The sequence below is a fragment of the Helianthus annuus genome, chromosome 12, assembly GCF_002127325.2.
Source record: "Helianthus annuus cultivar XRQ/B chromosome 12, HanXRQr2.0-SUNRISE, whole genome shotgun sequence".
Classification (NCBI taxonomy): domain Eukaryota; kingdom Viridiplantae; phylum Streptophyta; class Magnoliopsida; order Asterales; family Asteraceae; genus Helianthus; species Helianthus annuus.
Window position 1 is genome coordinate 10,544,761 of NC_035444.2, and position 72,089 is coordinate 10,616,849.

A 72,089-nucleotide genomic window follows, 5' to 3' on the forward strand; every position below is an offset into this window, starting at 1 on the left:
GTTACATTACTTTTTGACAGTTTGTAAAATGTTTCTGAAATGCAACTTTTGTTACAATCTGTAACACCCCGTGTTTTCCAAAAGTCAAAGTCAAAGTCAAGTGTTGACTGTTATTGGAATTAAAGATCAATAAAGATTAATTCTATTTTAGTTTCATTTTGATTTTCATATTATGTGGAGTAAGTGTTGTATAAATTAAACTAATCGACCGATAATCGAACCGCAAATCGACGACCGACTGTGAATAGTAGGAAGTAACAATGCAATAAAGCTAATCAATCAATAATCAAGCTAATCGAATCAATCATCAAGCCAAGTGGGGATATTTTTACTGCTTTTATACGTGTGTGTGTGCCTTACGTGTTATTTGTGCATGTTTACTTTATGTTAAAGTGTGTGGTGAATCAATCAAATCAATCAAGACTCGAAGGATAATCGAACTCAATCGGAACCGACTTTGAAAATAGGTTGTAAGGATGCTTGTATGTTAGATATAGTGATTGGGACTAAAGGTAATTTGAATAGAAACTCTATCCTACTCTACTCCCCAACTATCGAAATCGAAATATCAAAAAAACGTCGCGAAACACTCAAAATCAGGCAAGCCGATAGAACAGGGCAACCTGATCGAACAGGCTAGCCGATCGAACAGGCTGTTCGATCGGGCAGCCGCTCGATCAGGGATGCTGCTCGATCAGCTAACCCTTTCCACTTTTGGAAGCCAATAAATAGGGCTGTCCTTGTCAAGCTTTCCACTTTTGGAAAAGCTCTGACCGACCAGCCTTCTATTCTCACCAAAACTCAGATTTCTCTCAAACCTGTAAGTATTTCACTCCAATCTTTGTACGTTTTTGATCATTAATCAATTCTCCACCTTTCTATCTTTCAAAATCTGAATTCCAACCGTGAAATCACCAAGATCTGAGCATTCTTGGGTGATGTCATCATGGTGTTCTTCAAGAACACTAAGATTGGCATCAATCCGACATGAATAGCTTGAATCTAACCGATTTCCATACAAATAACTTAAAATCTTTCAAAGATCTTAACATTTCACGGTGGAAAAGGATTGGAAAATGGGTTTTCACCTATCTTTCAACTCTTTTACACTCAAACCGGTGAAACGAAGCTTGAACCGACTTATAAATTATACTAAACAAACACCTGGTTCAAGATTCGGACTTTGCCAAGAGATTACCGACTTCGAGTTAAACATTAAACTTAGGTCCTTGAACGTTCACTGACCGAGCTTGGGTGATTCCAGCCGAGTCAGTGAGTAAAGTAAAGGCTAAGGTTTTTATGGTTCAACTTGTGGTCCAACTATCTCTAAAACATCAATAGAATAACGGGAAATAACCAAGTGTTAGGTGATAGGCTAACCAGGTCAGAAGCTGGCCGAACGGTTAGGCTGTTCGAACGAACAGCCCAACCGAACGACTAAGCCAGCCGATCGACTAGGCTAACCGATCGACTAGCATCTGGGCCCACAAACTCACAAGGTGTAGTATTGACTGAGTTCTGTTCGATCGATCGAGCCACACGATTGTAAACATTACTCATCGAATCATGAGCTACTACACTTCAACACTAAACCTTTTCGAAACATTGGAATGTCACCCGATCGAGTGACATCTTGCCAAGTTTGCAATGCTGACCGATCGGTTGGACCAACCGATCGAACGGACTGCTCGATCGGCCAACTTGAAAGGTAATGCTGCAAAAACTTCAAAAGTACAAACCATCATACACAAACACATCCTTCACATCAAAGGAAGAAACAATCCACTTGAAAGAACCAGCCGATCGAGCCAGCCGGCCGATCGAACGGGACGTTCGAACGGACTTTAACCCAATCGAACAGCCCACTCGATCGAACAGCCGTCCGATCGAATGGTCTATCCGATCCAATTTCCATTGTTCACTTTTTCCGCATTACTCATTGTATTGTTATCGAACTATTCAGGCTAACCTATTCTCAGTGCTCCCTTCAATCCACAATCAACCACTGTGAGTATACTCGATCCCTTTTTGCTTTCAGCACTTTTGGGTGTTGCATACGTAATCTATCAAATTCACAAACAACACAAACTATTTGAACGCTAACCTACTTGCATGTATTACTTGTCTAACTGATTGCTGTTTATTATGTTTACACGTGGAGTGCTATCTGCCTGCTTTAGCAACGTAGTACTATAGTTTGGACTCAGCACCCGTTCACACGGGGGTTGCTAAGGACAATTACTTGCATGGATTACGGTGGTAATCATGTATTGCGAACTGTCTCGGACAGTCAACTCGAAGTCGTTGGTATCGATGGTCCCATGTTGATAATTTACATGCATCGTTTGCCCTTGTGTACGTGCTTGGTTATGCGTAAACTATTCGAACTCTATATGCTATATCAAACTTGTGTACTCACCTTTACATTATATGTATTGACTTTTATTTTAACGTATTTGACAGGTGTTTAAGCTACTAGCGTGCTAGGGAAGCGAGGCAATAATAAGCTTCTAGGAGCCTGTGACCTTAGGACAGTGTCCATGAACCAGCTCCGGGGTCATAGTTCTCAGTAGATCTTGTACTGGCACCTGTAGCCAGTAAGATCTACAGTTAGCCGTCTAGAAGTCTTAAAACAATATTTAATTCTGTCTGTAATAATTAAGAATCTGAGTTGTCGGAACAGTTCCCATATTGTTTAGTTGATTTCTATGATAACTTGTTATTTATTTGGGGCACGGTATGGGACGTGTTATATAACTGAATTTGTATGATAGTTGTTGTGGAAACTTCTGAACAATCTGTTTCGCTCAGTGCCACGCCCCGATGATTCCGCCATCGGTTGGGGTGTGACAGATTGGTATCAGAGCCATAACTATAGGGAATTGGGTTAGACACGATCTAGTCCGGATCGCTGTTTTAGAGACCTAGACTATAGCTAAGAACCAAGAGACCAAGTTTATGTGCGTATTTTATGTTGTTTCATTCTATTCTATCATTACATCCGAACTCCGAGCCAAATTTCGTAATTTGGACGGGATTAGGAGTGAAATCCGTGAATTCCTGCCTAAATTACTAATTTTGTCAATTATTTATGTGTGATTTTCTGTCAACAAACGGAGGAGAATTATACCAAATTAGGGCTGAAACCCGCAATTTGACGAAAATCTTCCCCTGAATTTTCTGAAAACAAGAGAAGAAATTGCTAAGCTAGGGGTGAAACCTTAACCTTGGCAGTAATTCCGATCTTATCTTATCTCGCCAAGGCAATTGACGGACTCCAACGACCTGAACTCACAAGTATGACCTAGGATACGCATGCATAATGCCCAAGAATCGAGGCAGAAACATGTCCCCTAAAGTCGAAAGTGACGACAAGTCAACTGTGAATAGTTAAATTGCCATGGTTAGTCAAAGTCTAGTAGCCGCAGACAATCCATTTTCCGATTTTGAGTGTTGCTTCGTTGATTTTATATGTTTTACCTGTATACGTGTTTTAAGATTCGTTGGTTACTCCATTTGTTATCAATCTGCGTAACCTTTGTCGTTATCCTACTGTGATTCGATTCCCTGTGGATGTGATCTAGACGAAACCAATATGCTATGCTACGCTACACCATACTATGCTACTCGATGTGTTGTACGCGACCGCTATATTCAAAACTTAGAGGCGGTTAGGAAACTAAGTATGCTACTGTGTACTGTTAGGGGGATTACGTGACATTAATTGCCTCTGTGATAAAAACGCGTATGTGCTTAGGAAATTAAGTGCTCTGTTTGCTTAATTGCTTATGTGCTCTAATTGCTTATGTGTTTATGTGCTTCTGTGATTATGTGGACTTTGTGTAATCTGTGCCTATGAGTGTATATGCGTTACGTAATGTGAGCTGCGACGTGATTCTAAGCTTTAGTAAACTAAGACGTGTGAGATTCGGATTCGTTGTGTTGAGCCTGCGACAATGTCTATTGCAGACCATGTCGTCATCATCAAGGACTCGCCAAAACCTTACCCGTCAGGAAAAGAGAGATCGACGTCTCGCCAAGATCATCTCAAGGTCTGTAGCGAAAGCTGTCAGTGAGGTGTACGAGAACACAAGCAAGTCGTCGGAAGAATCCCGAACTCTCACTGAATCCAGCAAAGCTCCGTTCAGTTTCAAGCAATTTAAGGCGTGTGGACCAAAGGAGTTCACCGGTGAAGAAGGCCCTACAGGCTTATTTCACTGGTTTGACTCTGTGGAAGTTACCCTTCGTCAAAGCGGATGCCCGGATCATCTTCGAACTCTCAATGCTACCGGTGTCTTCCAGTCGCGGGCATTGGACTGGTGGACAGCCGAAAGGAATAAGCGCGGGAACGACGCTGCCTACGAGCTGACGTGGGAGGAACTGAAAGCTATCATGCTGGACGAGTTCTGTCCTCCCCACGAACGCCAAAAGCTGGAGGATGAGTTCTGGACCATCAAGCAAAAGGAGGGCGACAACGCTGGTCTCACCGCCCGTTTCAAACAACTGAGCATTATCTGTCCAGACCAGGTCAAGACTCCCGACATGACCATCAAGAAATACATCCGTGCTCTTCCGGATTGTGTTGCAGATTTTGTGTTCGCTGCCAAACCCGCAACAATCGAGGAAACCTACCTACTCGCTGCCGAGATTAACGACAAGCGGGTTAAGGCTGGTGTTTGGGATAAGCCATCCAAGTCATTGCATCAAGTCACTTCCGCATCAACCGACAACCCTACCACTCAAGCCTCCAAGTCTTCGAGAAGAAGAAAGAAGAACAAGAGTTGCGCTGCCGCAACCAATGCTGCTCCTCTTCAGTCAGTACCGCCACAACAGCAACAACCACAGCGCACTGCGCCAGTGATCAATGCGCCGCCGGCGAAGCGTGCGTACACCGGCCCCCACCCACTCTGTGCTACATGTTCTTATCATCACCCGATGGGTGTGGCCTGCCGTTTCTGTGCCCACTGCAACGTTTACGGGCATTTCACTGCGAGTTGCCGCTATGGTCCTCGTCAAACGCAAGCTCAAGCCGCTGTTAACCAAGCCCTACTCCCTGCTCCTCAAGCTCCTCAAGCTGCTCAGGCCCCGGCAAATAATGTTCGGACCTGCTTTGCATGTGGCGACCCTAACCACTTCGCAAACCGGTGCCCGAACAGGGTGGTGAAACAAGAAGCCCAACAGCCCCAACAACAACAACAGCAGCCTCAACAGCAAGCCGCTCACGCCAGAACGTTCAACATCAACGCACGTCAGGCTCAGGCCGACAACAACGTGGTCAATGGTACGTTCCTTGTGAATGGTATATATGCATCATGTTTGTTTGATACTGGAGCCGATAACTGCTTTGTGTCATTTGAATTTGAGAAGCTTCTTAGACGTAAGCGCTCTTATCTTTCGTCGTCCTTCGAAGTAGAAGTCGCTACCGGAAGAACCATTGCTGTCAATTCTGTACTCCGTGATTGTACCCTCGAGCTCAACAATCATATATTCCCGATTAATCTTATTCCAATGCAGCTCGGAAGTTTCGACGTCATAGTAGGCATGGACTTTCTTCGTGAAAACCATGCTGAAGTTGTGTGCTTCGATAAAATGATTCGTTTTGTGCTAGCTAGTGGTGATATTCTATGTGTTTATGGTGAAACTGCTGCAAAAGATCTCAAACTCATGTCATGTCTTCAAGCTCGCAAATATCTCCGCAAGGAATATCGAGCCTTCTTGGCCAACATTGTTGTAGCAGAGACGGACAAGAAAAAGAAAGTTGAAGTCAAAGATGTCCCCGTTGTCCGAGAATTTCCTCAGGTGTTCCCTGATGATCTTCCTGGATTGCCTCCAAGTCGTGATATCGACTTTCGAATCGACCTTATTCCAGGAGCCAACCCAGTAGCCAAAGCTCCGTATCGACTCGCTCCCTCTGAGATGCGAGAACTCTCAAACCAACTCCAAGAGTTACTTGAAAAAGGCTTCATTCGCCCGAGCACTTCTCCATGGGGCGCACCAGTCCTTTTCGTCAAAAAGAAGGACGGGTCGTTCCGGATGTGCATCGATTATCGGGAATTGAACAAGCTGACCATCAAGAACCGATACCCCTTGCCCAGAATCGATGATCTGTTTGACCAGTTACAAGGTGCTCAGTGCTTCTCCAAGATCGATCTACGTTCAGGCTACCATCAGTTGCGGATTCAAGAGGAAGACATACCCAAAACCGCTTTTCGAACCCGATATGGCCATTACGAATTTGTTGTCATGCCTTTTGGTCTGACCAACGCACCCGCGGTCTTCATGGATCTGATGAATCGCGTGTGTAAACCGTTCTTAGACCGTTTCGTCATTGTGTTCATCGACGATGTCTTGATCTATTCCAGATCGAGGGCCGAACATGCGCAGCATTTGCGATTGGTTCTCGAGTTGCTTCAGGGAAACCAACTCTACGCCAAGTTCTCCAAGTGTGAATTCTGGTTGGAGGAGGTTCAATTTCTGGGTCACATCGTGAATAGTCGGGGTATACACGTTGATCCCGCAAAGATTGAGGCAGTTAAAGGATGGGTTACGCCAAAGAATCCGTCAGAAGTTCGCTCTTTTCTCGGATTAGCTGGTTACTACCGGCGATTCATCGAAGGGTTCTCAAAGATTGCTGTACCGCTTACCTCCCTTACTCATAAAGACAAGCCTTTTGTGTGGGGAACCGCGCAGGAGTCTGCTTTCCAAACCCTCAAACACATGCTGTGCCATGCACCAGTTCTTACACTACCGGACGGAAGCGATGACTTCGTTGTCTATTGTGATGCTTCAAACCTTGGTCTTGGCTGTGTTCTCATGCAACGAGACAAGGTTATAGCTTACGCATCCCGACAGCTCAAAATCCACGAGAAGAACTATACCACCCATGACCTCGAGCTAGGCGCAGTTGTCTTTGCCTTAAAGATTTGGCGACACTACCTGTATGGTACAAAGTGTACGATCTTCACCGATCACAAGAGCCTACAACATATCTTTAACCAGAGAGAACTCAATATGCGTCAACGCCGATGGGTAGAGCTTCTCAACGATTACGACTGTGAGATCCGTTATCACCCAGGCAAGGCGAATGTAGTTGCAGACGCCCTCAGCAGAAAGAACTACGTGATAGGTGTTCGAAACATTCAGGCTTAGTATAACCTCGAAGCTCTCATCCGCGAAGCACAACACGCTTGCTTAAACAAGCGAACGTTGAAGAAAGAACGAATCTATCACGATGGAACTCAGCTCGTGAGCAAAGCCAATGGGATATTCTATTATCTGGACCGAATCTGGGTTCCGAGGAGGACAGATTTGCGAAAGATCATCATGAACGAAGCCCACAAATCCCGATATTCCATTCATCCCGGTGCGGACAAAATGTACCAGGACCTTCGCTACAAGTACTGGTGGCCTGGGATGAAAAGGGATATTGCTCTATATGTTGGTAGCTGTTTAACTTGTGCAAGAGTCAAGGCTGAACACCAAAGACCTTCAGGCTTACTCGAACAACCGCCGATACCCGTATGGAAGTGGGAAAGCATAGCTATGGATTTCATAACTAAGCTTCCGACCACGCCATCAGGTCACGACAGTATTTGGGTTATAGTCGACCGTCTAACCAAATCAGCCCACTTTCTGCCAATACGAGAAGACTATAAGGTGGCCAAGCTAGCCCAAATCTACACCGACGAGATCATTAAGAATCATGGTACGCCTCGAGACATCATTTCTGATCGCGATGCTCGGTTTACATCGAGATTGTGGGAAACTTTTCAAGCAGCTCTTGGTACGACGCTGAATTTGAGTACCGTATTCCACCCGCAAACCGACGGGCAGACTGAAAGAACGATTCGTACTATTGAAGACATGCTCCGTGCGTGTGTTATCGATTTTGGTGGTAGTTGGAGCAAACACCTGCCATTGGTCGAATTCTCGTACAATAATAGCTATCACTCCAGCATCGAAATGGCACCTTTCGAAGCCTTGTATGGTAGGAGATGTCGCTCGCCTATTGTATGGCACGAGGTCGGTCATTCACAATTGACTGGGCCCGAAATTCTGCAAGAAACGACTGACAAGATCCACCAGATAAGGGAAAACTTGGTAAAGGCCCGGGATAGACAAAAGATGTACGCCGATAAACGACGCAAGCCCCGCGAATTTGCAGTTGGCGACTACGTACTCCTAAAGGTATCACCTTGGAAGGGTGTGGTCCGATTCGGCAAAAGAGGGAAACTTGCGCCTCGATTTGTTGGACCTTTTAAGATTCTGGAAAGGATCGGTAAAGTCGCTTACAAACTCGAATTACCGGAGGAACTCAGCAATGTCCACCCGACTTTCCATATTTCAAACCTTCGAAAATGCGTAGCCGACCACGACGCAATAATACCACTCGACGATCTTCAGGTCAATGAGACACTGCACTTCGTGGAAAAGCCTGTCGAAATCATGGACCGACAGACCAAGCAACTCAGACGCTCTCGCATTCCTATTGTAAAAGTCCGATGGGAAGGCAAACGAGGCGCGGAGTTCACTTGGGAACTCGAACGTGACATGAAGGCCAAGTACCCGCAGTTGTTCAGATAGATCTGAAGCATCAAATTGGTAAGATCACACGGCGATGTACGGTTCTCAGCCTAATTTCGGGACGAAATTCCCTAAAGGAGGGGAGACTGTAACACCCCGTGTTTTCCAAAAGTCAAAGTCAAAGTCAAGTGTTGACTGTTATTGGAATTAAAGATCAATAAAGATTAATTCTATTTTAGTTTCATTTTGATTTTCATATTATGTGGAGTAAGTGTTGTATAAATTAAACTAATCGACCGATAATCGAACCGCAAATCGACGACCGACTGTGAATAGTAGGAAGTAACAATGCAATAAAGCTAATCAATCAATAATCAAGCTAATCGAATCAATCATCAAGCCAAGTGGGGATATTTTTACTGCTTTTATACGTGTGTGTGTGCCTTACGTGTTACTTGTGCATGTTTACTTTATGTTAAAGTGTGTGGTGAATCAATCAAATCAATCAAGACTCGAAGGATAATCGAACTCAATCGGAACCGACTTTGAAAATAGGTTGTAAGGATGCTTGTATGTTAGATATAGTGATTGGGACTAAAGGTAATTTGAATAGAAACTCTATCCTACTCTACTCCCCAACTATCGAAATCGAAATATCAAAAAAAACGTCGCGAAACACTCAAAATCAGGCAAGCCGATCGAACAGGGCAACCTGATCGAACAGGCTAGCCGATCGAACAGGCTGTTCGATCGGGCAGCCGCTCGATCAGGGATGCTGCTCGATCAGCTAACCCTTTCCACTTTTGGAAGCCTATAAATAGGGCTGTCCTTGTCAAGCTTTCCACTTTTGGAAAAGCTCTGACCGACCAGCCTTCTATTCTCACCAAAACTCAGATTTCTCTCAAACCTGTAAGTATTTCACTCCAATCTTTGTACGTTTTTGATCATTAATCAATTCTCCACCTTTCTATCTTTCAAAATCTGAATTCCAACCGTGAAATCACCAAGATCTGAGCATTCTTGGGTGATGTCATCATGGTGTTCTTCAAGAACACTAAGATTGGCATCAATCCGACATGAATAGCTTGAATCTAACCGATTTCCATACAAATAACTTAAAATCTTTCAAAGATCTTAACATTTCACGGTGGAAAAGGATTGGAAAATGGGTTTTCACCTATCTTTCAACTCTTTTACACTCAAACCGGTGAAACGAAGCTTGAACCGACTTATAAATTATACTAAACAAACACCTGGTTCAAGATTCGGACTTTGCCAAGAGATTACCGACTTCGAGTTAAACATTAAACTTAGGTCCTTGAACGTTCACTGACCGAGCTTGGGTGATTCCAGCCGAGTCAGTGAGTAAAGTAAAGGCTAAGGTTTTTATGGTTCAACTTGTGGTCCAACTATCTCTAAAACATCAATAGAATAACGGGAAATAACCAAGTGTTAGGTGATAGGCTAACCAGGTCAGAAGCTGGCCGAACGGTTAGGCTGTTCGAACGAACAGCCCAACCGAACGACTAAGCCAGCCGATCGACTAGGCTAACCGATCGACTAGCATCTGGGCCCACAAACTCACAAGGTGTAGTATTGACTGAGTTCTGTTCGATCGATCGAGCCACACGATTGTAAACATTACTCATCGAATCATGAGCTACTACACTTCAACACTAAACCTTTTCGAAACATTGGAATGTCACCCGATCGAGTGACATCTTGCCAAGTTTGCAATGCTGACCGATCGGTTGGACCAACCGATCGAACGGACTGCTCGATCGGCCAACTTGAAAGGTAATGCTGCAAAAACTTCAAAAGTACAAACCATCATACACAAACACATCCTTCACATCAAAGGAAGAAACAATCCACTTGAAAGAACCAGCCGATCGAGCCAGCCGGCCGATCGAACGGGACGTTCGAACGGACTTTAACCCAATCGAACAGCCCACTCGATCGAACAGCCGTCCGATCGAATGGTCTATCCGATCCAATTTCCATTGTTCACTTTTTCCGCATTACTCATTGTATTGTTATCGAACTATTCAGGCTAACCTATTCTCAGTGCTCCCTTCAATCCACAATCAACCACTGTGAGTATACTCGATCCCTTTTTGCTTTCAGCACTTTTGGGTGTTGCATACGTAATCTATCAAATTCACAAACAACACAAACTATTTGAACGCTAACCTACTTGCATGTATTACTTGTCTAACTGATTGCTGTTTATTATGTTTACACGTGGAGTGCTATCTGCCTGCTTTAGCAACGTAGTACTATAGTTTGGACTCAGCACCCGTTCACACGGGGGTTGCTAAGGACAATTACTTGCATGGATTACGGTGGTAATCATGTATTGCGAACTGTCTCGGACAGTCAACTCGAAGTCGTTGGTATCGATGGTCCCATGTTGATAATTTACATGCATCGTTTGCCCTTGTGTACGTGCTTGGTTATGCGTAAACTATTCGAACTCTATATGCTATATCAAACTTGTGTACTCACCTTTACATTATATGTATTGACTTTTATTTTAACGTATTTGACAGGTGTTTAAGCTACTAGCGTGCTAGGGAAGCGAGGCAATAATAAGCTTCTAGGAGCCTGTGACCTTAGGACAGTGTCCATGAACCAGCTCCGGGGTCATAGTTCTCAGTAGATCTTGTACTGGCACCTGTAGCCAGTAAGATCTACAGTTAGCCGTCTAGAAGTCTTAAAACAATATTTAATTCTGTCTGTAATAATTAAGAATCTGAGTTGTCGGAACAGTTCCCATATTGTTTAGTTGATTTCTATGATAACTTGTTATTTATTTGGGGCACGGTATGGGACGTGTTATATAACTGAATTTGTATGATAGTTGTTGTGGAAACTTCTGAACAATCTGTTTCGCTCAGTGCCACGCCCCGATGATTCCGCCATCGGTTGGGGTGTGACACAATCAATCTCAACCATAGATTATTAGATGGATGGTGGAGATGGGGTTTTCCATATATATATATATATATATATATATATGCGACTGTGTGTAACACAGTTATATCTAACTCAGTTTGGTTTGATGAGTTTAAATTCCCTATGGTTTTATTTTTTTCGAGTAAAATGCTTGGATGGTCTATGTGGTTTGCAGTTCTTCACCTTTAGTCTCCAACTATCTAAAATTGCATGCATGTTCCTTGTTGTTTAACAAGTTGTTACTTAGATAGTCTATGCACTAGATGGCCGTTAAGTTTTCCAGTTAAGTGTGTTTAAAATGACAAACATACCCTTACCATTACAAAACAATATTTTAAACATTAAAAGAAATATAATTAAAGTTTAATAATTTAAGTGGGTCATATTTTTTTATTTAACACACAACCCACCCCACCCCGCCCTTTTCCTCTTCTCCACCCCACCAGCACCACCACCAACTTATGTGTACCTCCGACCTCCCCCAACCCCCTCCCATCTTCATCCACCCCTACCTCCCGCACCACCGTCCACCCAGTTTCCCCACCTCTACCGGATGATGTCACCCAAAGACATGTTTTAGGTGATGGCTAGGTCATTTTTAGATCTAGAACTCATCACCAATTTGTTGTATAGCGGCCCAAAAACTTGAAACTTTCGTATCAAATCTGGAACCCATCGCTGGTGGAAGTACTGGTGGTTTTTTTCTCTAGAAAAAAAAAAGAATAAGAGAAAAGTGAGGGTGGGTAACGAATACGACAAGGGGTTTTTTGAAAGAGGGTCGCGGGAATTTTCGGTGGTTATGGTGGAAACATGGTTGCAGGTTGTGTTTTACGTAATGAAGAAGAGGTGACGGTGGGAATGGGGGTGGAGCCCACAAGGCTTTCTTTAATTAATTTGTTTTTATTATTTAGGTACGATTTTATCAATGGCGGGGCACACTTGAGTTTAAATGATTAATTAAATTTCTCTTTTAGTGGAAAAGTTAATTTAACTGGAAAAACTAACGTTCATCTAGTTAAGGGACTATCCAAGTAACAACAGAGCAAACCACAAGGAACATACATGTTATTTTATAAAGTTGGGGGGACTAAAGGTAAAAAAATAACAAACCACAAGGACCATCCGAGCATTTTACTCTGTAGGTACCTATGCACTTACACGGATCCAATTCTCTAAGTCATGCACACGTATGATGTGCGGAATCCATCAGACGAATGTTTGAACATACGTAGAACAACAATACGCAAATAAACCTGTTTTCTATTGATTGAAAGTATGTACAAACTGTCACATAAAACACACACTTATAATCTCTCACAAAAAACTCTCTCAAAAAAGGGAATATGTCACAGAATAGTAACCAAGTTTCAAAAATGTTTTAATTAGGTCACTCGTATTGTTTTTGTCCCGATTAGATAACTTAACATTCAAATCGAGCCATGTCTTTTTTTCCATGTGTCAAGAGAAAAATTGAGCATAAGATGCTAGGGTCGGATTATTTTAATATAAGAAATTATATTTATTAAAAATAAAAACACTTTAATTACATTAAAAATAAAAAAAAAACAAGTTAAAATCCACATTATCGCTCGACGTTAGCATCAAATAAAAGAGGAAAAAAAAAAATCCACATCATCACGGTTACCTATGATTTGGATAAAAAAACCCTTAATTTTAATAAAAAATGAATGTTGAGTGACCTGATTGAAACATTTTTGAAACTTGAGTGACCTAATTGGAACACTTTTAAAACTTGGTTACTATTCTACAAAGTTATCTCTCAAAAAACCTATCACGATTCCGTATTGTTCGTTTGTGTGGTTCGATTATGTTGTATTGTTTGAGATTGTATTTGATAAGTATTCGATTGTTTGGTTTGATTCGATTTTGTGTGATTCAACGATTTCATGTGGTCGGATTCAACGATTCATTACCTATATATTACCTATATATTAATTTTAGAAGTGAATGAACAGTAACTTCATTAATGGATGAAGAAATAGTATTGGGTACCGGTACCCGCTTTTATCAAATCGGATGTATTTTCGGTACCGGTTCGGTACCAGTATTCACCGATTTTTACCCTCAAATACCGGTGCCGTACCAGGTATATTCGGTACCGGTACACACTTTTGGTGATTTCGGTAACGGTATTTTCGGTATTGGTTGGTACCGAGCTCATCAAATTCTGTAACAACATAGCAATGCAAGTAATTGCACCGTTTAGATTACTTTTCATACACACAGTAAGTAAACTGTATTTTGTTTGAATGAGGTTTTATATACACAACAACTTATTTTGCTTTCTTTTTTGTCTTTTTTCTGTAATGAATGAATTGTAGCATGTAAAATTAACTTGCATATTTAGATTATTGATGGGCAAACGTATCAAATCCTGTAATCAAACCGATATCGTATCAGTACCAAATTACCAAATCATTTTCGTTACCAATTTGGTACCCACCTTTTGGCGTTTTCAGAATCGTTACTTTTAGTTCGACACCGTTCTAGCACCATACCTGTATTTATTGATTTTTACCTTCAAACACCATACCATATTGTACCCAACATTTTCGGAGCCGGTACCTAATTTCGATGATTTTCCGGATCGGTACTTTCGGTGCCCTTACCACGTTATTTTTATTGATGTTTTGATATTCGGTATCTGTTGCTGACACGTATTTTGCAGACACTGAGTCTGCGCCGCAGCGCGCGGACGAAAAATAACTAGCTCATGTTGATTTTGTTATGTGTTTATAGGTTATTGCCATCAGGTTGATTTTGTGTTAATTTGATTTCACAAAAAGGCATTAGAAAGCATAAAAAAATCATATAATATTCTAAATTATCATATATATTTCACAATATTTTAATAACTGTTATTCGTTTTCTTTTCTTATCAGCTTTGCAAAGTATTAGAAATTGATTCAAAACAAGTGGACAAAATAGAATGGAAGAAATAGAAGTCAGAGAGTAGATTGAAAGAAAAAATATAAAAGGTTAACCGAGTAAAGAAATAAAAGACAAAAAAAATATAGATAGATAGTTAAATTTAATAAATAAAAACTATTTTGGTAATTATTTTTCAAATCACCCATTTTGGTAAATAATTTTTCCCACTTCACCCTTTTGAAAAAAACTCGATATTTAGACCATGTATAGTGGGGCTTCAAACAAATGCCTCATCATTGGGGCATGAAGCGACACGTGGCCGACTAGTCAGCAAAGCAAAAGGGCATTTGTTAAAAAAGAGTGTACTGGTATAATGCCTCATAATACCCCAACAATGATTACCCAATTATTATTTTTTTAGAAAAATAAACAAATGCATGAGTTGAAAATTCGTTATTGATAAAAAAAATAAAACAATCCGGCGTTTTAATCTTCACGCCCAACCAAAAAAAATGCAAAAAACGCCCAAGAGGGCGGTGCACGGGCGTTTTTGGGCATGAACGGGGCAAAAAACACCCAATTTAGCTTCTACTACGGGTGGTCTTATAGGGTCACAAGACTAAGTGTGCCAACCTGTTCAACTACACCAACTACATATGCGTAATTGTTGGTAATTGCGCCACTTGGGTCACCTGCCCCAAAGTTACGGTGAAGTTGTTCCTAAGTATGCCAACACTCGGACCAACTACAAAACTCTATTACAAAAATCCTACCAACTATTACATAGTTTATCTACCAAGTTTTCGTTAGAAAGTACTGCATCTACAAAACCCTTTTCTTTTCTTTTCTTTTGGTTTAGCAATATGTTTTTTTGAACGGCCGACAGAAATTTTATTCATTGTAGCAAGAGGCTACACACCAAATATACAACATTTGACACCAAAGGACACCATTTGACACCACAACAATACAATTACATTATCTCAAAACGCTTAAATTAAAACGACTCCAATCCTCCCAAGTTAGTGCCGCCACTTTTGATCTACTTTTAACCCATAGATACGCCATCGATTTGATTTCGTCCAAATTCCCCGTCGTATTTGGATTAAGTTGTCGAAAGACGACTTCATTTCTAGACTTCCAAATGCTCCAAAAAGTCACCAAGACTATAGCATGTATTACTGTCCTTATCTTTCTCGAACCCGAGCTTGATTCATGCAACGTAAGTAAATCATTGATTCCAAACACAATCATCAGTGGAATCAAACACCATCCCGCCAAGTTCTGCCATATTGTTTGCGCGAAATGACATGAAACAAAAAAAATGTTCACTTGCCTCTTCATAATCTCCACAGAAAACGCACGTATGATTACGCACATATGATTCTGAACCGGTATATTTCGCCTAACCAAAGCACACTTTGTAGGCAATCTATCCATCTCCGCTCTCCAAGCAACGATTCCGACCTTTTTCGGGACCCAATTGTTCCATTCAAAGACCCGTTCGAGACTGATACGATTTACAGAACTAAGTATCTTCTTTATACTCGAGACAGAAAAAGGTCGGAATCGTAGCTTGGAGAGCGGAGATGGATAGATTGGTTTAGCAATATGTAGGAATGTGAATGAGTCGGTCGAGCCCGGCTCCTTCAACTTAAAATTAGAGTTCAAGTACGATTTGTTTCAAACTACGTGTATAAAGCTTGAGTTTGGCTCTCATCTAGTTTTTAAAGGCTGAGTGTAGCTCATTTACTATTTATTAATTAAAATGTTTCCAAAAACATGAGAATAGGCTTTTGATCAAATTAATATCATAGGTCAGATCAATACGGTGACAATTCCGTATATATGTGTCTATTCAGAGAGAGACAGGGAACCAATAATTTCTTTTAATCTTAGATCAAAGCTGAAGCAAACTTTTATTCTGGTATTTTAGAAAACTAAAATAAACACATTTAATAAGATTCTATCTTATTTGACAAAATATAAGATTGTATATAACTAACTAAAAGTTGAAACAAGATACTCCAATTTAATTGATAAACCATAGAAACCAAACTAGTCAAAAGAAATGACTAGATACACATAATAATAATACTACAACAGTATGGATGCACCGAAGTATAAGCTAATGAGCTTGATCAATTGACAGATGAAGAGGCACACTCGAAATCTAATGCAAACTCACACTCCAAACACTTAAAGATCATCTTGTACTGCAATCGGTCACGACACTTACTGCACATGCCATCGCTCTCAAGCCCTTGAACAAAGGCCAAGCGGTGTGAGTGATCTTCGATCGTAAGAGTTCCTCCAAATTTAACATTGAGAAACTTATAGACGCATTTGCGATAACAGGCATATGTATTTTGCTCACATTGAAGTATTAAGGGCACACAAGCAGCATGCATTGACTGGTCACATATATTGCAATGATAGAACCACTCCCAAGGGGTAAATTCATCCTCACATATTTCACAAAAGTATTTGCTAGTATGATTCTCTGCTGGTTCGTATCTTAGGTTCAAAGGATGTTTATCGCACTTGTGCTTAATCACTCTGGGCAATAACAAAGCACACTCCACATGAATGTAGAAATTACAAGAAGGGCAATGAAATACCAGATTTCTCCAGCGCACCGAATATATGCATGCTTTGCAAAATTCTTCAGATTGCGTATCTGAAGGTTTCATTATCGATAGGAGATGATTTGGATGAGCGTCATGTGTGATTTCTTTAGGTATGAATGCACAATTGATATCAACATAAAAATCACATGTTGTGCATCCATATGAAAAACCATTGGATGGTAACTTGCAAACGGCACAATGGAAGACACCAAAGAACTTACTAGGTATTTTCGGCAGAAGAAAAAGAGTATGCTCAGGATGACCCACGTATCCTTGTACTTCAGGTGGTAGTTTGGCACACCATTCATGAAGAACAAAACAATATTGTTCATCATCATATTGGCAACACATGTAAAAGGGTACCGTCATGATTGGTTTCACACACCCATCACATAACAGTTGAATTCTTTTCATGGGGTCATGCAGAGAAACACCAGCTGGTGTTTGCTTGTCGAAAAGGACGAGTGGGTGTTGATGGCTAGCATGGTTGAGCATCTCACCCTCATGTTGTTTGGAGTCACCAATCAACTCGTGTTGATTAGACATATAACGCTTTAGAAGGTTGTCACCTTCATCTTGAAATGGACAATGGAGCAGATTCGGGTGTTCATCTTCTTTAAAATTTTTGTAAGTTTTGCCAAGGCCTGATTAAAGATATACCTGGAATTAGATTAAGACACAAATTAAAAGAATTATAAAAACAAAGAAGAGAATGCTTACTTGCAGTTTGGAAGATGGACATAAACGGCTCTCTTTTTGAAGTCGCACAATCAACATGCACGTGATACAGACATTTATCGCATATGTAAATCCATAAATGAGAATAGAATCTGCCACCACAAACTCTACATTTGGGATAGTATTTAGCTTGATATTCGGAATACGGAAAGGAATAGGCAAGAGTAAGTGGATGAGAATGAGTGAAAGTCCCATCAGTATGATTTTGTATAAGTAATTTGGTAGGCAGCAAAGCACATTCCAGGTTGATTAAAAACCTAGGACAAGTGGTACACTGAAAGAAGACCCCTTCATGTTTGTTACCACAAGCTACACAACCTGATACTATGGGCCAGGGCATTCGATCCAGTTGGTAAGGGTGACTATGGTGGTTTATCTTCTGCTCCAGCAAAGTAGCACAAATTATATCCATTTGAAAGTTGCAGAGAACACAATAATAATGAGTGATATTCTTCTGCATAAGATTGCAGACATGACACTTAAACTCATAATTGTATGAATAAAAAGAAAGATCATGGCCAGGATGTAACGGGTGATTTTGTAGCTTTCGGGGTAGCTCAGCACAGAATTTGTGCAATGAGTAGTTACAAGTCTTGCAGGAGTAGTAGCACATATGAAATGACCAGATCTGTTCCTTACAAAGGTTGCATTGATGGTCTTCCTCCACAAATTCAACTTCATCTTCAACTTCATCCTCGTCCTCATCGTCCGCATTTTCATTTTTGTGATGCAACTGCTGCGGCAGATGCACAAGGTTTAGCGGATGCTCGTGACTAAAGTGACGGAGTGGTTCCATAGCAACTACAACAATAACATATTTATGTTACACAAAATCACTATTCGATTAGAAAAATAGAAGAGAATAAGCCAAGAAGGTAGGTAAGGTAACCTAAAAAGTAACATATTACGTTTTGTAACTGGGCCCAATTAAAAAGTAATAAATCCATATTTGATATATTGTTTGGGCTTTCATTAACTCTCTAAAACCTCAGCGATAGTAATTTCAACTTTTTTTTTAATTATTCATTACTTTCTTTAGTATAAGATTTATACAATTTTATTTTTTTTGTTATTATTTTTATTAGATAAGATTACTGTAGTACCATTTCTAATGAATAGATTATTAAGTTTTATGTAAAAATCTATTTCTTACAATAAACTTTCATTAAAAAAACTTAACAAAACATGTGTTGGTTGTTAAAATGTCTTGCTTATAGAGTTGTCATAGTAATTATAATACAGGTTAGGATGAAATAAAAAGTTTATGTTACCTAAGTACGATGAACTAATTCTAGCCCTTGATTATCAATACACAAGTGTAAATCAATGGTAAAATCATAGTTTTATTTTTAATACAAAATAACAACTAAAGCAAACTCTCCCTTGATCGACAAATGAGCACCAAAAGTAAGCATATATATATATATATATATATATATATATATATAAAATAAAAGAGAGATACATACCAATTGAAGAATCCATCAAATTAATTTCCTTCTCAAATCGATAAGCAAGTTCAATATACCAATTTACAAACACCGATTATAAAGGAAAGAAAACTGACACTTTTCCCACGCACACAGATTCCTATGAATTTCCGACTAATGGTTAAAATGAAAACGAATTTCGTCGGAAATCTATCGGAATTTTCTGACACTTCTCCTATGCAAATCCATCTGTCACTTTTTTGTCGTTTTTTTTGTCACAAAACTAAGACCCTTTCTTATACGTAAGAGTTTCGTAGGAAAAGTGTCGGCATTTTCATTCGTAGGAAATTTTGGTAGGAATAGGAGCAGTTTTTCTAGTAGTGTATGTAGGCTTCAACCCAAATAAAAGCACAAAAAATAAAGATGAAGTGAAGGAATGCTGTAATCTTAGAACAAATAGAATGGACCCAAATAAATTAAATTTTATTAAACCCTTGACTTACATGCATGAAACCTACGACCATTTATATAGAATAAACAAAACATCCTATCCTACCCATACTAGAATTAATTTACTTGCATGACACTTAACCTACATTAATCCTAAACCTACCATAATTCAAAGCCTACAAACTAGGAATGCAAAAACTAAAAGATAAACATACTAACGGACTCGATAAGCATTCAAACAACTAATTAAAAACTAAATCCATCTTGCTAATTTTAACCCTCCATCTTTCTTCACTTTTTATTTTAGGATTATAACCTTCAATCTCCCCCTTAATCCTAAAGTCCGACTCGTTCTTCTTCAAAACAATGATAAATTGTTGACGTCTTCCGCTAGATTTGCTTCCTCTTTCTTTTCATCCCACCCACTTGGTGCATTCATATCCAAAGTGCCTAAATTCACCACAATTGAAACACCGAAACCTGCTTTTATCACCACCTCGACCCGTACCTCTTCCTCGTCCTCTTTCACCTCTACCGTAGCCTCTTCCGCGGCCTCTTCCTCGTTCGCTACTTTCACCATACTTTTGTTCGGCCATCAAAAGTTGGCTTTGCTCTTCTTCCTTTTCACCACGGCTCTTTCTTCTTTCTTCATACGACTTTAGCCTTCCTACCACTTCATCAAAGAGCATTGAATCCAAATCGAAACATTGCTCAATCGAAGTTGCAATTTGTAGATAGGAGTTTGGCATTGCATCAAGTAACCTTCTCACCATTTCTTCTTCTTCAATTTCGTGCCCGAGACCCCTCAACTTTGAAACCAATCCACTCACCTTAGAAGCACCATCATCAACGAGTTCTCCTTCCTTCAACCGCAAACCTTCAAGCTCTCTTCTCAATGTTGCAATTCGAGCCGCCCTAACTCTATCTACACCCAAGTATCGTGTTTTCAAGCCATCCCATACTTTCTTCGGGTCCGTGTAACCCGACATTTGCAACACCATCTCCTCGGGTATAGCTTGAAACAAGAACGCAAGCGCTTGTTTCGACTTTTTCTGATCTGGTTCTTCTCCTAAATTCCTTGTTTCGACGGTCTCCCATATGCCGTAAGCATCCATAATCGCCTTGACTTTTACCGCCCATGTCGGATAGTTCGTAGGGATAAGAGTCGGGACTTGAAACGACAACGAACCTTCATCCTTTTTTGCTTGTATCATCGCCATCCTTCACTTTCTTTCTTTCTTTCTTCTTTGAATCGACTGACCTTTCTTTCTTTCTTTGTCGATTTCTTCTTTCTCGGTCTCTTTCTTCCTGAGTTGCACCTACGTTTTTTTTCTTTCTTTCTTACGGCACCGAACTTTCTTCTTTCTTCTTTCTCACGCAGGTTGCACTATCTTTCTTCTTTCTTTGCTGATCTGAATCAGCTTCTTTCTTTCTTCTTTCTTGCGAGAATCTTACATAAACTCGCTTATGTTTCTGTTACTATCCTCCAAGGATCGAGCCCTATGAGCTCTGATACCAATTGTTGGCTTCAACCCAAATAAAAGCACAAAAAATAAAGATGAAGTGAAGGAATGCTGTAATCTTAGAACAAATAGAATGGACCCAAATAAATTACATTTTATTAAACCCTTGACTTACATGCATGAAACCTACGACCATTTATATAGAATAAACAAAACATCCTATCCTACCCATACTAGAATTAATTTACTTGCATGACACTTAACCTACATTAATCCTAAACCTACCATAATTCAAAGCCTACAAACTAGGAATGCAAAAACTAAAAGATAAACATACTAACTGACTCGATAAGCATTCAAACAACTAATTAAAAACTAAATCCATCTTGCTAATTTTAACTCTCCATTTTTCTTCACTTTTTATTTTAGGATTATAACCTTCAGTGTACGCATAGATAAAATAAAAGAGAGATACATACCAATTGAAGAATCCATCAAATTAATTTCCTTCTGAGATCAATAAACAAGTTCAATATACCAATTTACAAACACACTAATTAATGGACCATTTATAAGGGTGCACGGGGTGCCTTCGGCAACCCCATGCGGTGCACGATTTAACCGAGCGGTAAGACACCGCCATCACTGCGGTGACCAAGAGAGAGGGGGTGTTCCCGGTGGCGGCTCACCGAAGAGAGAGAGAGGAGAGAGAGAGGCCTTGTCCAATCAATGCTTTTTTTTTTTTTTGGTTTTTTAACAAAAAACCAATTCACCTAAGAGGGGAGTGCCGCCATCAATTTAGGGTGTTAGGGGAGTTTAATAGGGGAGTTGACGTGGCACACGAGGATTGGTTGAGCGTAAGAGAGAGGACTCACCTCTTAGGTGAGCACCCCTTACACCCTAAAGGAAAGAAAAGTGGAATATCTTTGTTACACGTAAGAGATTTCATAAGAAATCTATCATTAACCCCACTCTTTGATTCCTTCCTTCCTCAGCATGCATCCCATATACACTTTTTTATATTCCATTCTTGGATTACATGGAAAGGATATAAACTTAATTAGTTGTAAACTTGGAATTAACCCATTAATTTTATTTTACAGTGTTTTGTATAGCTGGGATGGTGTATGTAATTCGGGTTAATAGGACACTATATTATGCAGTTCTTATAGTTTTCTGTTTAAAAATTGTTTGTTTAACGAACGGCGTGGGTGTTCTTTTATTGTTTACGTTTGCAACACGAACATAAGTGAAAATAAGGGAATGGACGTTTATAGAGAAATAATTACACCGACTATTATGTGGTATACTGTTGTTGGTATGTTTATAGAGAAATTACCCATTTAATCTCAACTCTTTGTAAATTTGTAACATGATTGGTTTGTAATCGTAATTAACGTTAAAAATGTCAGTTTAATTGCCAATGAGGTAGTGGTGAAGTGGTTGAGGGAAAAATCTTGGTATTCCTTGTGACCCAGGTTCGACTCTCACTCTTTCCCATTATTTTCTGCGGCATCCAGGTGAATGACGAATACGGTTGACGCCGGTTCGTCTTGGATGGAAGGCGAGGTTTTACCGATTATTCCACTGTCGTGCCTTCGGGCAGGTGGAGGTCGGTTTTCCGCGCATCTGGGAGAGTTAAGGGGCTGGCGGCGGTCGAGTAGTCGACCTTGGCCACAGCGCCTGGTGTCACGGTGGTTGACGTGGTTGACACGCCATACGTTCAAAAAAATTGAAGTAAAATAACTAGTTTAATTTTTTAATTATGAAAGAAAACTAATATCAAAAAAACCGAAACTTTGTAACGGAAACTTACAGCAATGGCAATGGATTCATCATTTTTTTACTTTTTATTAGATTACACCAGCAATAATTCATCAGGATGAATGATATTAATAAACACCTAAACTAATAAATACTACATATTAGAAACCTTGATTATTAGAATCAATAATTATATGTAGTACCTCAAATATGCTTCATAAAGTATGACAACATAAATAAAATATAATAGTTGAAAGAAAAGAGTGTGTAACCATACTGAAAAGGATGAAACGTAATTAATACAAAGAATATGGATTGTCGTTGAGATGCCTAAAACACAAAGCCAACATCAAAGGAATTAGGTTGGCAGATGATACAAGAATCTGTTACAACTTGACAAAAGGAAATCACAAAAAACGAAATCAAAATTGAGAATCAACTTACAACTTAACCTACAGTTTGTTATGTTAATCAAAGATCATCTTATGTTTAAATTGTTCAAACCAAACGCCTACATTGACTAAAAACAATATGAGTAGAACAATAAAGTAAATATATTCAAAGTTTGTTAGTGTTACTCCAACTTGCTTTACATAGGTAAAAAAATAAAAATAAAAACAATAATGTTTAAAACTAGGTGACACACCGTACTATGCGGCGGGATGTCTCATAAGAAAGGTGGTGAGCGCATTTTATACCATACTATATCACATATATGACATAATACAAAGAAGCTACATAGTCTGTTTTGTTACTAGTGAAAAATGTTTCATTTCAAATACAATTCCGTTATTAATAAAATTTCTATATGAACATTGAAAAAAATATATAAAAAGATAACCTTATCGAATAATAACTTTAATATTGTTCAAATAAAAACATAGTTAAAATAATATTAGTTTATGATTTTTACTATAATTTAATTATTGTTGTGTTGGATTATCGATGTTGTTTGGTCGGAATCGATGGAGTTTGCCACGGTATTGGAACGGCACCGGACCCAAGAAAACACTCTATTTTAATACTTTATTGTCAACTTACATCTCGTAAATGGATATAAATACAAATGTTATAAAACTTATTGGGTTTACTATATTTTGTGTAACATCAGAACTTTAGTAGAAAATTTAAATATAGTAAAAATAATAAACTAAAAACCATGTAAAAATTTAACTAAAGGCTTGGAAAAGGGTTAGGCGGAGAAAAAAAGAAAAAGAAAACCATGTACAAAAAGAAATCATACAACATTTGGAATTGAACCTGTGACAATTCAAGAAAAAACTACAAACCAATAGAGGACAAGTTAACCACTTCAACAGCAAAGTCTCTATTATATATAACTAGATTTTGCTCCGCCCGCGTTGGGGGCACTAAACCGAATATTTCTCTCTCATAACATGTACGTATATGTTTTGGTTACTTGTACATACTAAGAAAAAAATTAAATTGAGTCAACCAATTAAATTAAAACACTATAATACTTTTGCTTAAGAAAAACAAAAACGATAGGAAAACAATAATTTTAAACCGGGGAAAAATCGTAATTTTTCAGGATAGATGAGCGTGTGCCAAGCAGCCGCCTAACACAAATAAAAATTACAGCGAGTCAAACAATTAAAACAAATCACTACTATAGTTTTTTCGAAAAAAAAACTAAAACAATGGCATGACTGTAATTTTACACTGAGGGCAAAATCGTAATTTGACTGGGAAAGCAAAGGAAAACGACGGCAAAAAATGTAAATTTAGATTGAGGGCAAAATTTTAATATGGCTAGGTGGAGAAAAACAAAACTAATGACAAAAATGCAAATTTAAACGGGTCAAAATCGTAATTTTGAATCGAGAGCAAAATGGTAATTTTTAGTTGAGGGCAAAATCATAATTTTCTTTTCAACTGTGTATAAAAACGTAATTTTGAATTGATGGCAAAATCATAATTTTAAAGCGAGGATAAAATCTTAAATTGGTTGGGTCATTGGAGGAGTGCCAGATCCCCATCTTGTGTCTGTAGTTATACACTAGGGGCAAAATCATAATTTTATTGGGAAAGCAAACAAAAACGATGACAAAAATGTAAATTTAAATTGAGGGCAAAATCATAAATTAGATGGGAGGAACAAAACAAAACTAATGGCGCAATTGTAAATTTAGACGTGGCAAAATCGTAATTTTTTAACCGAGAGCAAAATTGTAAATTTTAACTGGGGCAAAAGCATAATTTTATTTTGAAATGGAGGTAAAAACATAATTTTAAACTATTGACAAAATCGTAATTTTAAAGCGGGGATAAAATCGTAATTCGATTTGCCCCAAACCCTAAAAGCTATGAGGTAAAACTATAAAAATAAAAAAAGAAAAAGAGAAAAGAGGAAAAAAGTAAAAAAAAAAAACAAAAAACCAAAAAAACCACTGTTCTTGAAACTTCCTAAATGTTATATAGACTAGTTGATACCCCGCTCGTGTTGCGGGGCGATAGCCGAATAATTCTCAATCAATTAAAAAAACACTACTATAATTTTGCTAAGAAAAAAACTACAACGATGATAAGACCGTAATTTTTGGCTCAGGGCAAAACTGTAATTTTTCAGGACTAATGAGCGAGTGTTTGGCAGCTCCTTGACATGAAAAAAAAATTAAATGGAGTCAACCAATTAAAACAAAAACTTTTATAGTTTTGCAAAAAAAAAAAAAAAAAAAAAAAAAAAAAAAAAAAAAACTAAGACGATGAGAAAAGCGTAATTTTGAACTGAGGGCGACATCATAATTTTAATTTAGGGATGAAATCGTAAATTAAAAGGACCAATGGGGGAGTGCCAGACAGCTGCCGGCATGATTGGAATTTTACACTATATGCAAATTTGTAATTTAACCAGGAAAACAAACAAAAAAGACGGAAAAAAGTAAATTTAGGTTGACGGCAAATTTGGCTGTGAGGATAAAAACTAATGGCAAAACTGTAAATTTAAATGGGGCAAAATCGTAATTTGTAACCGAGGACAAAATTGAAATTTTTAGCTGAGAGCAAAAGCGTACATTTATTTTTAAGTGAGGGGTAAAAACATAATTTTTAACTGATGAAAAAATCGTAATTTTAAGGAAAAAACCTAATGGCAAAAGTGTAAATTTAAACGGAGCAAAATCTTAATTTTTAACCGAGGGCAAAATCAAAATTTTAGCTGGGAGCAAAAGCGCAAATTTATTTTTAAGTGAGGGTAAAAACATAATTTTATATTGATAGCAAAATCGTAATTTTAGGCCGGGATAAAATCATAAATTTATTGGGCAAATAGGGGAGTGTCAGGCAGCTGCCTGACACTATTAAGGCTGCCGCACATTTCAACCAATTGGGGGCATGTACTATTACCCCTCGTGGGGTTTGTATGTGTTGAATAATACAGAGAAAAGAATAACGGAAACAACAAAAACACCGCCATATTGGAATCTCTATAGTAGAGAAAAATATAAAGAAAGTAAGTGCACCTCAATATTTTATATTTATAGGTTCATATTCAACCCTCTATATCTTTTTTGTGAGTGTGTAGAAAAGAGGAAAAAATAATAATAAAAAGGTGTTTGTGAGTAAGAATCAGACAGAGATTGAGAGTTGGATGTGAAATATTTTTTAAAAATTAATAAAATCTAGAGAAAAATGTGTTTTATATAAATGAACATGGAGGCTCCCATGTGAACACTCTAATATAGATACATGTCGGTGGCTAGAAAATCAAAGAAAAAAAGATAGTAGATGCCACATGGCATTCACCAATTGGCTTCACCACCCAAATAGTAGATGCTACAGGGACTGTTTGTGTAATAAATAAAACATAAAAACTAACTTCAGTTAAAAAAAATTAACGGAAGTTCATTGAGTACCATCATGTTTATAGGTGGGATTATTATTTACCAATTTTGAAGGTTGGATTATTATTTTCCAACTGGTTAAAGGTTGGTTTATTAAATACCAATTTTCCTTAAACGTTAGATAATAATGTGTATAGAGTAGGGACGGACCCACCCTTTGGTGTGGGTGGATGGACGAGCATACTCTTTGAAAAAAATTAGTGTTAATTTTCGTGTAAAATCTCGGCTGTACTCCTTGAAAATTTTCAACCGTCCCTTTAGAAAAAAAAATCTTATTAATTTATAAAATCAAAAAAATAAAATAAAAACTGTAAACACTGATTTTAACCCACTTTTGCTTAACAAATTATTATTAACCCTATCAGTTTCACTAAACAATTTAGCCCACACAAAGGCAATAAAGAATCCATTGTAAGCTTGTAAACCAAGGCCATATATGAATTAACCTAACCAAATTATTTTTGAAGTAAAATAAATGTGATCCGCCAGCCCCACTACCCCAACGATCAGCGCCCAGCGATGGTAACAACAGCCATCTTCTCGCTGAAAAAAAAAACAAATTCCGGCCACCAAACTAACCATAATCCGAAACTTAAAGATGTACCTTCATTTATTTATGTTATTTTGTTGTTTTATGCAAGGTTGGAGAACTCGCTAGTCGGCCGGTGAGGTGGGACTAGCGACTACTCGGGATTAATCAGGATTAATCGGATCGGGTTTTTTATATGTAATTTTCAGTTTTAGGTAATTTTTATCGGTAAATATTGTAAGTATACAAGATTAATTGTTGAAATTCACATAGTTTGGTTGGAAACTGGCCGGAATTTAGAGGTTTTGACCGGAATATAAAGGTTTTTTGCCGAAATCTGTCTGGAATCGCCGATTTTTGCTGAGCGACTAGGCCCGACTAGCGATTAATGGACTGGGTTAACGAAAAATTACTCAGTTACTACTGGCCAACTAGCTATTAATCGCCTCCTAGTCGCAATTTTTACAACACTGGTTTTATATGATTTTTTAGGAGAAATAGAGTTATATAGATGTTAAAAGAGTTATATAACGTGGTTAAATGGACTTCCTCTGGTGTCACTTGGGATTGTAATCCGAACCTGCATATAACGTTTCCCGGCACCCCAACATAGCTTTGAATGTGCCATATAGAGATTGTAACCATTGGCTTTATTTTGACCTACGCGATACAATGTGGCTTCTAAGCATAATGTTACACGTAGGGATGAGCAAAATAGACCCGGTACCGGCACCGAATTTACCGAACCTGGTACCTTTTCGGTACCGATTCGGTACCGACTTTTAACATTTTCGGTACCGGTTCGGTACCGGTATTTACCGGTTTTTACCCTCAAATACCGGTACCATACCGGTACCGAACCGGTACCGGTACCAAACCGTACCGAACCGGGTATATTCGGTACCGGTACCCACTTTTGAGGATTTTCGGTACCGGTATCGGTTGGTACCGAGCTCATCCCTAGTTACACGCGTGTTTGTAAACTTGTGACAAGAGAATCTTTTTATCGAAAGCTTGTTCGACTAAAAATAGGCAATAAGATCGCTAAAGATCTTAACATTTAACGTAAGATGATCGTGACTGATCGATTGTCATCTTGGTATGTTGAGGTAGGTTTCAATCACACAAAGGATGTTTCATAAATTGATCAACAACAAATTATGGTACATACAGCTAGCTCCATCATGGCATGATGTATGCTAACATGGCTAGACTAGAGTGGTCATTATCTAATATGATGGACCATTAAATGGCAGTGTTATCTTTACCATCAACGACCATCCGAGCATTTTACTCTGTAGGTCCCTATGCACTTACACGGACCCAATTCTCTAAGTCACGCACACGTATGATGTGCGGAATCCAACACACGAATGTTTGAACATACGTAGAACAACAATTCGTAAATGAACCTGTTTTCTATTGATTGAAAGTGTGTACAAACTGTCACATAAAACCCACACTTATAATCTCTCACAAAAAAATTCTCTCAAAAAACTATAACGATTCCGTATTGTTCGTTTTGTGTGGTTTGACTATGTATTGTATTGTTCGAGATTGTATTTGATCAGTATTCAATTGTTTGGTTTGATTCTGTGTGATTCAAGATTTCATGTGGTCGGAATCAACTATTCATTCGTGTTGATTTTATCATGTGTTTATAGGTTATTGCCGTCAGGTTGATTTTGTGTTAATTTGATTTCACAAAAAGGCATTAGAAAGCATCAAAAATCATATAATATTAAACCATTTATGTTCCAACATGTTAGAAGAGTTTTTGTTCCACAACTGTTATCAAACTAATATTCTAAGTTATCATATATTTTCACAATATTTTAATAACTGTTATTCGTTTTCATTTCTTATCAGGATGCATCAGCTTAGCAAAGTATTAGAAATTGATTCAAAACAAGTCGACAAAATAGAATAGAAGTAATAGAAGTCAGAGAGTAGATTAGATTGAAAGAAAAAAATATAATAGGTTAACTGAATACCGTGATCGATCCCGCCAACCGCGCCACCACCGAAAACCGTGATCGATCCCGCCATGAAAACTATGACCGCAACCGGGGACGCGGCCGTGGACGCGGCTCCTTTGGCCGAGGACGGTTCAACAACAGCGGCCCCCACTACCACTCCTGGAACTCATCGTGGGCCAGCCCAACTACTCCTTGGAATCAATGGGCTCCTGTGCCACCTTGTCCATACCCCTCGGCCCAATCTCAGCAACACAGTGGACCAAGTCCAGCCCAAGGCATTCTCGGCCCAAGGCCCAACTCCACTGGCAGCGGCCCAGGCAACCCGGCTCACTCGTACAGCACCGGGTATTCGCCTACGGATATCGCACAAGCCCTATACAACTTGGCACTACATAACAATGACTCGTCTTCGACCATGGACACGGGCGCCACAGGTACAATGTCTCCTCAATATGACAAATTTTCGTCTATTTTTAATTCTAGCATTATTCGAAACATTATTGTTGGTGATGGTAAAACCATTCTAGTACTCAGACAGGGTGACATTACTTTACCCCCACCCTTTCCACCTTTCAAACTTAAAAATGTCTTCTATGCACCTAACCTTGAGAAAAATCTAATATATGTTCGTTGTTTTACGACTGACAACCAATTATCCATAGAATTTGACCCTTATGGTTTTACTGTGAAGGACCTCCAGACCAATAAACCTATCCTACGGTGCAATAGCTCGGGGGATCTCTACACTCCCAGCCCGTCCAACATTACCAACCTTACCACCGCTTCTACCTTTGCAGCTCTTTCCCAAGACATATGGCACCAACGGCTTGGCCACCCTGGACCAGCTATTTTGCGATCTTTGAAAACTTCAAAATTTATTAAATATAGTGTTTTAGACAATGAAGTTTGTTCTTCTTGTATTTTTGGCAAACATACTCGCCTTCCTTTTGCTACTTTTATTACTACTACCTTTATGCCTTTTGATATTGTGCACAGTGATGTTTGGACCTCTCCAGTTATTAGTAATGGGGGACATCGATACTATGTGTTTTTTTTAGATGATTACACCAATTTCCTATGGACATACCCCATTGCCCATAAATCTGATGCCTTTTCCATGTTCATTAAATTTACCACCTTCATTCAAACACAATTTGGTGCTAAAATAAAACAACTACAATGTGACAATGGCCGTGAATAAGCTAATAATCAATTTCACACCTTTTGTAACCAAAATGGAATGCACTTTCGCTTTTCCTGCCCACACACTTCCTCTCAAAACGGAAAAGCGGAGCGGAAAATTCGCACCATAAACAACCTTATTCGCACACTCCTGGCCCACTCGTACATGCCAAATACATACTGGCCACATGCCCTTGAAACTGCCACCTACCTACTCAATATCATACCCACCAAATTACACCAATTTCAAACACCCACCCAACGCCTTTATAAATGCCTACCCACCTATGACCACCTACGTGTATTTGGTTGCATGTGTTACCCACTAATACCCCACACCACAATTCACAAACTGGAATTCCGCTTCGCCCCTTGTGCTTTCATTGGTTATCCACCCAACCATAGGGGTTACAAGTGCCTTGACCTCAAAACCCATAAAATCACAATTAACCGACATGTCCTATTCGATGAAACAATATTCCCCTTTGCTAACAAACCCACACCTAAGCTCCACAATTACACCTTTTTGGACGACCCCATCCACCCGAGCCTACTGTTACCTGCCCCCTCATCACTCGCCCCCTCCACCAATGACTAGCCCAACTTTACGCCAGCCCAAACCCACCACCCAGCCCAACACGGAACCTCCTCCTCACCACCTACCCCTTCAACCCAACACCAAACTCCTACATCAGCCCACCAATCCGCCCAAACACCCATTCCCTCGGCCCAACACCAAACCCATCCCTTCGACCACTCACACTTCACCGGCCCAACCCACTCCACCTGTTACCTCCCCTGACACACCACCCTTATCACCCATCCAGCCCAGTCCCATTCCCGCACCACCGCCCCCACCCCCCACCCGCACCATACAGATTCGTTCCATGTCTGGCATTACTAAACCCAAACATATCTTTATGTCACACCCCAACCGATGGCGGAAACATCGGGATGAGACGAACAAATTGCTCAAAACAACATAACACTAAATGTGACAATATAAATTAAATCATTTTATTAGATTCTAAAGGATAATACAAAGTTTCAAACATCCAAATATAAATTCAGACAATAGTTTATTTCTAAAATGAGTTTCTAGGCCGTCCTAGCTTGCTTTCTTATATCTTGATAAATCATCCTGCAATATGTATTAAAATAAAGTCAACAAAAGCATGTTGGCGAGTATACAAGTTTTCATACATAGCATAGTACGTGTTTAAAATGTTGCTCATATCCAAATGTGAATACAATACCATGTTAACAGTATACTCGAAACGATGTTACTCTACGTGTCCAAACCAAAGTTTAACGCAATTAAAGTGTCCAACCCAAAGTCTACAGGGTGGTTTTAACATAGTTTAACCTAACAATACTCGTTAATATAACGAGAGGGGCGTTTCTCAACCTATAGCGCTACCATTGTTAGGGGAGGCTTGCAAAGTTAATGAACACATAGTCATGAGTGTTTACAATAGCATAACATGTCCAACATGATTAAAATGTATCACATAGAGTAAGGATAGAGTGTGCATAAAATGTTTAACGTGATTGTGTTGTTTGATATAGAATACATATTGCACCCAAAAGTGTAAAACGAAAATGGGTCATGTATACTCACCTTTGATTGCGTTGCGTCTCTTGGAAAGTGAGAAGAGATTGAGATTATCCAAAAGATTTGCAAGAGAGCGCAAGAGATTTAGAAATCCAAAGGAACGAGCGAAACGAGAGTGTTTATCCTAGATATTAGAATAACACGATCAAATTGATATTTACAAGTTAGGGTTTACGAATTGATTAATTATAATTTATTTATTTTTTCATAAATGTTATGTGGAATTAAAATAATTTGTTAATTAATTAATTTTACAGTTTAAAAAAAAGGATAATAATAATAATAATAATAATAATAATAATAATAATAATAATAATAGAAACTAGTATAACATGCTTACTTCCTGTATTTTGGATTTATAGGTTTCACAAAACAAGAAAAAAATGAATTTCAAATAAAAAGAAACTGTTGATTTAATTTATATAATTATTTTTATTGAGAACCTGTTGTTAATACATTAGTTGGGTTGTTTCCAAAATGATCAAAAGCGACAGTATATTAAATAATTTGCTAACTTATGGTTTTAATTAGATATTAGATAGAAAAGAACATAGACAAATAAAAGAAAAAGTTCACTGTTAAGGAAAAAATGCCTATGTAATTTGTTTGTTGTATGACTAAAATGTAGGACCTCTTTTAAAACTTAATTATAATTAAAGAGGGGTTATGAAAATTAAATAGAGAAAAGGGTTGTTAATATAAAGGTTTTTATTTATGAATAATTACAAACTAATCAAATAAAACTCTAAAGAAAGGACCAACGTACTGAAGGGTTGTAAAGAACCTTTCTTTTGTTTAAGTTTTGTTTGAAAGTTTATAATATCTAAAATATTAATATCTTAATAGTGGACCAAACGAGGCAATAAGGAAAATAGGAAGGGGGGTATACCGAATACGTGTGGTGACTCGGGCGGTCGCGGCTATTTCTCCGGTGACGACGTGTGTCCCGTCTGTCTTCTCCGAGTCTCCGGTGAGCTGTGGTTCGGTTCCACTAGCGACTTCGGGACTCTCCGGTTGGAACCCCGACGCCGTCTTCGTCTCCGGCGGGCTTCGATCTCCGGTGACGTGAGACGTTCTCTGACTACGACGAATAAGCAAGTGTGCTTCGTGAGGGAAGGATAAGAACGAAGGAGGTGGGTGTCGTTTAAATAGCCATCATACGTTTCGTGAGTTATGGCAATAATATGATGATTGGTTGTATATGTATGATAAAGAGTCTACGTTCATGATTTATATATATATGGCAAGTTCAATCATGAATGATAAGTCAGCAATCATCGATAAAAGGCAACAAGGCAAAACGCGGAATTAAGGAATAAATCCCGAAGTTAAAAAAAACCTTCAATCAAGAAAATATGGAAACATGACAGTTTGCTGTTCCTGTTTGTGGGCGGCAATGGTTTTAAAACAAAAGGATGAAAAGGGAATTTAAAATTTTTTTTCTTAATTGTCATAAAGAACCCCAAACTTTGTAGTGCAATTTAACTAGCCCTCCTAACCTTATTACAAGAAACTTGAAATATTTAACAATCTAACTAAGTTTAATTAGATTATTTTTATTTTCATTGTATATATATACATACGTACATATATATATATATATATATATATATATATATATATATATATATATATATATATATATATGTACACACTTTTAAAAAATTTAGATAAATTATTTAATTACACAACTAAATAAACATTAATGAATTGATTAAATTTTAAAAAAAAATAATTAATCTCTTCAACCGTTATTTATTCGCGAAAAATTCCGAGGTTTCAAAGAGTTATAATACGAATTTCAAAACGGGTCAGATTTTGGGAATCCATTTTGACGGATGTTACACTTTAACCTTTCCACCTCCACAATTTCTCCCATACCAAAAACACCACTTGAAGCCCTGTCCAAACCGGAATGGTATAATGCTATGACTAACGAGTTTAATGCTTTAATTAAAAACAAGACTTGGGAACTTGTCCCGAGGCAGGCTAACATGCAGGTGATTCGTAGTATGTGGCTTTTTCGCCACAAATACAGGTCGGATGATGCTTTGGAACGATACAAGGCCCGTTTGGTATGTGATGGTCGCACTCAAGAGGTAGCTTTGGATTGCGGTGAAACCTTTCGTCCAGTTGTTAAACCCGCAACTATTCGCACGGTCTTAACATTGGCGCTCTCACAGTCATGGTCCATCCATCAACTGGACATCACAAATGCTTTTTTACACGGTCACTTGTCCGAAACCGTTTACATGTACCAACCTATGGGTTTCCGGCACCGGGATTATCCAGATCATGTATGCCTTCTTAAGAAGTCGCTATACGGGCTTAAGCAAGCTCCTCGGGCGTGGTATCAACGATTCACAGACTTTGTTCTCTCTATTGGGTTCATCCAAAGCGGGTGTGATAACTCGCTATTTTCATATCATCACGGGGGTGACGTTGCCTACCTACTAATTTATGTGGATGACATTATTCTCACCAGTTCATCTGACACCCTTCGCTCGCATCTTATTACTAGCCTCGCGGCTGAATTTGCTATGAAAGATCTTGGGCCTCTCACCTACTTCTTAGGCATTCAAGTTTCCCGGCATGCTGACAAAATGTTTTTGTCTCAACAATCCTATGCTTTGGATATAGTTTCTCGCGCTGGCATGGCCACGTGTAACCCAGTTGCCACTCCGGTGGATACGAACCCGAAGCTCAGTGCCGCGGCCAGCCCACCGTTTAACGATCCTACTCTTTACCGGAGTCTAGCTGGTGCTCTCCAGTATCTTACGTTCACCAGACCCGACATTAGTTATGCCGTTCAACAGATATGTATGCACATGCATGACCCTAAAACTGACCATTGGCATGCACTAAAACGTATTATCCGCTACATTAAGGGGACTGCAGATCATGGCTTAACACTTTCGGCCTCTGCGGATTTTTCTTTACGGGCATACACCGATGCAGATTGGGCAGGCTGCCCAGACACTCTTCGCTCCACCTCCGGTTACTGTGTATACATGGGGCCCAATCTGTTATCTTGGTCTTCTAAACGTCAATCTACCATCTCCCGTTCAAGTGCAGAGGCAGAATATCGGGCAGTTGCAAATGTGGTTGCGGAGGTCTGTTGGATCCGAAATCTTCTTCTCGAGCTTCGCCGCCCTGTCAAGTCAGCTACTCTTATCTATTGTGATAACATCAGTGCCATTTATTTGTCTTGTAACCCGGTACAGCACCAGCGCACCAAGCACATTGAGTTGGATATACATTTTGTTCGTGAGCATGTTCAGCGCGGCACGGTTCGAATTTTACACACTCCCACGAGGTTTCAAATTGCAGATATCTTCACCAAAGGCTTGCCACGTATCTTATTTGAAGACTTTCGCTCCAGTCTCAACATCCGGCCACCTCTCGTTTCGACTGCGGGGGTGTAATGGAATATATTATCAATTATGTATTTTAGGATATTATTGTAATTATCTCTTCCCATAATATTGGGATTGTATTGTGTATTTATATGATTTGATCAATGAGAAAGGGGCACGCATTGAACCATAATCTTCTACACTCTACATTCGGGATAGTATTTAGCTTCCCATTCCGAATATGGTAAGGAATAGGCAAGAGTAAGTGGATGAGAATGAGTGAAACTCCCATCAGTATGATTTTGTATAAGTAATTTGGTAGGCAGCAAAGCACATTCCAGGTTGATTAAAAACCTAGGACAAGTGGTACAGTGAAAGAAGACCCCTTCATGTTTGTTACCACAAGCTACACAACCTGATACTATGGGCCAGGGCATTCGATCCAGTTGGTGAGGGTAACTATGGTGGTTTATCTTCTGCTTCCGCTCAAACAAAGTAGCACAAATTATATCCATTCGAAAGTCGTAGCAGGTACGACAATAATACTGAGGGATATTCTTCTGCAAAAGATTGCAGGCATTACACTTAAACTCATCATCATCACTTGAATAAAAAAAGATCAGGGCCAGGATGTAACGGGTGATTTTGTAGCTTTCGGTGTAGCTCTGCACAGAATTTGTGCAATGAGTAGTTACAAGTCTTGCTGGAGTAGTAGCATATATGAAATGACCAGATGTGTTCCTTACAAAGGTTGCATTGACAGTCTTCCTCCACAAATTCAACTTCATCTTCAATTTCATCCTCATCCTCATCCTCATCGTCCGCATTTTCATTTTTGTGATGCAACTGCTGCGGCAAATGCACAAGGTAGAGTGGATGCTTGTGACGAAAGGCACGGAGCGGGTCCATAGCAGCTACATCAATAACATATTTATGTTACACAAAATCACTATTCGATTAGAAAAACAGAAGAGAAGAAGCCAAGAAGGTAGGTAAGGTGACCAACTGATGATCATATTTCTCTCCGGTGAGTGCAGCGAGTGGGCTTTTAAAAATTATAGATGTGGCCCAATTCAAAAGTAATAAATCCGTATATAATTTTGTTTGTTTTGTTATTATTTTTTTAGATTTGATTACTGTAGTACCATTTCTAATGAATAGATTATTTAGTTTTATGTAAAAATCTATTTCTTACAATAAACTTTCATTAAAAAAAACTTAACAAAACATGTGTTGGTTGTTAAAATGTCTTGCTTATAGAGTTGTCATAGTAATTATAATACGGGTTAGGATGAAATAAAAAGTTTATTTTACCTAAATACGATGAACTAATTCTAGCCCTTGATTATCATTACACAAGTGTAAATCAATGGAAAAATACACGAGTGTATTTTACGATTTGATGATGTAAATCAATGGCCAGGATTTGTTCACTCAGTTCACAAATACACTACTGTTCACTCTAGAACCCCCACCCTATACACAGACACACACATCTACTTGTGATTAAAAATTACATTGCAACCTCCCAAAGAGACATCTATTTGGACGTGAGACTAATTATAAAGCTTAAGAGACATTTATTTGGATGTGAGACTAATTATAATGCTTAAGAGACATCTATTTGAACGTGAGACTAATTATAATATTTTGTATGGGTTTAGGGGCATCAATGTTAGTAGGTGATGTCCATTTAATTATCCAAAATCGACATAATACGTGCACGTAGAACAACATCGAGTTGTTTTTTAGTATGTGCTTATAATAAAAGTGGGCAATTTCAATCATCTAAAATTATAGATAGAGATTCCTTCATACTCAAGAGAAGCACACAAATCCGACGGGTAATAAGTAATCCCAACAGATCTATTAGATACGCTTTTACATGCGTGCACATATATATATATTGAACAAAATCATAGTTTTATTTTTAATACAAAAATAACAACTAAAGCAAACTCCCCCTTATCGACAAATGAGCACCAAAAGTAAGCATATATATATATATATATATATATATATATATATATATATATATATAATAAAAGAGAGATACATACCAATTGAAGAATCCATCAAATTAATTTCCTTCTCAAATCGATAAGCAAGTTCAATATACCAATTTACAAACACCGATTATAAAGGAAAGAAAACTGACACTTTTCTCACGCACACCGATTCCTATGAATTTCCGACTAATGGTTAAAATGAAAACGAATTTCGTCGGAAATCTGTCGGAATTTTCCGACACTTCTCCTACACAAATCCACCTGTCACTTTTTTGTCGCTTTTTTGTCACAAAACTAAGACCCTTTCTTATACGTAAGAGTTTCGTAGGAAAAGTGTCGGCATTTTCATTCGTAGGAAATTTTGATAGGAATAGGAGCAATTTTTCTAATAGTGTAAGCATAGATAAAATAAAAGAGAGATACATACCAATTGAAGAATCCATCAAATTAATTTCCTTCTCAGATCAATAAACAAGTTCAATATTACAAACACACTAATTAATGCACCATTTATAAAGGAAAGAAAAGTGGAATATCTTCGGTTATACGTAAGGCATGAATCTATCATTAACCCCACTCTTTGATTCCTTCCTTCCTCAGCATGCAACATGCATGCATATATTAGGGGCGGACCTAAGCCCACTCTAAGGTGGGCGGGCGCACGCCCGGGGAAAAAAATAGTGCTAAGTTTCCGTCGAAAATCCCGTCCGCACCCCTTAGAATTTTTCGTCAGCACCCCTTGGAATTTTTCGACCGCACCCTTAACATTTTTCGTCCGCACCCCTTAGGTAAAAAGTGTTATCAATTTATATTTTAAATTTTTTTAGTAAACTCTTATTTAAAAAAAAATAATACTATCTAAATTATATAACTTTTAATACCTAACTAACTAAACCCAAATACTCATTCCTTTACCCACTTATAATTCCTAACTAGCTAGCCCACTAAGTCTTAGCCCATTAACCAAACCCAACAATATTTCAAACTATAATAAAATAATTAAAGCCCAAAACCTTTAGAAATTCTCTCCCGCTCTCTCTCTCCCTCTCTCTTGCGTCCCTGCACTGCCAACGAACAACATCACCCAGCGACAACAGTCCAACAGCCGGTGACCACCGTTATCAGCCACCATACCACCGTCGTTTGGCACCAAATCTAACCGGAATCTGAACACGGGTAAGTTTCTTTGTTATTTTGATGATTTTGGTTGATATTATAGGAGAAAAAAGGGTAATAAAGTTGTAAAATAAGTTTGAAATTTTGTGTGTTTTGACGTTGTTTATGGTTGTTTAGATGATTTTTAGGGTGACTATGTTGTTTATATATTTTTAGGGTGATTAGAGCATTGACATCCACTCCATCAAATTTTCACTCTACATTACATTAAAAAACACTACATCTTCTCTCTCTTTTTCAATTAAATAATATTTTTTATCTCTTTATCATTACATTTTCTCTCTCCTCCACTCACAGTCACTTTCAAAATATATTAAAAAATTATAGGGGGTGAACAGTGTCCTCTCAAATATACAGATGAACAGTAACATTTTCTTTCTCCTCCACTCACAACCACTTTTTATACTCTTTACATTATAAAAACTCCACTTACAAATTTTAAAGGGTTGGATGTGAATGCTCTTACAACTCACGTTATGATTTCTAGGGCTTGAATAGTTGAAAATTAAAATTAAAATCCAAACATTATGTTATGGAGCGATTAACTTATGTTATATAGAGAAAGAATTGTTTAAGAAATTAGTTTTAGATGATGTTTTGGATAGATTTCAAAAAATGAAAACCCGTAGGGCGTCGACGTTTTAATTATGTTTGTTACAAGGTTTGACATGTTTTTAATGATTATATAAATTTAGTTTGATGTTTGTTTGTTTTACATGACCCGACCCGACCCGATACGAACCGATTTTTTTACTCATATACCTAGGGGCCTAAAATTTTTAAAAATATTCCGCACCCTCATGGAAAAATTCCTGGGCCCGCCACTACATATATACACTTTTTTATATTCCATTCTTGGATTACATGGAAAGGATATAAACTTAATTAGTTGTAAACTTGGAATTAACCCATTAATTTTATTTTACAGTGTTTTATATAGCTGGGATGGAGTATGTAATTCGGGTTAATAGGACACTATATTATGCGATTCTTATAGTTTTCTGTTTAAAAATTGTTTGTTTAACGAACGGCGTGGGTGTTCTTTTATTGTTTATGTTTGCAACACGAACATAAGTGAAAATAAGGGAATGGACGTTTATAGAGAAATAATTACATCGACTATTATGTGGTATACTGTTGTTGGTATGTTTATACAGAAATTACCCATTTAATCTCAACTCTTTGTAAATTTGTAACATGATTGGTTTGTAATCGTAATTAACGTTAAAAATGTCAGTTTAATTGCCAATGAGGTAGTGGTGGAGTGGTTGGGGGAAAAAACTTGGTGTTCCTTGTGACCAGGTTCGACTCCCACTCTTTCCCATTATTTTATGCGGCATCCAGGTGAATGACGAATACGGTTGGTGCCGGTTCGTCTTGGATGGAAGGCGAGGTTTTACCGATTATTCCACTGTCGTGCCTTCGGGCAGGTGGAGGTCGGTTTTCCGCGCATCTGGGAGAGTTAAGGGGCTGGCGGCGGTCGAGTAGTCGACCTTGGCCACAGCGCCTGGTGTCACGGTGGTTGACGTGGTTGACACGCCATACGTTCAAAAAAATTGAAGTAAAATAACTAGTTTAATTTTTTAATTATGAAAGAAAACTAATATCAAAAAAACCGAAACTTTGTAACGGAAACTTACAGCAATGGCAATGGATTCATCATTTTTTTACTTTTTATTAGATTACACCAGCAATAATTCATCAGGATGAATGATATTAATAAACACCTAAACTAATAAATACTACATATTAGAAACCTTGATTATTAGAATCAATAATTATATGTAGTACCTCAAATATGCTTCATAAAGTATGACAACATAAATAAAATATAATAGTTGAAAGAAAAGAGTGTGTAACCATACTGAAAAGGATGAAACGTAATTAATACAAAGAATATGGATTGTCGTTGAGATGCCTAAAACACAAAGCCAACATCAAAGGAATTAGGTTGGCAGATGATACAAGAATCTGTTACAACTTGACAAAAGGAAATCACAAAAAACGAAATCAAAATTGAGAATCAACTTACAACTTAACCTACAGTTTGTTATGTTAATCAAAGATCATCTTATGTTTAAATTGTTCAAACCAAACGCCTACATTGACTAAAAACAATATGAGTAGAACAATAAAGTAAATATATTCAAAGTTTGTTAGTGTTACTCCAACTTGCTTTACATAGGTAAAAAAATAAAAATAAAAACAATAATGTTTAAAACTAGGTGACACACCGTACTATGCGGCGGGATGTCTCATAAGAAAGGTGGTGAGCGCATTTTATACCATACTATATCACATATATGACATAATACAAAGAAGCTACATAGTCTGTTTTGTTACTAGTGAAAAATGTTTCATTTCAAATACAATTCCGTTATTAATAAAATTTCTATATGAACATTGAAAAAAATATATAAAAAGATAACCTTATCGAATAATAACTTTAATATTGTTCAAATAAAAACATAGTTAAAATAATATTAGTTTATGATTTTTACTATAATTTAATTATTGTTGTGTTGGATTATCGATGTTGTTTGGTCGGAATCGATGGAGTTTGCCACGGTATTGGAACGGCACCGGACCCAAGAAAACACTCTATTTTAATACTTTATTGTCAACTTACATCTCGTAAATGGATATAAATACAAATGTTATAAAACTTATTGGGTTTACTATATTTTGTGTAACATCAGAACTTTAGTAGAAAATTTAAATATAGTAAAAATAATAAACTAAAAACCATGTAAAAATTTAACTAAAGGCTTGGAAAAGGGTTAGGCGGAGAAAAAAAGAAAAAGAAAACCATGTACAAAAAGAAATCATACAACATTTGGAATTGAACCTGTGACAATTCAAGAAAAAACTACAAACCAATAGAGGACAAGTTAACCACTTCAACAGCAAAGTCTCTATTATATATAACTAGATTTTGCTCCGCCCGCGTTGGGGGCACTAAACCGAATATTTCTCTCTCATAACATGTACGTATATGTTTTGGTTACTTGTACATACTAAGAAAAAAATTAAATTGAGTCAACCAATTAAATTAAAACACTATAATACTTTTGCTTAAGAAAAACAAAAACGATAGGAAAACAATAATTTTAAACCGGGGAAAAATCGTAATTTTTCAGGATAGATGAGCGTGTGCCAAGCAGCCGCCTAACACAAATAAAAATTACAGCGAGTCAAACAATTAAAACAAATCACTACTATAGTTTTTTCGAAAAAAAAACTAAAACAATGGCATGACTGTAATTTTACACTGAGGGCAAAATCGTAATTTGACTGGGAAAGCAAAGGAAAACGACGGCAAAAAATGTAAATTTAGATTGAGGGCAAAATTTTAATATGGCTAGGTGGAGAAAAACAAAACTAATGACAAAAATGCAAATTTAAACGGGTCAAAATCGTAATTTTGAATCGAGAGCAAAATGGTAATTTTTAGTTGAGGGCAAAATCATAATTTTCTTTTCAACTGTGTATAAAAACGTAATTTTGAATTGATGGCAAAATCATAATTTTAAAGCGAGGATAAAATCTTAAATTGGTTGGGTCATTGGAGGAGTGCCAGATCCCCATCTTGTGTCTGTAGTTATACACTAGGGGCAAAATCATAATTTTATTGGGAAAGCAAACAAAAACGATGACAAAAATGTAAATTTAAATTGAGGGCAAAATCATAAATTAGATGGGAGGAACAAAACAAAACTAATGGCGCAATTGTAAATTTAGACGTGGCAAAATCGTAATTTTTTAACCGAGAGCAAAATTGTAAATTTTAACTGGGGCAAAAGCATAATTTTATTTTGAAATGGAGGTAAAAACATAATTTTAAACTATTGACAAAATCGTAATTTTAAAGCGGGGATAAAATCGTAATTCGATTTGCCCCAAACCCTAAAAGCTATGAGGTAAAACTATAAAAATAAAAAAAGAAAAAGAGAAAAGAGGAAAAAAGTAAAAAAAAAAACAAAAAACCAAAAAAACCACTGTTCTTGAAACTTCCTAAATGTTATATAGACTAGTTGATACCCCGCTCGTGTTGCGGGGCGATAGCCGAATAATTCTCAATCAATTAAAAAAACACTACTATAATTTTGCTAAGAAAAAAACTACAACGATGATAAGACCGTAATTTTTGGCTCAGGGCAAAACTGTAATTTTTCAGGACTAATGAGCGAGTGTTTGGCAGCTCCTTGACATGAAAAAAAAATTAAATGGAGTCAACCAATTAAAACAAAAACTTTTATAGTTTTGCAAAAAAAAAAAAAAAAAAAAAAAAAAAAACTAAGACGATGAGAAAAGCGTAATTTTGAACTGAGGGCGACATCATAATTTTAATTTAGGGATGAAATCGTAAATTAAAAGGACCAATGGGGGAGTGCCAGACAGCTGCCGGCATGATTGGAATTTTACACTATATGCAAATTTGTAATTTAACCAGGAAAACAAACAAAAAAGACGGAAAAAAGTAAATTTAGGTTGACGGCAAATTTGGCTGTGAGGATAAAAACTAATGGCAAAACTGTAAATTTAAATGGGGCAAAATCGTAATTTGTAACCGAGGACAAAATTGAAATTTTTAGCTGAGAGCAAAAGCGTACATTTATTTTTAAGTGAGGGGTAAAAACATAATTTTTAACTGATGAAAAAATCATAATTTTAAGGAAAAAACCTAATGGCAAAAGTGTAAATTTAAACGGAGCAAAATCTTAATTTTTAACCGAGGGCAAAATCAAAATTTTAGCTGGGAGCAAAAGCGCAAATTTATTTTTAAGTGAGGGTAAAAACATAATTTTATATTGATAGCAAAATCGTAATTTTAGGCCGGGATAAAATCATAAATTTATTGGGCAAATAGGGGAGTGTCAGGCAGCTGCCTGACACTATTAAGGCTGCCGCACATTTCAACCAATTGGGGGCATGTACTATTACCCCTCGTGGGGTTTGTATGTGTTGAATAATACAGAGAAAAGAATAACGGAAACAACAAAAACACCGCCATATTGGAATCTCTATAGTAGAGAAAAATATAAAGAAAGTAAGTGCACCTCAATATTTTATATTTATAGGTTCATATTCAACCCTCTATATCTTTTTTGTGAGTGTGTAGAAAAGAGGAAAAAATAATAATAAAAAGGTGTTTGTGAGTAAGAATCAGACAGAGATTGAGAGTTGGATGTGAAATATTTTTTAAAAATTAATAAAATCTAGAGAAAAATGTGTTTTATATAAATGAACATGGAGGCTCCCATGTGAACACTCTAATATAGATACATGTCGGTGGCTAGAAAATCAAAGAAAAAAAGATAGTAGATGCCACATGGCATTCACCAATTGGCTTCACCACCCAAATAGTAGATGCTACAGGGACTGTTTGTGTAATAAATAAAACATAAAAACTAACTTCAGTTAAAAAAAATTAACGGAAGTTCATTGAGTACCATCATGTTTATAGGTGGGATTATTATTTACCAATTTTGAAGGTTGGATTATTATTTTCCAACTGGTTAAAGGTTGGTTTATTAAATACCAATTTTCCTTAAACGTTAGATAATAATGTGTATAGAGTAGGGACGGACCCACCCTTTGGTGTGGGTGGATGGACGAGCATACTCTTTGAAAAAAATTAGTGTTAATTTTCGTGTAAAATCTCGGCTGTACTCCTTGAAAATTTTCAACCGTCCCTTTAGAAAAAAAATCTTATTAATTTATAAAATCAAAAAAATAAAATAAAAACTGTAAACACTGATTTTAACCCACTTTTGCTTAACAAATTATTATTAACCCTATCAGTTTCACTAAACAATTTAGCCCACACAAAGGCAATAAAGAATCCATTGTAAGCTTGTAAACCAAGGCCATATATGAATTAACCTAACCAAATTATTTTTGAAGTAAAATAAATGTGATCCGCCAGCCCCACTACCCCAACGATCAGCGCCCAGCGATGGTAACAACAGCCATCTTCTCGCTGAAAAAAAAAACAAATTCCGGCCACCAAACTAACCATAATCCGAAACTTAAAGATGTACCTTCATTTATTTATGTTATTTTGTTGTTTTATGCAAGGTTGGAGAACTCGCTAGTCGGCCGGTGAGGTGGGACTAGCGACTACTCGAGATTAATCAGGATTAATCGGATCGGGTTTTTTATATGTAATTTTCAGTTTTAGGTAATTTTTATCGGTAAATATTGTAAGTATACAAGATTAATTGTTGAAATTCACATAGTTTGGTTGGAAACTGGCCGGAATTTAGAGGTTTTGACCGGAATATAAAGGTTTTTTGCCGAAATCTGTCTGGAATCGCCGATTTTTGCTGAGCGACTAGGCCCGACTAGCGATTAATGGACTGGGTTAACGAAAAATTACTCAGTTACTACTGGCCAACTAGCTATTAATCGCCTCCTAGTCGCAATTTTTACAACACTGGTTTTATATGATTTTTTAGGAGAAATAGAGTTATATAGATGTTAAAAGAGTTATATAACGTGGTTAAATGGACTTCCTCTGGTGTCACTTGGGATTGTAATCCGAACCTGCATATAACGTTTCCCGGCACCCCAACATAGCTTTGAATGTGCCATATAGAGATTGTAACCATTGGCTTTATTTTGACCTACGCGATACAATGTGGCTTCTAAGCATAATGTTACACGTAGGGATGAGCAAAATAGACCCGGTACCGGCACCGAATTTACCGAACCTGGTACCTTTTCGGTACCGATTCGGTACCGACTTTTAACATTTTCGGTACCGGTTCGGTACCGGTATTTACCGGTTTTTACCCTCAAATACCGGTACCATACCGGTACCGAACCGGTACCGGTACCAAACCGTACCGAACCGGGTATATTCGGTACCGGTACCCACTTTTGAGGATTTTCGGTACCGGTATCGGTTGGTACCGAGCTCATCCCTAGTTACACGCGTGTTTGTAAACTTGTGACAAGAGAATCTTTTTATCGAAAGCTTGTTCGACTAAAAATAGGCAATAAGATCGCTAAAGATCTTAACATTTAACGTAAGATGATCGTGACTGATCGATTGTCATCTTGGTATGTTGAGGTAGGTTTCAATCACACAAAGGATGTTTCATAAATTGATCAACAACAAATTATGGTACATACAGCTAGCTCCATCATGGCATGATGTATGCTAACATGGCTAGACTAGAGTGGTCATTATCTAATATGATGGACCATTAAATGGCAGTGTTATCTTTACCATCAACGACCATCCGAGCATTTTACTCTGTAGGTCCCTATGCACTTACACGGACCCAATTCTCTAAGTCACGCACACGTATGATGTGCGGAATCCAACACACGAATGTTTGAACATACGTAGAACAACAATTCGTAAATGAACCTGTTTTCTATTGATTGAAAGTGTGTACAAACTGTCACATAAAACCCACACTTATAATCTCTCACAAAAAAATTCTCTCAAAAAACTATAACGATTCCGTATTGTTCGTTTTGTGTGGTTTGACTATGTATTGTATTGTTCGAGATTGTATTTGATCAGTATTCAATTGTTTGGTTTGATTCTGTGTGATTCAAGATTTCATGTGGTCGGAATCAACTATTCATTCGTGTTGATTTTATCATGTGTTTATAGGTTATTGCCGTCAGGTTGATTTTGTGTTAATTTGATTTCACAAAAAGGCATTAGAAAGCATCAAAAATCATATAATATTAAACCATTTATGTTCCAACATGTTAGAAGAGTTTTTGTTCCACAACTGTTATCAAACTAATATTCTAAGTTATCATATATTTTCACAATATTTTAATAACTGTTATTCGTTTTCATTTCTTATCAGGATGCATCAGCTTAGCAAAGTATTAGAAATTGATTCAAAACAAGTCGACAAAATAGAATAGAAGTAATAGAAGTCAGAGAGTAGATTAGATTGAAAGAAAAAAATATAATAGGTTAACTGAATACCGTGATCGATCCCGCCAACCGCGCCACCACCGAAAACCGTGATCGATCCCGCCATGAAAACTATGACCGCAACCGGGGACGCGGCCGTGGACGCGGCTCCTTTGGCCGAGGACGGTTCAACAACAGCGGCCCCCACTACCACTCCTGGAACTCATCGTGGGCCAGCCCAACTACTCCTTGGAATCAATGGGCTCCTGTGCCACCTTGTCCATACCCCTCGGCCCAATCTCAGCAACACAGTGGACCAAGTCCAGCCCAAGGCATTCTCGGCCCAAGGCCCAACTCCACTGGCAGCGGCCCAGGCAACCCGGCTCACTCGTACAGCACCGGGTATTCGCCTACGGATATCGCACAAGCCCTATACAACTTGGCACTACATAACAATGACTCGTCTTCGACCATGGACACGGGCGCCACAGGTACAATGTCTCCTCAATATGACAAATTTTCGTCTATTTTTAATTCTAGCATTATTCGAAACATTATTGTTGGTGATGGTAAAACCATTCTAGTACTCAGACAGGGTGACATTACTTTACCCCCACCCTTTCCACCTTTCAAACTTAAAAATGTCTTCTATGCACCTAACCTTGAGAAAAATCTAATATATGTTCGTTGTTTTACGACTGACAACCAATTATCCATAGAATTTGACCCTTATGGTTTTACTGTGAAGGACCTCCAGACCAATAAACCTATCCTACGGTGCAATAGCTCGGGGGATCTCTACACTCCCAGCCCGTCCAACATTACCAACCTTACCACCGCTTCTACCTTTGCAGCTCTTTCCCAAGACATATGGCACCAACGGCTTGGCCACCCTGGACCAGCTATTTTGCGATCTTTGAAAACTTCAAAATTTATTAAATATAGTGTTTTAGACAATGAAGTTTGTTCTTCTTGTATTTTTGGCAAACATACTCGCCTTCCTTTTGCTACTTTTATTACTACTACCTTTATGCCTTTTGATATTGTGCACAGTGATGTTTGGACCTCTCCAGTTATTAGTAATGGGGGACATCGATACTATGTGTTTTTTTTAGATGATTACACCAATTTCCTATGGACATACCCCATTGCCCATAAATCTGATGCCTTTTCCATGTTCATTAAATTTACCACCTTCATTCAAACACAATTTGGTGCTAAAATAAAACAACTACAATGTGACAATGGCCGTGAATAAGCTAATAATCAATTTCACACCTTTTGTAACCAAAATGGAATGCACTTTCGCTTTTCCTGCCCACACACTTCCTCTCAAAACGGAAAAGCGGAGCGGAAAATTCGCACCATAAACAACCTTATTCGCACACTCCTGGCCCACTCGTACATGCCAAATACATACTGGCCACATGCCCTTGAAACTGCCACCTACCTACTCAATATCATACCCACCAAATTACACCAATTTCAAACACCCACCCAACGCCTTTATAAATGCCTACCCACCTATGACCACCTACGTGTATTTGGTTGCATGTGTTACCCACTAATACCCCACACCACAATTCACAAACTGGAATTCCGCTTCGCCCCTTGTGCTTTCATTGGTTATCCACCCAACCATAGGGGTTACAAGTGCCTTGACCTCAAAACCCATAAAATCACAATTAACCGACATGTCCTATTCGATGAAACAATATTCCCCTTTGCTAACAAACCCACACCTAAGCTCCACAATTACACCTTTTTGGACGACCCCATCCACCCGAGCCTACTGTTACCTGCCCCCTCATCACTCGCCCCCTCCACCAATGACTAGCCCAACTTTACGCCAGCCCAAACCCACCACCCAGCCCAACACGGAACCTCCTCCTCACCACCTACCCCTTCAACCCAACACCAAACTCCTACATCAGCCCACCAATCCGCCCAAACACCCATTCCCTCGGCCCAACACCAAACCCATCCCTTCGACCACTCACACTTCACCGGCCCAACCCACTCCACCTGTTACCTCCCCTGACACACCACCCTTATCACCCATCCAGCCCAGTCCCATTCCCGCACCACCGCCCCCACCCCCCACCCGCACCATACAGATTCGTTCCATGTCCGGCATTACTAAACCCAAACATATCTTTATGTCACACCCCAACCGATGGCGGAAACATCGGGATGAGACGAACAAATTGCTCAAAACAACATAACACTAAATGTGACAATATAAATTAAATCATTTTATTAGATTCTAAAGGATAATACAAAGTTTCAAACATCCAAATATAAATTCAGACAATAGTTTATTTCTAAAATGAGTTTCTAGGCCGTCCTAGCTTGCTTTCTTATATCTTGATAAATCATCCTGCAATATGTATTAAAATAAAGTCAACAAAAGCATGTTGGCGAGTATACAAGTTTTCATACATAGCATAGTACGTGTTTAAAATGTTGCTCATATCCAAATGTGAATACAATACCATGTTAACAGTATACTCGAAACGATGTTACTCTACGTGTCCAAACCAAAGTTTAACGCAATTAAAGTGTCCAACCCAAAGTCTACAGGGTGGTTTTAACATAGTTTAACCTAACAATACTCGTTAATATAACGAGAGGGGCGTTTCTCAACCTATAGCGCTACCATTGTTAGGGGAGGCTTGCAAAGTTAATGAACACATAGTCATGAGTGTTTACAATAGCATAACATGTCCAACATGATTAAAATGTATCACATAGAGTAAGGATAGAGTGTGCATAAAATGTTTAACGTGATTGTGTTGTTTGATATAGAATACATATTGCACCCAAAAGTGTAAAACGAAAATGGGTCATGTATACTCACCTTTGATTGCGTTGCGTCTCTTGGAAAGTGAGAAGAGATTGAGATTATCCAAAAGATTTGCAAGAGAGCGCAAGAGATTTAGAAATCCAAAGGAACGAGCGAAACGAGAGTGTTTATCCTAGATATTAGAATAACACGATCAAATTGATATTTACAAGTTAGGGTTTACGAATTGATTAATTATAATTTATTTATTTTTTCATAAATGTTATGTGGAATTAAAATAATTTGTTAATTAATTAATTTTACAGTTTAAAAAAAAGGATAATAATAATAATAATAATAATAATAATAATAATAATAATAATAATAATAGAAACTAGTATAACATGCTTACTTCCTGTATTTTGGATTTATAGGTTTCACAAAACAAGAAAAAAATGAATTTCAAATAAAAAGAAACTGTTGATTTAATTTATATAATTATTTTTATTGAGAACCTGTTGTTAATACATTAGTTGGGTTGTTTCCAAAATGATCAAAAGCGACAGTATATTAAATAATTTGCTAACTTATGGTTTTAATTAGATATTAGATAGAAAAGAACATAGACAAATAAAAGAAAAAGTTCACTGTTAAGGAAAAAATGCCTATGTAATTTGTTTGTTGTATGACTAAAATGTAGGACCTCTTTTAAAACTTAATTATAATTAAAGAGGGGTTATGAAAATTAAATAGAGAAAAGGGTTGTTAATATAAAGGTTTTTATTTATGAATAATTACAAACTAATCAAATAAAACTCTAAAGAAAGGACCAACGTACTGAAGGGTTGTAAAGAACCTTTCTTTTGTTTAAGTTTTGTTTGAAAGTTTATAATATCTAAAATATTAATATCTTAATAGTGGACCAAACGAGGCAATAAGGAAAATAGGAAGGGGGGTATACCGAATACGTGTGGTGACTCGGGCGGTCGCGGCTATTTCTCCGGTGACGACGTGTGTCCCGTCTGTCTTCTCCGAGTCTCCGGTGAGCTGTGGTTCGGTTCCACTAGCGACTTCGGGACTCTCCGGTTGGAACCCCGACGCCGTCTTCGTCTCCGGCGGGCTTCGATCTCCGGTGACGTGAGACGTTCTCTGACTACGACGAATAAGCAAGTGTGCTTCGTGAGGGAAGGATAAGAACGAAGGAGGTGGGTGTCGTTTAAATAGCCATCATACGTTTCGTGAGTTATGGCAATAATATGATGATTGGTTGTATATGTATGATAAAGAGTCTACGTTCATGATTTATATATATATGGCAAGTTCAATCATGAATGATAAGTCAGCAATCATCGATAAAAGGCAACAAGGCAAAACGCGGAATTAAGGAATAAATCCCGAAGTTAAAAAAAACCTTCAATCAAGAAAATATGGAAACATGACAGTTTGCTGTTCCTGTTTGTGGGCGGCAATGGTTTTAAAACAAAAGGATGAAAAGGGAATTTAAAATTTTTTTTCTTAATTGTCATAAAGAACCCCAAACTTTGTAGTGCAATTTAACTAGCCCTCCTAACCTTATTACAAGAAACTTGAAATATTTAACAATCTAACTAAGTTTAATTAGATTATTTTTATTTTCATTGTATATATATACATACGTACATATATATATATATATATATATATATATATATATATATATATATATATATATATATGTACACACTTTTAAAAAATTTAGATAAATTATTTAATTACACAACTAAATAAACATTAATGAATTGATTAAATTTTAAAAAAAAATAATTAATCTCTTCAACCGTTATTTATTCGCGAAAAATTCCGAGGTTTCAAAGAGTTATAATACGAATTTCAAAACGGGTCAGATTTTGGGAATCCATTTTGACGGATGTTACACTTTAACCTTTCCACCTCCACAATTTCTCCCATACCAAAAACACCACTTGAAGCCCTGTCCAAACCGGAATGGTATAATGCTATGACTAACGAGTTTAATGCTTTAATTAAAAACAAGACTTGGGAACTTGTCCCGAGGCAGGCTAACATGCAGGTGATTCGTAGTATGTGGCTTTTTCGCCACAAATACAGGTCGGATGATGCTTTGGAACGATACAAGGCCCGTTTGGTATGTGATGGTCGCACTCAAGAGGTAGCTTTGGATTGCGGTGAAACCTTTCGTCCAGTTGTTAAACCCGCAACTATTCGCACGGTCTTAACATTGGCGCTCTCACAGTCATGGTCCATCCATCAACTGGACATCACAAATGCTTTTTTACACGGTCACTTGTCCGAAACCGTTTACATGTACCAACCTATGGGTTTCCGGCACCGGGATTATCCAGATCATGTATGCCTTCTTAAGAAGTCGCTATACGGGCTTAAGCAAGCTCCTCGGGCGTGGTATCAACGATTCACAGACTTTGTTCTCTCTATTGGGTTCATCCAAAGCGGGTGTGATAACTCGCTATTTTCATATCATCACGGGGGTGACGTTGCCTACCTACTAATTTATGTGGATGACATTATTCTCACCAGTTCATCTGACACCCTTCGCTCGCATCTTATTACTAGCCTCGCGGCTGAATTTGCTATGAAAGATCTTGGGCCTCTCACCTACTTCTTAGGCATTCAAGTTTCCCGGCATGCTGACAAAATGTTTTTGTCTCAACAATCCTATGCTTTGGATATAGTTTCTCGCGCTGGCATGGCCACGTGTAACCCAGTTGCCACTCCGGTGGATACGAACCCGAAGCTCAGTGCCGCGGCCAGCCCACCGTTTAACGATCCTACTCTTTACCGGAGTCTAGCTGGTGCTCTCCAGTATCTTACGTTCACCAGACCCGACATTAGTTATGCCGTTCAACAGATATGTATGCACATGCATGACCCTAAAACTGACTATTGGCATGCACTAAAACGTATTATCCGCTACATTAAGGGGACTGCAGATCATGGCTTAACACTTTCGGCCTCTGCGGATTTTTCTTTACGGGCATACACCGATGCAGATTGGGCAGGCTGCCCAGACACTCTTCGCTCCACCTCCGGTTACTGTGTATACATGGGGCCCAATCTGTTATCTTGGTCTTCTAAACGTCAATCTACCATCTCCCGTTCAAGTGCAGAGGCAGAATATCGGGCAGTTGCAAATGTGGTTGCGGAGGTCTGTTGGATCCGAAATCTTCTTCTCGAGCTTCGCCGCCCTGTCAAGTCAGCTACTCTTATCTATTGTGATAACATCAGTGCCATTTATTTGTCTTGTAACCCGGTACAGCACCAGCGCACCAAGCACATTGAGTTGGATATACATTTTGTTCGTGAGCATGTTCAGCGCGGCACGGTTCGAATTTTACACACTCCCACGAGGTTTCAAATTGCAGATATCTTCACCAAAGGCTTGCCACGTATCTTATTTGAAGACTTTCGCTCCAGTCTCAACATCCGGCCACCTCTCGTTTCGACTGCGGGGGTGTAATGGAATATATTATCAATTATGTATTTTAGGATATTATTGTAATTATCTCTTCCCATAATATTGGGATTGTATTGTGTATTTATATGATTTGATCAATGAGAAAGGGGCACGCATTGAACCATAATCTTCTACACTCTACATTCGGGATAGTATTTAGCTTCCCATTCCGAATATGGTAAGGAATAGGCAAGAGTAAGTGGATGAGAATGAGTGAAACTCCCATCAGTATGATTTTGTATAAGTAATTTGGTAGGCAGCAAAGCACATTCCAGGTTGATTAAAAACCTAGGACAAGTGGTACAGTGAAAGAAGACCCCTTCATGTTTGTTACCACAAGCTACACAACCTGATACTATGGGCCAGGGCATTCGATCCAGTTGGTGAGGGTAACTATGGTGGTTTATCTTCTGCTTCCGCTCAAACAAAGTAGCACAAATTATATCCATTCGAAAGTCGTAGCAGGTACGACAATAATACTGAGGGATATTCTTCTGCAAAAGATTGCAGGCATTACACTTAAACTCATCATCATCACTTGAATAAAAAAAGATCAGGGCCAGGATGTAACGGGTGATTTTGTAGCTTTCGGTGTAGCTCTGCACAGAATTTGTGCAATGAGTAGTTACAAGTCTTGCTGGAGTAGTAGCACATATGAAATGACCAGATGTGTTCCTTACAAAGGTTGCATTGACGGTCTTCCTCCACAAATTCAACTTCATCTTCAATTTCATCCTCATCCTCATCCTCATCGTCCGCATTTTCATTTTTGTGATGCAACTGCTGCGGCAAATGCACAAGGTAGAGTGGATGCTTGTGACGAAAGGCACGGAGCGGGTCCATAGCAGCTACATCAATAACATATTTATGTTACACAAAATCACTATTCGATTAGAAAAACAGAAGAGAAGAAGCCAAGAAGGTAGGTAAGGTGACCAACTGATGATCATATTTCTCTCCGGTGAGTGCAGCGAGTGGGCTTTTAAAAATTATAGATGTGGCCCAATTCAAAAGTAATAAATCCGTATATAATTTTGTTTGTTTTGTTATTATTTTTTAGATTTGATTACTGTAGTACCATTTCTAATGAATAGATTATTTAGTTTTATGTAAAAATCTATTTCTTACAATAAACTTTCATTAAAAAAAACTTAACAAAACATGTGTTGGTTGTTAAAATGTCTTGCTTATAGAGTTGTCATAGTAATTATAATACGGGTTAGGATGAAATAAAAATTTTATTTTACCTAAATACGATGAACTAATTCTAGCCCTTGATTATCATTACACAAGTGTAAATCAATGGAAAAATACACGAGTGTATTTTACGATTTGATGATGTAAATCAATGGCCAGGATTTGTTCACTCAGTTCACAAATACACTACTGTTCACTCTAGAACCCCCACCCTATACACAGACACACACATCTACTTGTGATTAAAAATTACATTGCAACCTCCCAAAGAGACATCTATTTGGACGTGAGACTAATTATAAAGCTTAAGAGACATTTATTTGGATGTGAGACTAATTATAATGCTTAAGAGACATCTATTTGAACGTGAGACTAATTATAATATTTTGTATGGGTTTAGGGGCATCAATGTTAGTAGGTGATGTCCATTTAATTATCCAAAATCGACATAATACGTGCACGTAGAACAACATCGAGTTGTTTTTTAGTATGTGCTTATAATAAAAGTGGGCAATTTCAATCATCTAAAATTATAGATAGAGATTCCTTCATACTCAAGAGAAGCACACAAATCCGACGGGTAATAAGTAATCCCAACAGATCTATTAGATACGCTTTTACATGCGTGCACATATATATATATTGAACAAAATCATAGTTTTATTTTTAATACAAAAATAACAACTAAAGCAAACTCCCCCTTATCGACAAATGAGCACCAAAAGTAAGCATATATATATATATATATATATATATATATATATATATATATATATATATATATATATAATAAAAGAGAGATACATACCAATTGAAGAATCCATCAAATTAATTTCCTTCTCAAATCGATAAGCAAGTTCAATATACCAATTTACAAACACCGATTATAAAGGAAAGAAAACTGACACTTTTCTCACGCACACCGATTCCTATGAATTTCTGACTAATGGTTAAAATGAAAACGAATTTCGTCGGAAATCTGTCGGAATTTTCCGACACTTCTCCTACACAAATCCACCTGTCACTTTTTTGTCGCTTTTTTGTCACAAAACTAAGACCCTTTCTTATACGTAAGAGTTTCGTAGGAAAAGTGTCGGCATTTTCATTCGTAGGAAATTTTGATAGGAATAGGAGCAATTTTTCTAATAGTGTAAGCATAGATAAAATAAAAGAGAGATACATACCAATTGAAGAATCCATCAAATTAATTTCCTTCTCAGATCAATAAACAAGTTCAATATTACAAACACACTAATTAATGCACCATTTATAAAGGAAAGAAAAGTGGAATATCTTCGGTTATACGTAAGGCATGAATCTATCATTAACCCCACTCTTTGATTCCTTCCTTCCTCAGCATGCAACATGCATGCATATATTAGGGGCGGACCTAAGCCCACTCTAAGGTGGGCGGGCGCACGCCCGGGGAAAAAAATAGTGCTAAGTTTCCGTCGAAAATCCCGTCCGCACCCCTTAGAATTTTTCGTCAGCACCCCTTGGAATTTTTCGACCGCACCCTTAACATTTTTCGTCCGCACCCCTTAGGTAAAAAGTGTTATCAATTTATATTTTAAATTTTTTTAGTAAACTCTTATTTAAAAAAAAATAATACTATCTAAATTATATAACTTTTAATACCTAACTAACTAAACCCAAATACTCATTCCTTTACCCACTTATAATTCCTAACTAGCTAGCCCACTAAGTCTTAGCCCATTAACCAAACCCAACAATATTTCAAACTATAATAAAATAATTAAAGCCCAAAACCTTTAGAAATTCTCTCCCGCTCTCTCTCTCCCTCTCTCTTGCGTCCCTGCACTGCCAACGAACAACATCACCCAGCGACAACAGTCCAACAGCCGGTGACCACCGTTATCAGCCACCATACCACCGTCGTTTGGCACCAAATCTAACCGGAATCTGAACACGGGTAAGTTTCTTTGTTATTTTGATGATTTTGGTTGATATTATAGGAGAAAAAAGGGTAATAAAGTTGTAAAATAAGTTTGAAATTTTGTGTGTTTTGACGTTGTTTATGGTTGTTTAGATGATTTTTAGGGTGACTATGTTGTTTATATATTTTTAGGGTGATTAGAGCATTGACATCCACTCCATCAAATTTTCACTCTACATTACATTAAAAAACACTACATCTTCTCTCTCTTTTTCAATTAAATAATATTTTTTATCTCTTTATCATTACATTTTCTCTCTCCTCCACTCACAGTCACTTTCAAAATATATTAAAAAATTATAGGGGGTGAACAGTGTCCTCTCAAATATACAGATGAACAGTAACATTTTCTTTCTCCTCCACTCACAACCACTTTTTATACTCTTTACATTATAAAAACTCCACTTACAAATTTTAAAGGGTTGGATGTGAATGCTCTTACAACTCACGTTATGATTTCTAGGGCTTGAATAGTTGAAAATTAAAATTAAAATCCAAACATTATGTTATGGAGCGATTAACTTATGTTATATAGAGAAAGAATTGTTTAAGAAATTAGTTTTAGATGATGTTTTGGATAGATTTCAAAAAATGAAAACCCGTAGGGCGTTGACGTTTTAATTATGTTTGTTACAAGGTTTGACATGTTTTTAATGATTATATAAATTTAGTTTGATGTTTGTTTGTTTTACATGACCCGACCCGACCCGATACGAACCGATTTTTTTACTCATATACCTAGGGGCCTAAAATTTTTAAAAATATTCCGCACCCTCATGGAAAAATTCCTGGGCCCGCCACTACATATATACACTTTTTTATATTCCATTCTTGGATTACATGGAAAGGATATAAACTTAATTAGTTGTAAACTTGGAATTAACCCATTAATTTTATTTTACAGTGTTTTATATAGCTGGGATGGAGTATGTAATTCGGGTTAATAGGACACTATATTATGCGATTCTTATAGTTTTCTGTTTAAAAATTGTTTGTTTAACGAACGGCGTGGGTGTTCTTTTATTGTTTATGTTTGCAACACGAACATAAGTGAAAATAAGGGAATGGACGTTTATAGAGAAATAATTACATCGACTATTATGTGGTATACTGTTGTTGGTATGTTTATACAGAAATTACCCATTTAATCTCAACTCTTTGTAAATTTGTAACATGATTGGTTTGTAATCGTAATTAACGTTAAAAATGTCAGTTTAATTGCCAATGAGGTAGTGGTGGAGTGGTTGGGGGAAAAAACTTGGTGTTCCTTGTGACCAGGTTCGACTCCCACTCTTTCCCATTATTTTATGCGGCATCCAGGTGAATGACGAATACGGTTGGTGCCGGTTCGTCTTGGATGGAAGGCGAGGTTTTACCGATTATTCCACTGTCGTGCCTTCGGGCAGGTGGAGGTCGGTTTTCCGCGCATCTGGGAGAGTTAAGGGGCTGGCGGCGGTCGAGTAGTCGACCTTGGCCACAGCGCCTGGTGTCACGGTGGTTGACGTGGTTGACACGCCATACGTTCAAAAAAATTGAAGTAAAATAACTAGTTTAATTTTTTAATTATGAAAGAAAACTAATATCAAAAAAACCGAAACTTTGTAACGGAAACTTACAGCAATGGCAATGGATTCATCATTTTTTTACTTTTTATTAGATTACACCAGCAATAATTCATCAGGATGAATGATATTAATAAACACCTAAACTAATAAATACTACATATTAGAAACCTTGATTATTAGAATCAATAATTATATGTAGTACCTCAAATATGCTTCATAAAGTATGACAACATAAATCACTACTAGAAAAAAAAACTTCAATGACACGCATTGCGCGTCATTAGAGGGTAGATATGACACACAAAAGAGTGTCAAGGAAGCCCCTGTCATTAATTGAAGATGACATGCATTTGTGTGTCATCCATTTATGACACACCTTAATGACACGTTTTAATGACACACTTTAATGACACACTTTAATGACACACCTTTATGACACACTTTTGACACACCTTAATGACACGTTTTAATGACACACCTTTATGACACGCTTTAATGACACGCCTTAATGACACGCTTTAATGACACACCTTAATGACACGCATTGATGACACATTTTAATGACACGCGGTTATGACACTTTAATGACAACATTTATGACACGCATTGCATGTCATGGTTTTCATTGTTTAATTTTTTTTTAGAAATTCGAATTTTCTTTAGAGAACCAAAACAATATATAAATCTATTTCATGATAAAATACACAAAAACCAAAGCAATTCATTTCATAGTCATATGTCAAATATAATTCAAAATATCTTAACTTAACAAAAAAAAATACTATTTGCCGTACATACTTCAACATCTAAAATAGTCACTTGAAAACAAACGTTGCCCCATAACTCGAACACCCTTCACGTATTCCATCAATATCCTCATCCGTGTATACCTCTTTTCCTTCCCCAACTTGAGAAAAATATTAAAGAGCCTAAATATATACACTTTGATATGAAAAACAATTAATGACAAACAAAATTATAGAGCCTAAATACATGCACTTTGATATGATAAAAAAAGATGATATCCACACAATTATATTCTCATTCCACCCGGTTATTTAGTTATCTTTTCACCCAATTTCTTTTATATACAAATCAAACACACAAATCTCATCAAAATCCCCAAAATTATAAACTAAATTCAGTGATCTAAAAAAAGTTTTGCAACTAATTAACTAACAAACTAATAATACTCCAAAAGTAATCATTTAAAAATAGTACTTACGTTGTCATTGGCTAGTATTTCAATTCCTTCTTCAACCACCTCTTTCATGAACTTCAACACATAATAGCCACATTCAGTACCTCCCGTCTGATATGGACACTACACAATTAAAGATTCCAATTCAGTCGATGAAGTTAAAGCTACAATTTCAACACATGTACACTACACAAATAAAAATACTGATATGTTTCTTTCAATAAGATATAAGTGCTCACCTTAGCCTTAACCCAGTTGACATTTTGTATAGCATGCAAGGCCATTGCCCTAAAAAATTAAGAAATATATCATAATAATATAATGGGGAAAGTGAATATGGTGCTGTTAAGCACCTAATCTTACATGTGAAATCCTCAAAACTACGTAGTTTTGATTATGTTTTTTTAAAAAATTATTTTTATTCTTTTATTCTCCTAATTCCTCTCCATTTATTTAGCCCACTTTTATTTCCAAATCCATATCGATCATATCCCTACTACCTTCAAGAAATTAAATTGTAGTTAATTATCTTTTTGGCTGAATCATAATCATTTTCATAAATAAAATAAAACCCACTAATTGATAACTGAATAAATGTTTAGAGATTCCAAAAACATAGAATCTAATCAATTCTTCATCAAAAACCTACTCTAGAAACGAAAGCAAATAAAAGTCTTTGTACGTGGTTTTAAGGTAGTAGGGATATGATCGGCAGTAGGGATTTGGAAATAAAAGTGGGCTAAATAAATGGAGAGGAATTAGGATAATAAAAGAATAAAAATATTTTTTTTAAGAAAACATAATCAAAACTATGTAGTTTTGAGGATTTCACATGTAAGGTTAGGTGCTTAACAGCACCATATTCACTTTCCCCTAATATAATATAATTTTTCGATAATGTATATTACTTACGCATCAATAATTTGCCTCAACATCGGATTGATTGTGCCATTCCTTATAGAATCAAGATAATAGCAAGTATATGTTTTCATGTCCAAAACTGCCAACACCCAATGTCTTCTACAAAAACCAAAAACCAAAAACCAAACTAAGTCAAATAATATCAAGATAATAGTTTTTTTCTTTAGAGTCATTTACATATATCCTCCTACTAAGATCAATTATTGCATGTTTACCCAACCCTTAAAATCAATTACATATTTCCGCTTCCTAAACCATATATATTACATATTTACCCATTTTATTAAAATTACTCTTATTAAATTACTATTTTACACTTAATCAACCTATTAACTAACTATTTACATATTTCCCTTTTCTAATACCATCAATCACTTTAAAATTTCTCAATCATTCTACTCGTTCTTCCAAAACAATATCATTCATGTCAAAAAAATCATATAAAGAGTCACCTTTTGCAAAAGAAAACAAAATGCTACTTAAAAGCTAAATAACTGATACTAACAATTTTGTTTAACTGAACTAAATAGCATAACACAATCACACATAAAAAAAAAGAAATTTAGTTCAAATTAAAATTAACTCCTGCATGCAAAATTAATACTATAAAGAATTTGCAAAGATACATCACAAAATAATGCCATAAAAGTATCTTAAAACAATTATGGTGTTAGTGAAACAAAAACAAACTCATTAAACACACCTGATGACTCCCTTTAAAAAATCTCTGGCCTTACCAGCGTCAAACTTTCAGACAAGCAAGACCGGTTTTTAAAAAAATGCTTCTTTAGAAATATTGAGAATCAAAACTCAAAAGAGGAATTTTATTTTATTGATAATACACGGTTTTAATAACTATTGAGAGGTAAATAAACTTGTTAATTTAGGCTATACAAAAACTAAAAAGAATCAAAGATGCAAACCAGAAAGCGTCTACTGGAATAGTAAGGAATATAAGGGTAATGGGTAATTTAACTGAAAAATTGGGAAATATGTAATTGATTCACTGGATTGGGTAATTATGTTATTAAGCCTCTTAATAAGGGGATATATGTAAATATCCCTTTTCTTCTATAAAAACAAAATTAAGTCGAATAATATCAAGATAATAGTTTTTTTTCGTTATGAATAGTTATTTAAATGGAAAATCATACCCGGGATTGTAGGGCAATATGATGATGTCATTGTCCTTTCTTGTCGACAACCGATCTACAACCACTCTACTTGCATCATCAATATGTTTGCGTTTTGATTTACGTTCACTTGGCGAGATTGCACCCGGGCTGACAAAACAAATACCATGATCAAGTTTTGGCCCATTCTTGATTTGCTCATACAAGAACCTGTCAACATACAAAAACTAAATCAATTAAATAAATTGTGTTTTACAAACAATTTTTGAAACTAAATTTAAGCACTTACATCATATAAGCAGTGATGACAGAACCAGTCAGCTCATCCAATGTAAAAATTGCTTCAAAATCATCCCAATTCAAATATGTGAAACTCTCGTACCCAAATAGATCGTCTACACACTGCAATTTTATAGAATCAACCTTTAAAACTTGTGCGTCAACAACCAATGCAGTCATTGTCAAAACTGCATTGTTTTCAACTCTTATCCTTGGCCTCCTTTGTGCTCTCGTCATCCCCCCTTTGCCTTCGTTCACTTGTACATTCTCTTTTTCATTTTCCACTTTAGGTTCTCTTTTCCGTTTTTTTTTCTTTCTCACTTACTACTTCTTTTCCCGTGACCTTTTCCACTTGTACAATCTTTTGTTCAAGCTCCTTTTCGTTTTCCTCATTAGTCCCTCTTGGTTGTTTTATTTGTTTATTACTTTTTAAATCTTTCACGGGTTTTGTCTTTGGTTTCGCCAACATTTTTTCCTGAAAAAAATATAAATTCTTTAAATTAGACCTCATATTTATTATATGCATTAAATCTATGAAAATAATATTACCAAGTCAGAGCATTGAATGACTAGATGTCTTGGCCAACTCAGTATGTGCCCAATTGCATCTCCGACCTCCATAATGAATTCCTCTTCAAGTGGAACTGGTAGTAACGCTTCTCTATGTAAACATATTTCCAACATGACTTGAAGGAACTCCTCTTCATTTGTATCCATCAGTATAGTTCCTTTGGCGACTATGTTTGATGCATTGTCAACCGCAAGAAAACATGACATATCCTACAAATATATATATATATATATATATATATATATATATATATATATATATATATAGGGTGTTACTTCTTGTAGCCAAGACTTGCAATGAATTCTTATAGAACATAAAGAAATTATTTTAAAAAGAAACATTTTTACCCAAGACTTACAAGTGGTTCTTCATCTGGGTTGTCTTCAAGATCTTCATTGCCCCATTGGCAACTTTCGGCTTCTGAAACATTGTTCACACCTCTTTTTAGTTTCTCTAATTCATCTTCAAGCTTGTTGAGTCGTTTATCATACTTCTTCTTCTCAGTGTCCATGTAATGCTTGACAGTATTGGGTAAATAAAAGTATTGTTGTGGAGTTACAAATTTGCCCATCCCGCGTACATGCCCACGTTGTTCATCAGTACCCAAGGCCTGGGTAAGCACATCATGTGTTCCACATGTGCCCTCTCCAGAATCTGATTCCTTAAGCTGGTCCTGAAATTGGACAAAAGATGTCTATTAATACACTATCTAACAAGTAGGTGTTATAGTTACGGTGTTTCAATCATAGAGGATGTATGTGGAGCAGTGACGTCAATAATATAATCAATGTCAAAGGCAGCAAAAGGTCAACTGTAAGTCAGTGGCAGTAATACCAAACAACAGACGTAGGTCAACACTCAACAGTAAGTCATATGGAAGTCAACAGTAAGTAAAAAATGTAAGTGAGCAATGGTAATTATGTTGAACCCAGTTGTCACTTGTTATATTATGTTTTATGGAGGAGGATCAAATACAAACTATTTTGAACCTGAAAACTCTAAGAACTATTTAGATTTTGACAAATGGCCCAACATAAATAGTTTTAATAAGGGTATTTTTGTCATTGACAATATAAAAAAATATGAAAATTCCTAAATTTAGGCTATGAAAATATTAGATTGATTCCAGATTATCATTTTCATTCCATTCCAGATACTACTTTCACGCAATTTGATTTATCATCCAGATTCGTGAGAGGCCTTTTTTCCCTTTTATTCTTCTTCCATTAGGTTTCATTTTGTTTTCTGCTGATATCATTATATTTGTGTTGATATCATTTTGTTTGTGCTAATATCAATCATTTTCATTGTGCTAGTATCATGTTTTTTATTGTGCTAGTATCATTTTGATTGTGTTAGTATTGTTATCTATGTAATCAAAACCCACAATCAGAAAATATAAAAAATACAGAGGACGAATAGAAAATAAAAAGGATCTAAGGTTTTTTTTCTCAAAAAAATTATTGACTACTATATTCCAGCTTTTATGTAACTAATTAGCTACCACAAACCCAAACACCCCTTTATACTTAGTCTTGGATAGGGATGAGCTCGGTACCAACCTGTACGGAAAATCCCGGTACCGTACGGTACCGAATATACCCGGTACGGTACCGAATCCCCAAAAGTGGGTATCTGTATCGGTACTGAATATACCCGGTACAATACGGTACGGTTCAGTACCGATATTTGAGGGTAAGTTTCACGAACAAAGCAACTACTGCCACAAATCAGCCTACTAAACTGACCAAATCAGCCTACTGTATTCAACATTTAAACCTCATAGTGTAAGGTCAAAGAAAGACTTACAATTCTATCAACTACCACTTGGACATCTGAGTCGAAACCTCCTATTTTCAGTTCAGTTCTCTTGCTCGTTTCCACAACATTGCCCTATCAATCTCCTCTTCCTCCAGGCCGGTTTCTTGCATCTAAATTATCAAGAATAACAAAATTGAATTAACGTAAACAAATAAAAAAATATTATTGGGTTAATTGCATTCATACAATCTCAGTAGTGAGTCTGGCATATCCCTTTCTGCTCAAATGATGATTGTATTTATGATGTGCACGGACTTTCTTTGCCTTCTTACTTGTCTCCTGCATTAGAAACATTAAAATGTTTATATAATGTTAGATTAGACATGGATACTAAACAAATACAAGCACCAAAAGTTTAAACAAACCTCCCATTGTTTTGAAGTTCTTTGTGATACAAATAGTTTCCAGTCTTCTTTCTTCAAGAATGGATACTTAAGAGGAGGATTAAGTAAAATTTTCTTCTCCTCAGGGTCATTTTTTTGTGTCTCAATGTAATCCCTGTATAGAGTATGTTTGACGTTTCTCCACTTTGTCCCAATTGATTGTATAGTTTGCTTCCGGCTCTTTGGGTCAACCACAAAATGTGCCTGAAAATACAAAACAAACAATATATTCAAAAATAGGTTAACAATAAGGCTGCACATTTTGACCCGTACCCGTTTCGACCCGAACCCGTTTCGACAACCCGTTCTAACCCGAACCAAAACAGCCTTTTTTCTGAATTGACCCGTTCTGACCCGCCACCCAACCCGACCCGACTCGCCCGTTTTGGCAGGTGTAGATACAACATAAGCAAATGACAAAAGGTACGAGTGTTGTGTTATCAAACTTTGAGGTGAGTAAGTACGTTTGTTTTCTGATACAGATTTGGTTCTATTAGTGATGAAGGGGATTTTGCATCGCACTCTTCTTCTAGACTCGCAAAAGTTGATTCTGCCTGATTTATGAAATGCATGTAAGCTTTTGGATGCGGGATTTCAAACAATATGAATGGTAATGTTGAAATCAAGGGAAACATGAACTTCATGAAGTGACAACACACCTGGTGTTGCAAATGATGTTACTAATACATCCTTTAGCGAAACGGGTTGTCAGTGATGAAGTTACTAATAACTGTTTCAATGTGTGCCACTTATATCGGGCACAAGTATGATATATATAGATAGTTATACCAATAAATATGCGGAGTATGGGGGTGTTATTGAAGATATCATAAGTAGAAGAATTGGAATAGAGCTGTAATTACTTCCGTATACTTGGTATCAAAAGACGCTACGCGATTCCAGTTTTTATATGTTCACTTTATCGATTCCAGTTTTTACATTTGTTGATCATGAATTTGACAAGATGCATGGATATGATCATGGAACAGGGATGGAGGAATAAAGGGACTATTCGCAAGAGTCGGTCCACGTGTTGCACGTGCAGGCCCATCAGTGGAGTAATTAACACATATTAGTCATCATCATAAAAAAAACTGACCCTACCTAACCCGACCTGACCCGAAACCCGTTCTAACCCGGACCTGTTTCGATCCGAACCAAAACAACCCTTTTTATAAATGACCCGTTTTGACTCGAACCTGTTTTGACCCACGACCCGACCCGTTTGCCAGGTCTGTCTCTAATATTCTATATACATGCATATTCACATAAAACCAGTTAACACCACTACTAGAATGTAATACTAATGCTCCTGTTGTAATTTTTTCAGAGAATGGTTTCTGTTGTGATACCCTTAACTCTAAGCACCTCATTTTGGTTTAGGGTCAAAATAATCAGATTTGGACTCAAGCAAAGATGGAAAACTGACGGTTGAAATAAGTAGAAGTTACCAAATGGCAATAATTACTTTAAATAAACCTGATTACACATATGGTCCCTGTGGTTATTTAAGGGTAAAACAGTCATTTAACTCAAACTAAACAGAATTTTTAACGTCTGTTGGCCTTAATACCCCAAAGTCTTACAAAATTGAAACCATAGAACCCGAATCCGTTACAAAAAAAGTTAGTACCTAAAAGGTGTTATTTTAGGTAATCCACAGGGACTATGGGACTATCTGTGTAATTAACTATTAAGAAGATAGTTTAAAGTTAAGATTAGATGTTAGACTTACCATGACATATTGCCATAATTCTTCCTTTCTTTCCTTACCAACTTTCGGCCAAGTGGTATAAGTTATGGGAATCATAGTTCTTGCTACCAATCCCTCAAAAGTAGAGAGTGCTACTGATTCCTTTCCAATTGGGACACCCTTTTTATTGTAGGTAATTATAAGTTTCCCTTTACTAGATTTTGACTTTATTGTTGGACCTCTTTGTGATTTGTTCTCTTCAGCATGATCTGATCTGAGTCAGAATTCGATTCCATGTCACAAAAAAAGAACCTGTTTCAACAAATACATAATAAGTAGTTATAGCATGGTGTCAATCGAAATTAAGTAATAAATACACAATAACTAGTTACAAAATTAAGTAATAGAAACACAATAATATAACTAAGTAAAAAAGACAAATCCCATGCGATTTGCAATCTTCATCATGATCCGAATCAGAATTAGGTAATTAAAACATCAAATTAATCGCAAAATTCTCAAATTCAAACAATTCAGACATAATTAATCACATCTAAGAACTGAAATAAAAACACAAAAACTACAGATTTAATTATTCACGAAATAGTTTAAACTAATATGCCCTCGCCATCCACGCGCATACACGAAAAATCATCGTCAAGGTCTACCAAACCAGAGTACTGTGAAACATCAATAGTAGCATCAAATGCCAACATATCATCAATTTCACCACTTGCTCCATACTTGTACATCTTATGTGGTGTAAAACCAACAACAGATAAATTCTTATCTTGTTGATCTTGAACATAAAAAACTTGTTTGGCTTGACTAGCTAATATGAAGCGGTCAGGCTGGTGACCAAGCCTATCAAAGTTAACCACTGTGAATCCAAAATCATCCTTTTTTACTCCACGACTATCAGCCCAATCACACATGAAAACGGGAAGGGTAAACATGCGATAATCAAGATCCCATATCTCCTTTATACGACCAAAGTAAGTAACAGCGCCATAAACAGGATTGGAGTCTTTTGCACTAGCAATCTGCATAGCATGTGCAACTAAAGATACTCCACTACATTGAGTTGTTTTAGATTCATCTCGAGATGTTGTATGGAACCGATACTCATTTATGGCAAAACCAGTATATTTAGCAACAGCAAAACTAGGCCCTTTGGCCAACCAACGAACAGTGTCACAAACATCTTCCGCATTAGCCAAACGTTTTTCAACCTATTGGAAATAGAATTAATGTAAATCAAACAAAATTATTTAAAATATTGTAGTTCTAACAATCTTATTAAAAACAAACCTCGTTCTTAAACCAACTAATAAATGTTCGACTGTGTTGGCCTTGCAACCATGTACTATTTCGAGAGGCACGTGGGTTGTGATTCTTCAATTCCAACATATGTTGCCTGGAATATAGTAGAAGTTTAAAGAAGCATTATGTATCAGATAAAGTACATAAAATATAGAGTTTAATGTAATTCTTACTCTATATACGGCTCCACACTAGCAGTGTTTCGTAATACATAAAGATGAGCTTGATCAAGTAACTTAGCATCCACAACCTCAATCATAGCCCCCCCCCCCCCCCCCCCCGATAAAGGCTTGCCTGTGCAGATTCTTTCATCAACACGTTCATAAGGATTACCAATTGACTTCATGTTTTTAAAGTAGCCCGAGCAAAATTCTAAGGCTTCCTCTGCCACATAACATTCTGCAATGCAACCCTCGGGTCGATGATGATTTCGTACATACCCTTTGAGTGTTTTCATGTATCTCTCAAATGGATACATCCACCTAAAATGAACCGGGCCACATAGCCTAACCTCTCTAACTAAATGCACCATCAAGTGAATCATGACATCGAAAAATGAAGGAGGAAAATACTTCTCTAACAAACACAAAGTCAATACGATGTCACTTTGCAGCTTTCCTAGTTTACTAACATCAACAACTTTACTACACAACTTGTTGAAGAAATGACATAAGCTTATGATTGTTTTCCTCACTTTCTCATGTAACACCCCTTTGATTGCAAAAGGGAGAAGTTGTTGCATCAGTACATGACAATCATTAGACTTCAAGCCATTCATCTTTGAAACATCATCAGAGACGAGATTTTTGAAGTTGGAGCAATACCCATCAGGCACTTTTATGTTAGACAAGGTATCGTAAAATAGACGTTTCTCCGAGTAATTCAATGTGTAGCACGCAGGAGGAAGCAAAAGTCGATTCCCGTTTAGTTGAGGTTGTAATTCAGACTTAATGCCTAACTCCTCAAGATCTTGTCGTGCATTTAATCCATCCTTCGTCTTGTGGGGTAAATTCAACAATGTCCCATAAACACTCTCACACACATTTTTTTCTATGTGCATAACATCTAACTGGTGACGAACAAGCAACTTCTTCCAATATTCAAGTTCAAAAAAAATTGACTTTTTATTCCACAATTTAGCTCTTTCATCGATACTTTCTTTTTCCTTCTTTGAAGTTTTCTTCTTTGGTGTTTTCTTCTTTGACGTTTGCTTCCTTGACGTTTCCTTCTTTGTCTTTTTCTTCTTACCCCATGTATTCTCAAACCCCGTCAGAGAGTCGTAAATTTCTTCGCCTGATAATGGGTTTTTTATAATATCATTCTCTTGTTGATTGTTGAAATCTTTTTTTCTTTTACGAAAAGGATGTTCAAGTGGGAGAAATCTTCTATGGCCAAGAAAGCATACTTTTTTGGACTTTGGCAACCATTGTGAACAAGTATTCTCCGAACATATTGGACAAGCATAATAACCCTTGGTAACACACCCCGAAAGATTACCATATGCGGGAAAGTCATTTATAGTCCAGAGTAATATTGCTCTTAGATTGAAGTATTCTTTCTTATAAGCATCAAACGTTTTAACGCCAGTTTCCCATAAGAGTTTTAGATCTGCTATCAATGGTGCCAAGTAGACATCAATATTGTTACCAGGTTGGTTTGGCCCTGATATCAATAGAGTCAACATCATGAATTTTCTTGACATACACAAATAAGATGGAAGATTATATGTTATTAGGATAACCGGCCAACAGCTATACGTAGAACTTAATGACTTGTGAGGATTGATACCATCAGCGGACAAGGCTAACCTAAGATTCCGATTTTCTTTTCCGAATTCTTTCCACGTGTTGTCAACAAGCTTCCAAGAGGGGGAATCACGAGGATGAGATAGCTTACCATTATTGACCGGACCTTGTGCATACCAAGTTAAGTCATGTGCAATTTCCGGTGATGAAAACATTCTTTTAAATCTAGGGATGGGAGGAAAATACCACAAAACTTTTGAAGGCAAGTTTTGGGTATTCTTCTTCCAACGAGATGTGCCACAAGATGGACACTGAGAAGCATCCTTATGTTCTTTCCAGAGAATAGAACACAGTCATTTTCACATGCATGAATCTTTTCATACTGTATACCTACTCCTTTTAGCAACTTCTTGGCCTCATATATCGATGTAGGAATTGTATTGTTTGATGGTAAGATATCTTTTAGGACACCCAACAAAGCGTCAAAACTAGCATCAGACCAGCCAAATTGACCTTTCAAATGTTGAAATTTCAATAATCCACTGAGTGCATTATACTTTGACCCAACGTAAAGTGGTTTATCACATTCTTCAAGAAGTGATTTCAATGAATCGGGTTCATTCTCTACATAATTGAAGGCATCATGTAGCATTTCCTTTGTATTAATAAAGTCAGGAGGTCTAGATTCATTAGGGCATCTAGAATCAAGCTTCGGAAGTTTTTCTCCATGAAAAGACCAGACCGTATAACTTTCATCAAAACCGTGGGCAAACAAATGATAACGCACATCATCAATAGAGCGGTGACACAAATTGATACAATTTACACAAGGACATGGAATAACATCCAATTGAGGATTATTACTTTGCGCAAACTCTAAAAACGCTTCCACGCCTTTGTCATATGCATTTGATAATCTATCTGACGAAATCCATGATTTATCCATGACCATTTGTCACTAGCTAGTTATTCACCATGACAAAAAACAAAATCAAACTTCAAACCTAAATAATAACTTATAAAACAGAATACAAAATTTAGGTAACAAGTAAGAACATAACAAGCACAAAACTGCTAACAATTTAGGTGGCCCATTTAATCCTTAACTTGCATGTTTAAAAGATTATAAAACTCAGGTGGATGTTTTGTTGATTTCTATTGGTATCATATTTTACCTAATAGATTTGGATGTGATTCTTTTTAAGGATGCCATTTTTTTGTATTGTAGAGTTTAAAGTGTCATTCAGTATATTATAGTGTGGTGAAACTTTTTGTAGTTAATAACGAGCAAAAAGTCACGTGCTGTTCAATTGTATTCACAAGTAGACACTTAAGGTGATTAATCTGATGTGGTTGTTTCCCAATTGAAATCACAAGTAGACATCTAATGTTACTTTGTATATGCCGAATATCGCTAAGAAATTCTGATCCATATAGATAAAAGTCTACAAAAGCTTGTCCTCCTAAGTCCTATCCAAGTGAAGGTTGGTATCCAATATCCAGGGCCGGCCCATGGGCCATTCAAGTAAAGCGAGGGCTTTGGGCCACCAAAATTTTGAGGCCTCCATTTAAAATTAAAAAAAAAATTATACTTGAATTTAATGTGAATATTAATATTAAATTTGCTGGCATATGCAACAATTGCTGTTGTACTGTAGTGGTAAGGAACCCCAAGTGTCTTCGCCAAGACACAGGTTCGACCCCATGCAGTATGTTTTTTTAATTTTGATTTGTTATTTTTTAAGGGGACAAGCCTCTTGAAGATGATATAATTGCAGGGTCAGTTGGGGTGGTGTAGTTGAGTTTCCTTTGAAACTATGTTTTCAAAGTTGGTGACTATTAATGTTGGTTTGTTCCATGATTATTACAGCGAAACAAAGAGAAGGGAAATAATAGGTACAAACTACAATTATGTTCCTCCTTTTGTTATTTGCTTTCTATATTTCTATGTTTAATTAAAATCGGAAGTATAAAGTTGGTTGTTTAAATATGTTAAATTATTCGGAAAGGGCCTCAAGTTTTATTTCGCTTTGGGCCTCAAAATATGTTGAGCCGGCCCTGCCAATATCCATGCCCAACTTCAATTTCTGTCTTTCACCTTTAGAAAGATGTTGAAATTGAAGAGGAAACCTATTTAATGCAAAAATTTCCAAGTTTTGTTGACGTGTATTGCTGGGTTGGTGGAGATCTGTTGGTCTATTCAGAAACAAACTGGCCTCGTTAATCACGAGTTAATAGTTACTATTTTGTGAGATCAGAGTCATCAGGGATAGAGAAGATTCAAGAATCAAGATGAATGGTAACACAGGTGTTACACTATTATAGGGTGGGTCTGGACCCTCGAGTTTTTTAAAAAATGGAAAGGGAGGGAAACAAAGAGAAACGTTGGGGGTTGTAAACTAATCGACACAGGTATATGACAAGGCAAAAATGGATTAATATAATATTTGTTATGATCTCAATCCCACCTACTTAATATCCAGACAAAAGACAGTGGACACACATGTTGGGTTTAATCTTGATGTTACGGGTCGTGTATGGGTCAAGCCGGTCATGGGTCAGCATGATTAACGGGTCGCGGATTTTGTAAATGGGTTCCCAAACAGTTAACGGTTAATTGGTATGGAATTGGTCTAGGGCCGACCTGGATTCAAGGAAGCGCACGTGAAAAATAAACTTAATTTGACCGAGTATGCAGGAGGAATAAGTCGTGCAGTTTACGTGGATTGTTTAATGTGTTTTTTTTTTCTATATAAGCAAGATTTGAGTGTAGTTTCTATTTATCACTTGTAAAATTTCTCTTGAAGTTTAATATACAGAAAATCGTTACAACTGTGTGTGTTTGTGAGGGGCCTAAACGAGAGTCGAGAAACGAGAGCGGGTGAAGACAGTGTTCTCCGTTTTGAGAGTCGATTCCGAAAAGAGGGGAGCAGTCTTCTAAACTACGGAACTGAGAAGATAAAGAGAACGAGAACAACGGTGTTAGCAAACCTGTAGAAGAGATCTAAGTGAACAAAATTTCGTGTGATACGGTTGAGAAGAGGTTCTACGTGAACGTGATTGTGTTCTGTGTGAACAAAAAGTGCAGACAAATCTGTGTGATTCATTGGTGTCGATCGATATTGTCGAGGGGACTAAAAAAAGGGAGAAGAATTCTATGTGAATTATGCAAGAAGAACCTGTGTGGTTCGAGCTAATCACTTTAAATGAAGTGATAAGAAGTGTTGAAAAATAGCTGTGATCGTTTCTGTGTGTTAGCGATCAGATCAGTTAGGCAGGTTTCTGGGTGAAATCAGAAGGCAAGAGGAACATTAGAGGAGAGCAACAGGCAAGGAGAATTGATCAAAGTTCAGTGGTCGACTAGAAAAAGCATGGTTTGGCGTATGTTTTATGTAGAAAAGAATTAAGAAAAGGGGTAAAGAATCTAAGTGATTCTTTGTGAATCTAAAAGCAAACAGATGGGAGGAGGTGAATGCATTTCATAAAAGGAATGTTATGAAAGTTAGCTATGGAGGAGTTTAGACGGAGATGGTGGTCCGATCGGCAGCAAACGATGGTTGTGAGAAGCAGTGATCGG

At 37.2% G+C, this 72,089-nt stretch overlaps 2 protein-coding genes and 2 long non-coding RNA genes across 8 annotated transcripts in view; all 4 read right to left on the reverse strand.

The window, feature by feature from the left end:
- Nucleotides 1–16,389: 16,389 nt before the first annotated feature.
- On the reverse strand, nucleotides 16,390–20,841 carry LOC110878842. The gene is made up of 3 exons (XM_022127220.2): nucleotides 20,130–20,841; nucleotides 17,724–18,542; nucleotides 16,390–17,647 (listed from the first exon to the last, which is right to left on the reverse strand). Exons 1-3 carry the CDS (start codon nucleotides 20,839–20,841, stop codon nucleotides 16,515–16,517), a joined length of 2,664 nt encoding a protein of 887 aa, XP_021982912.2. The 3' UTR covers nucleotides 16,390–16,514.
- A 10,563-nt stretch (nucleotides 20,842–31,404) lies between these two features.
- Nucleotides 31,405–33,165, reverse strand: LOC110878850. Its single transcript, XR_002558252.2, has 3 exons — nucleotides 32,906–33,165; nucleotides 32,023–32,140; nucleotides 31,405–31,542 (listed from the first exon to the last, which is right to left on the reverse strand). It is a non-coding gene; the product is annotated as an uncharacterized LOC110878850 (long non-coding RNA).
- Nucleotides 33,166–48,690: 15,525 nt separating this feature from the next.
- LOC110878851 lies at nucleotides 48,691–50,454 on the reverse strand. Its single transcript, XR_002558253.2, has 3 exons — nucleotides 50,195–50,454; nucleotides 49,309–49,426; nucleotides 48,691–48,828 (listed from the first exon to the last, which is right to left on the reverse strand). It is a non-coding gene; the product is annotated as an uncharacterized LOC110878851 (long non-coding RNA).
- Nucleotides 50,455–58,141: 7,687 nt separating this feature from the next.
- The window catches only part of LOC110878845, a 15,266-nt gene continuing 1,318 nt past the window's right edge, over nucleotides 58,142–72,089 (reverse strand). The window contains exons 2-13 of one of the 5 annotated variants that reach the window (XM_035980773.1): nucleotides 65,487–65,756; nucleotides 63,734–63,955; nucleotides 63,555–63,647; nucleotides 63,357–63,478; nucleotides 61,906–62,220; nucleotides 61,526–61,756; nucleotides 60,987–61,451; nucleotides 60,719–60,907; nucleotides 59,556–59,663; nucleotides 58,883–58,931; nucleotides 58,668–58,766; nucleotides 58,142–58,350 (exon numbers count right to left, since the gene is read on the reverse strand). In XM_035980773.1, coding sequence (XP_035836666.1) covers nucleotides 58,258–58,350; nucleotides 58,668–58,766; nucleotides 58,883–58,931; nucleotides 59,556–59,663; nucleotides 60,719–60,907; nucleotides 60,987–61,213 — 765 coding nt within the window. In that variant the 5' untranslated portion in view covers nucleotides 61,214–61,451; nucleotides 61,526–61,756; nucleotides 61,906–62,220; ... (2 more) ...; nucleotides 63,734–63,955; nucleotides 65,487–65,756 and the 3' untranslated portion in view covers nucleotides 58,142–58,257. Of the gene's footprint in view, nucleotides 58,385–58,667; nucleotides 58,767–58,882; nucleotides 58,932–59,555; nucleotides 59,664–60,718; nucleotides 60,908–60,986; nucleotides 61,452–61,525; nucleotides 61,757–61,905; nucleotides 62,221–63,356; nucleotides 63,479–63,554; nucleotides 63,648–63,733; nucleotides 63,956–65,486; nucleotides 65,757–72,089 lie in introns of all 5 variants that reach the window. The other 4 variants (XM_035980774.1, XM_035980772.1, XM_035980775.1 and 1 more) reach the window with 4 other exon arrangements.

Bases quoted from the DNA above. Each gene is read 5' to 3' on its own strand.
- LOC110878842 (XM_022127220.2), bottom strand. From the start codon at position 20,841: ATGGCGATGATACAAGCAAAAAAGGATGAAGGTTCGTTGTCGTTTCAA. The intron at 18,543-20,129 runs GTACGGGTCGAG...TTATTGTTGTAG, and splicing joins TGAAAGAGGACGAGGAAGAG to TTGCTATGGAACCACTCCGT. The intron at 17,648-17,723 runs GTAAGCATTCTC...ATCTTTAATCAG, and splicing joins GTCCATCTTCCAAACTGCAA to GCCTTGGCAAAACTTACAAA.